At 31.4% G+C, this 72,089-nt stretch overlaps 3 protein-coding genes across 3 annotated transcripts; 2 read left to right on the top strand and 1 right to left on the bottom strand.

Moving 5' to 3' along the window:
- Positions 1-49,938: 49,938 nt before the first annotated feature.
- Positions 49,939-56,863, bottom strand: LOC134698150 (uncharacterized). The gene is made up of 6 exons (XM_063560454.1): positions 56,715-56,863; positions 54,623-54,737; positions 53,925-54,013; positions 53,081-53,197; positions 51,067-51,123; positions 49,939-50,096 (listed from the first exon to the last, which is right to left on the bottom strand). The coding sequence occupies exons 1-6, from the start codon at positions 56,784-56,786 to the stop codon at positions 49,989-49,991; spliced, it is 558 nt and encodes a 185-aa protein (XP_063416524.1). The 5' UTR covers positions 56,787-56,863; the 3' UTR covers positions 49,939-49,988.
- A 7,166-nt stretch (positions 56,864-64,029) lies between these two features.
- LOC134697486 (uncharacterized) lies at positions 64,030-64,902 on the top strand. Its single transcript, XM_063559766.1, has one exon. It carries the CDS (start codon positions 64,030-64,032, stop codon positions 64,900-64,902), a length of 873 nt encoding a protein of 290 aa, XP_063415836.1.
- A 1,857-nt stretch (positions 64,903-66,759) lies between these two features.
- On the top strand, positions 66,760-67,470 carry LOC134697485 (ribonuclease H-like). The gene has a single exon (XM_063559765.1). It carries the CDS (start codon positions 66,760-66,762, stop codon positions 67,468-67,470), a length of 711 nt encoding a protein of 236 aa, XP_063415835.1.
- The last annotated feature ends 4,619 nt before the right edge of the window (positions 67,471-72,089 follow it).

Genomic DNA, 72,089 nt, shown 5'->3' with positions numbered 1-72,089 from the left:
ATCAAATTGTAAAATCAAAATCTCAAAGACATAAAACTAATGGATAATAACTGTCTTATTCCTGACTTGTTATAATCTTTTTCTTATGAGAAAATGGTGGATTGAGCCTAGTGTTATAGCTAGCTAAACCGTTCACTTCTATGACCGTTGCATCAAATTCAATTATATTGGCAATGATGCGTGAACAAAACAAACAAATATAAAAGGTAAAAATGTCAAAAAAGTGATATAGCAATCGACATTAATTGAAATATTTATCATGATAAAAACACACAAATATTTAACACAGAAATACACAAAAGCATATGTGAGATTTAACAACCACACTAATTGCTTTTTTTGTATTGTATTTATGAATGTTAAATTCAATCATAAAAAAAACTGCGACTGAATCCTTACCCTGACAGACACATTGTTAGATAAACATTAACTCTGACGTTGAATCGCGAGTTTGACTTACATCAGTGGATCAGAATGTATTAACGTCATACAGGTAGAGGTATAAAATATTTTTTCGTTCAAAATCTGCAAAGAGCATAGTCTATAGTTCTTTTAGACGTATTCAGTAAGTAAGTAAGTAATGTTGGGATTTAATATGATTGTGCCAGAATGTGAGAATGGCTCAGCAGGTGAATATGAACAGAAATGAACCTTAGAACAGATTTGTACAGTTCTACCCTTGACCAGAATCTGAACGTTTATAATAGTGCCATGGTTGATTATTCTAATCTTTCTGAAGCGAGGTGTAAGTTTCATGAAACGGTATTAGATGCGCAATTTTACATGATGTTTCGTCGATGATCTTCGAGGGAAAAATGTTTGAAAATCCAATCCACATCGTAATACAAACGTTGAATAACAGATATCACCAAAAAGGAAATAATGATGAAGAATTTATTTAAACATATAAAATACATATTACTACATTTAAAAACACCCATTTAGGGCAACATATTATAACAAATACAATTTACAAAAATTCTGAAGTATATTTTGGCTCTGTATCATGCATGAAAATTTTAACGTTCCTTAGTTAACTTAATAAACAAACTGTACCTCTATATAATAACTACATATATAAGCACATTGTCAATCATATTGTCAAGATAATAAACAAAAACAGTTTAAGGCACGTAAGTTCATCTGATACATTAAATTGTTTTTTAGCAAGATGTTTTACGAATGTGCAATAATCTGTAATATAAAAGCAAATAAAGATGTTTAGTATGATTGTAGATGAAACAACTATCTACCAACTCACACCTAACTTAGAGACTACATATAGTACAACCTTCAAAAAACGCATTTCACCAATATCGCATTGTCACTTCATTGTCACCGCATTGTCACCTTTGCAAAGCCTCAATGTGATAGAAAATGCGAAATAATTCAAACTAGCGAACCGACGTCCTGAGTTATTCTCAAACAATTTACAAATATTCAGACAAAAAGCAAAGATAACAACTGAATAATAGACACCACATTTTGGACAGGCACATACAAAACGAGTGTTGTGGGATTGAAGATGTATGTGAGCGCACAACTCTGATCAACTCTACAGTAGAACAATGCTGAAACAGCACCAAGAAATGTAAATATCATTTGAAAATGACTTGATGCATCATGATCAGATTGGCACAAAACAACTAACAATACAAATATAATTTAAAAACACTCGTCTCACAATTACAGCAATGTAGTTCAAATTACAATAAAATATAACTCATGTATGTCAGACTTAGATATAAGTATTGTTTCCTAGACTTAAGTAGATAACATGTTTTCTTTACTAAACCACACACATAAATACCAGTCATGTTTCCAGGACTAATAAAAACAAGACTAGGATAGGTTTCAAGCTTCTGAAACTAAAAAAGTATTCAACAACAGAAACTATTGTTCCTTCAAAAGATAGACACGCTATTGATCGGACGTTATATGTTATAATTTTAATATAAAATTATTGTGTTCCTAACGCTAATCACAGCTTGTAACATTACGTGTGTGTACAAAATTAAGCATGATTTTGTCCAGCGGCATATGAATTCTCAAATCATTTCTTTATTGCAGCATACACTCTGGTCATATCAGTCGGAATATTAGACAAACTTCAATTCTTTATTAACCAAATGTTTTACAACATATAGGTACACTTAAGAGAAATTGTATTGGTATCGTAGTGTATGTAAAGGAAATTTTGAAAATGTTAGAGACATCAATGATTTACTCCCTAATATATGTCAATAAATTATAATGGTCTCTTTAGCTTGTGTTTCATAAAGCTGACGCCTTTATTATCATAATAATATTCGCTTTATTTGTCAAGCTTCGACGTTAGCATTTTTTATAACTTTAAGTAGGACTTTTATGTGTTGCTTATACGCCCGTATGTGGGACGTATACTGGTAAACAGTTATCTCTCTGTTCTTCCGTCCGTCGTCAACATATCGGACAATAACTCAAACGCTTTAATCAATTTACATGACATTTTGGTCAATTGCTGATATATGTTAACGTAAGCGCTCCTTCGATTTTTATGAATGTTAGATTCTTCGTTTTCGAGTTATGGGGTTTACTCATTTCAAAAAGGGTCCAGTTTACGGAAATAACAAAAGTTATTTTAGCAGTTTTCGTGAAACTATGTGACTAAATCAATTGAAATAGCTGACCTTAATTTTCTAATTTTTTTTTTATACATTTGTAATATTGAGGAGTTTTGGAACTTTATTCTTTGCATAAACGACAGGCATCTCCATCTCATTATTTTTTCTGTTATGAGATTTTGAATATGTTTTTAAAATTATAGAAGATTGTTTCATCCTATACATGACATGTTTCAGTAAGAAATATTTGGAAGGACACTTATAAAAAGTGAGTCATGGTGTTCGTATCAGCAGACAATTCTTTGATATTTAGGTGTTTCTATCGTATTTCCAACGTTATATGATCATAGAAGAACTTGTAAATTTGTGGTGTTTTTCTAATTATACTGTGCGTTCTTATATTTACTTTGTTTTTCCACTGGTCAAAATTGAAGAAGATGAGGACTTACAGGTATTGTGATTAGATTGTTTTGTTTTCTTTGTTTATTTTGGTTTTTTTTGGATTGGATACTAATAAATGAAAGACTGCAATGCATGTTATCCTCAAAAAATCCAAAATTGTAAAAAATGTAAAAACCAAATTTGCATATTATTCTATAGCATTATAAACGCAATAAGTTTTAAATCAATTTCCTGCATTAATTTGACGTCTGTCTCTATCCACAGAAATATCCTACAACAGAGATCGAGTGCATTTTAATCTTCTTGGACATCCTTGGTAAAACAATGTTGTCAATTTAAATAATCACATTTTCGCATTCATTTTATCCGTGCATGGCTGGTGTTGCTTTTATTGACATCTCTTGTGTATGTGTTTTGTTGATGTTTATTTTCTGTTGATTTTGTTGAAGTATCTTCTATATGCATTTTGTTGATACCTCTTATGTATGTGTGTTGCTGACGTCTGAACACGGATGCGGCCACTTTCATTTTTGACAAAAGCCATACGAAAAGTGACATTTTTCGGTATATTTGGTTGATTTTTCATATTTGAGCTTGAATCGGATCGTTTTTAATGACTAAATCAGTTAAAATCTTTCACATAAACTAATTGATTCAAATGAAATAGACACTTAAGTGTTTAAAAAGTGGTCAACATTATTTGTCAGAGGAATAGTACAAATGTATAACGTTTTTCCAGTCGTATTTGTCAGTCCTCATGCTCTTTTCGATGATATTTAGGTTAGATGCTCCTATTATACAAACCGTTCTGCTCAAAATTTCTAAATATTTACAACTAAATTTACAACTGTTTTACAATAAACAATCTGTAATAGAAGGACACTTGTCCACTGATATCTAACTAAATACGCTGTTCTGATTGAGTTTTGTTCGGAGTAGAACTAAAGTTTTCTTGCTTGGTAGAGTTCTGAACGGTCTTGATGCCACTACTAGAAGCACAACCCATCATGATTCTAATCTGCTTTCTGTAGACGGTACTGGTATTATAATAGATGATCAGGTTTACAACAGAGTTAAGAACCAGAGGAAGGTATGTTATTGACCTAGCTACGTCATAGCTGTTGTTGTCGTATTCGTTTGGTTTCATCTCTACAAAAATTATGAGTCCAAGCAGCACGGCCGGAGCTTTGCAAATGATAAAGACAAAAATGAGAGCCAGTAATGTTCGTGTGACCTGCATCTCTTTGTTCTTCTTAGTAGATGATGTTGTCATGGTAGACCGACGTTTAGCCGAGGTGTATACAACAGCAGCCGTCACAGAGCACGATATGGTAATGAGAAGCACGGGAAGAAACCCAAACAGAGACTCTATTACCACATAAAGCGAGTCGATCAACCATGTATTCTTTCCAAACTCCGTACGTACCACGATTCTTATATAGGATTGTGTTGCATTTATATATACTTTCTCAGTACGATTAAACATAGCCAATGGGGCATTTAACACAATAGTAAGAACAGTTATAACTGTAATAGCTGTTATTGCGTTCCTTCGCGTGGCGTATTGACGAATTTCGATCGGTTTTAACACGGAAAACATGCGTTCAAGAGAAATCAGCAAAGTGAGAATAGATCCAAACCTTCCCGGCAGAACCCGGAAATAGGAGTAGAAGTAAGGTATTGCCTGAATCCGCTGATCAGCTGTAAATGGAAAATTATAGTAGCTTGCGGAAACAAAGAGCGAATTAATTCCAGCATTGAGGACATATACGATGTCTGCTACAGCAAGTGCCAAGAGCATACAAACGGTTGATGATTTGACCTTCGTTCTCCAGAATAATGCAAAACATATGCTATTAAGTACCAATCCGATGATAATCATGACAGGACAAATTCCAAGGAAACACACTTTCCTAATCAAGTCGACGGTATCTACTGGGACTACGTAATACGATTCGTCATATCGGGAGGAAGGCATATCTGGTGGTCCAGCAAATACGGTGTCATTTGTATGTGATGGTGCTTCGAGTATGTTTTGTATCGTCCTATCCGATAAAGCTTTTGTTGTAGCATCAATTATTTTTCCATAAAAGGAAGATATATTTGCAGTGATCGTTGTTGTTGACTGCTCATTTGAAAACACACTTGTGCTTCCATTTGACCACATTGTACTTTGACCTGGATTCGTTGTTTTAAGCATTGCATTCATCTGTAATAAAAAATAAACGAAGATACAATAGGAAAGAAAAATACTTTATCAGTTGTGTGCGTCCGAAAGCCTTTACTGGATTTATTCGACAGGAAGGATCGAACTCAATCATTGTAGAGTCAATGATGTTTAAGACCAAATTTATGAAAAGCTAACTTATCAAAATTGCCTTAAAATCCACGTAGCCCGACATGCTTCAAACACACAATGCCATTGGTTTATCTCGTTTAAATAACGTGCTTACACATTGCTGGTATGCTTATCTAAACCATAATGTTTGTGTCCAAAGAGTAATTATCTTACCTCTTATACATTTCTATGAATTTTATTGGTTAAAAGCGTCAGCGTGGAGATGTGTATATTCCATTTTATGTTAATAGGGACGCGTTTATTATTCAGATGCACGGTTTGAAGTGGAGTTTCAACTTTGGCACTATTTGCTTATAATGTATCTAGTTAGTTATCAAAGGTACCAGGGTTATAATTTAATTCGCCAGACGCGCGTTTCGTCTACATAAATCTCATTAATGACGCTCAGATCAAAATAGTTATAACGCCAAACAAGTACAAAGTTGAAGAGCATTAAGGACCCGAAATTCCAAAAGGTTGTGCCTAATACGGCTAAATGTATAGAAAATTCTGTTTAATTTGGTTATATCAAGGTTGTTGATATTAATTTGTTATTGTTGACCTTAGTTTTCTTGTGTAGACCAATGGAGGTAGGTTCTTAAAATTCAACACTTGAACGCCTTTATATTAGGTCACTAACACACTATGTAACTAATAATATTCAGTGTATTGTCCATATATACTACTAAAATTTGGATGAACCAGTTTTTACTAATTTTCAGATTTAAACTTCTAACTTTTCCTTTGAGTTCAGTGATTTTGTGATTTTACTTTTTATACGTTCAACAAGTTATGTTATTATACTTTAGAGTGTTTTTCTATATAAAAAGTAATGAAATAGTTGTGCTATTTCATTCTACAGAACCTTTGCCAGTCAATAGTTTCAAAGACTATTGCCCCGGTGAATAGTTTCATAACCATCTTTCCCGTACTTTTTCATGCTTATTTTTCATTGGACGATAATGATGTCATTGACTACTCTGCTTGGTTACGTATGGTTTGCAACGTCAAACTCCCGCTAATATTGTAAACGGGGGAATCTGTTTGTGTTGATTGTTATTTCACTTCTGAGAAGCAATTATAAAAAAGAAAAAGAAAAATCTTCACGGGAAATTTTTAAAGGTTCTAAAATATAGTACTTTATTCATAATATGGGTTCGCTCTCCGTATTTTAAAAGTGAATTTGCGTTTGGTGTATTTTAGCTAGATTTCTTTATATAAGCACAGAAAAATTAACACAAGTATTTCTAGTCTTGATTGAAATTAATGAAATATTTATTAATACAAAACCAATTATAAAAAAAGTATAGTTCATCATGTGCATATAAAGTTATGTGACATTTTTGTTTTCTTTCAGATGATATATATACACTTTTAGAAAATTAGTTATTTGGTATATATTATAGGGTTATTGCATGAATATTGGGGAATATTGTCCCGAGTAGAATTTTATATTGAACGAGCTTGCGAGTGCAATATATGTTCTACGAGGGACAATATTCCCCAATATTAATCATGCAATAACCCTTTTATTGTATAGCAATATAATATTTGAAAGTTAAAATTGGTATAAACTGACGTTTTGTCGTTGATGACGTCATGACTTTTGAAGATTTATTGCACTAGTGCAATAATAGAATTTATTGCACGCTAACTTTTGGTTACTTTCTGTAGGAAATATTATATTGCTATACAATAAAATAAAATACTTAATGGCTGTGTTGTTCAGTATAATAAAACACCTAAAGACTGAAGACTGGGTGTGCGGGTAAAAGCAAGTTTGTTGTCCCTTCGCATACCAACTATTGCTCTCGGCTTTGCCTCGAGCAATAGTTGGTACCTCAGGGACAACAAACTTGCTATTACCCTTACACCCAGTCAATAGGTGTATAGTATTTACCTGTATATTGTTTTGCGTTGATAGAAAAATCTTGTTAATTTTTTTTAAGAAAAAGCAATGTTGTGTATACGTTAAAAAGAAAAAATGAAAAAAAATATTTTAGGATCAATTGCATCATTATTTCTATGCGTTTTTACAAAATTCTAAAAACAACGTTTAAAGACCATAGTTCTTTAACAGAGTACGTCAGCAAAAGTACTTTATAAATAATTTGTGTCAAAGTGGTGAAGATTACTTTTAAAGATCTTTGTTGTTATTTTTAATTATGGAATTGCATGCAAGCTAATTATAAATATTATACTTTGCTCTTAACAACATCAACAAGTCATTCTGAAAACGAGAAGAAACGATATCGATACGATGGTACGGGGTATCACAGGATGGTTGTTAACGGGAAATAACTATCATAATTCTGTTGTGGAGAGTTTTTACTCATTATACCGGTAAGGATTATAGCACTGAAGATAATAACTTTATGAAGGTTAAGGTTGAAACTATCTGACAATAGATGAGAATGTTATATAACGAAAACAATTTATTTGCATATGGGTCAAGCAAAAAATATGAACACAATAGTCAAGGTCTTGATGAATATGGGTGTTCTTTCAATTCTGTTTCGTGCATTTTTCTCTTTTTATTCTAGATAAAGGCAATATAAGTACAGAAGCCCATCATATATACCGTGATTGTAATTTTGTATTCTTATACACCTGACTAGCGTTTCGTCTACTAAAGACCTAGTGACGCTCGAATCACAAAATACAAACTAACGAAACAGAAATACTGAACTGCTACAAAAACAGGAACACTAATTAAGCTGCTACAAAAACAGGAACACTAATTAAGCTGCTACAAAAACAAAATACAATAAATTTGCCTTTTATACTCAATTATCTACTTTTTTTACCTTTTTTTTTACATTTGTTATTTTTTTACCCTTTTTTTGTAGTATAAGCCAATCATTCCTCATTATGTAAACAACAATCAGACCTTCATTAATACATTTTAAACACAATCTGTTAGCGTTAGAGTTCTGACTGAAACTGAACAACAGAAATAAACTACAAGGCACAAAACTCACCCGCAGTGTTTTGTTTGTAAATACCTGTTTAATTGATCAGGAATATGTTTTTAAAGGGGAGATAAAATGCCAGTTTGTGTCCGTCAAACTGACCCAAACATCTGAGTTTTATTCATGTCATACTAGCTTGATGTTCAGTGTGAGCAAAGGGTTCGTGTTGAAGACCGTACTTTGACGTATATTTGTTTTTTTTGTACTCAATTTGACTTAGATGGAGAGTTGACACCCATAGAACATCCTCTTATTTTGATCACAATTACAAAAGTTTATATATAATGAAAACAATGAGAAATGCATAATCGAGTAAACATAAATCATCATTGTTAACTGGACGCCATCAAAATAATTCCGCTCATGTAAATATTTGAAACAAAATAAAGTCAATTGTATTCTATGTTGTACTATGGATGCATGTATACTATGAATATTTTCTGTTAAGAATGAATCAGTAGAATTAAACAGTATATAGACATCTTTTTTATTTTATTTTTTATTTCTAAAGATATATATTTATTTACAGACACATATTGTATATTTGTGACTTTTAACGGAACTCCATACAATCACAAAAAAACATTACTTTGAATATCGGATGCAAAGCCTCATAAATAATCTTTATATAATGCAGATCGCATATTTATTATTAGCTGCGGAACCGCATGGTTCCAGGTTTAATTTATTTTTAATTATCATTTCTTTTGGCCTTAGAAATAGCATAAACAAATCAATACTGACAGATTTATATACTATAATGTCTGTAAATTGTTATTAGTTATTATTACAAAACTTTTTTATTAAAGTACGTTGTATATGAGTAAAAACTTTTAAGCTATTTGTTACTCATCATTTCAGTGAACGGAAGCAAATATGATTTGTATCTTCTCTTTCTCACAGTCGGTGAAACTTTATTTTCATTGAAAGCTATATGGTCTCTAGATGGGGCTATGCCCTATCTCAACGGTTTTTTTTTATTATAATTTTTTTAATCATTCATCTTGACTCAATCTTTGCTTACGTATTGAAGATGTTCACTACGATTAAATTGTTCATTTTATAGTAAATCAAATAGATATGGGTTTTTTTTCGTTTCGAAGGCCAGTATAAGAATTTTATCATAAATACTTTCTTGTCCCCCTTTTTATGAAATATTTTTACAGTTTCTTCAAGAACATTTTTGACTTGCATAACACAATTAGTGAAACTAAGACCATTTCTTTTGGATGGTTAACATTAGTTAAGTTTTATATCCTTAAAATATAATCTTTATGTAGTATTTGGTGAATGAATTGAACGATTTTTCGAGGCTGGTATATTACTGTATCTCTTCTTCAGAAACAATTATCTTCATGGGTTGTTTTTATGTATTTAAGATTCAACCATTATCAGTGAGAACGCAAGTAACTTACACTGAAATGCATAACAATTCATAATTTAACGTTCACTTTATTTATTTTTAATTAGATAAACAATGATCTTTCATTATAACATTGTAACCACACATCATTTTATAGGTTTAACTAAAGACACAATAGTCCTTCTTTGTGACATCGTAACAAAACGTCCATATAAAACTTCGCTTTCATTGTTATCTGTGTTATTTTGACGCAGTCTCGTTATTTTCTAAATAATGCATCAATAATGCCATGGACGCAATAAGTGTTTTGTAAATTTAAATTGAATACCTTTTTATGCAATATAATATAGAATGTTTGTGAATAAGTTATTTGTTTTCTAAATTTATGAACTACATTCAATTTGACACAAAAAAAAACGATATCAAAAATATAATAGTAATCAATATTTAACATATTACACTATCATTAAAAAGTCATTAAATTATGAATAACTCAACAAAATATGACAGAAGAAACATGTAGAAATCAAAACCAATTCGTCGAAAAAGAGCGAAAGAGAAAAAATAATTGAGCCAAACAATAATAATCTCGAACTATCTCTCGGTCTCTTAATAAATGGATCACTGATAAAGTACATCACTAAAGATAGCCATATTATATGCGACTTTTCCCCTTGGAATTGAATACCACAGTCATACAAGTGAGCGGTATAGCTACCTATCAAACAATTGTCTACATAAGGAAATGCTTGTTACAAATTAGGAATTTGACAGTTGTTTTCTTTTCGTTTGATTTGTTTGAGAATTTGATTTTTCCATTTGTTACTGTATTTGTTCCTTTTATTTTGGTACTTTGCGTTTTGCTAGAATTTGCCTGAGAACAAAAAACACACAATGATACACTTCACAGCCGTGTTTCGCGTCTTACTCAACGGGTACAGAGGCCCACAAATGTGGTCGATCGGAACATTACAGTACTACAGGATTTTTAACAACCCTGACCATGATCCACCCTATAGGGTCTTGCCAGATCAATAAAAATACTACACAACATTCTCCCATACGTCATAAATTATGTTTTCATAATAGTATTTTATAACAGCTATATGAATCAGCTGCTAGAACAAAAGCATGTGAACATTCCTTTTTGATATAATTTCCTGCTTTGAAATTCGTGATATGTTATTTGCAATTTGATTCTATCGTAATTATACTTTCCCAATTCTATTATCTATTATAAATTAGTATTGTGTTTATGTATCTCAAGTATCAATCATTTTGTCAAATGCCAATTTATAGAAAATAGCTAGAAGTCATCTATTTGTACCGATTATATATGAAGCTTGTTGTCGAGTGAGTGCAGCGAACTTGTTAAAAAAAAGAGCATCATGTTATGTCGAGTATCTGATATTTTATAACATAAATATGATAAAAATCGGTGATTGATTTATCGGAACGTATGTGTGTATTTTGCTTGATATATAGAAATGTTTTTCTTTGTTTCACCAGCAAACCGGAAAATTTACTTGATAAGTTCGAGTCAAACTTATGAACCTCGGTTTCATCATTATTACATCGATGATATGTCCGTATCGAATAAACGCACTTTAAAAGTTATTTAGGCCGGCCCAGGTAACTGTATTTGTCGTCACAAATTCGTGAGATGCAATTTAAGAAGAGCTGAGCAGATTGATACGAACAGTGGGAACATCGATGAAGAACAATACCTCGCTGTTGAAGATTAATTAATTTTCCAATTCATAAAGAACATGAGGTACGAATGTGATATGATTCATAACTGCATTTCCGACGTCATATGTATTTACAGAACTATTAACGAAAAACAAATGTGGCAAACAAAAATATGGTCACCACACAATAACTTGTTTTACACAAACAATCAGAAATATTTGAATAACCCTACACGAAAGAAGTACCTCTACAGGTAATTATAAAACACAACCCAACTACTCAATAGAACACAATGATAATAAAACAAGTACAAGATATATCTTCTGACATAATCACTTTTTTTACATTTCAGAATGTAATTTTTATTTCTTCTTTTAGAAAAAAGGAAACTTTTTTTCAGTACATGTGTATCATATAAATATATAATCCATCACTACTCCATTGAGTGCTAAACATCGTTTTGTGGGTGTTTTTTTTACTGACACGGCATTGAGTGCACACAAATTAATCAATCATGCAATAGAAGTAGACATAAAACAATAAATTAATTGTTTCAATTCATCAAAAAGTTATACTTCAGTAACAATGTCTGTATTAATCGAGAGCTGACAGCGAGGATAAAAATTAGTATCAAAAACAAGTGATTTCAGTTGGCTGACGATGTTCCGCATTGTGTCTTCGTTCTTGTAATGATTGTTCATCTCTTGTATTAACAATTTATATACTATAGATGCAGAAATTAATGTGAATCATATCGAGATGTCATCCTGACATACAGTGCAACTTAGTTCACTAATTAACTTGGCCTCATTTTCCCAAGAAATTGTGTCATTTGAATTAATTGATAAAAAGCAATACAGTTCATTGTATTTCTTTAAAAAAGGAAACAACTTTTAATCAAACATGATTTTGTCTTTATGGATAAATGTCTCATTTGCATCCCTCTAATTAGAGAAAACATGTTTGCAAAGGGCTTAACATTTACATAATGTCAATCTAAGCAACACGAATTCTCACAATTTCCTGATAGGATAAAGTAAATCAATTTATTTTTTTCGTTTATTTAAACTATCAAAATAAGACGTTCGTAAAACTCAAAGGACCACACAGGAGTAAAATAACTTCACAACTGTTCTCAATGAGAGTATTAAGTGAAAAATAAATAATTTCTTTTTTGTACGAATAGAATATGTAATTCGTACGTATATGCATGCCTGTGAGAGTAGATCTCCGTTCGTTTAATTTGCTTCAGCTTTAGATTTTGTCATTTGATAAGGGCCTTTCCCATTTGATTTTTTTTTTTTTTAAATTATACATACTTTATTGAAAACTTATACATTTATGGTTTGATACATAAAGTACCGGTACCTTATCACGGCCTCGTTAAACAATAGATTGCATATATAGAAAATTTGTTAGTAATTGTTAGTATTCAAAATTATAAAATATATACAATATATTATTGTACAACAATTATTTCAATATTGATCAATAAAGAGAGAATTTGATAAAAGAGAGAAAGTGAGAAGAGAAGAGAAAATAATAAATAAATAAAACACAAATGCAAAACAAAAACAAACAAAAATAGCGAGAAAAAAAAGAAAAGTAAAAAGAAAAAGTCCTTGAAATTTGGCAGCAGTACTTTTTTTCCTACGATACAACATTAAATTGATTTGGCAAAGTTGGTTTTCCATTGTAAATAATTCATACAAACACAAAACAGATATTAAAGAATGTACTAGTATATGCATTTTAGGCCCAAAACAAGAACAAAAGACAATTAACAACCAATTGTTCAGAGAACAATTGAAGGTCTTTCCATTGAAAACAATGTATTTTAATATGAAAGTTGTAAAATTAAGTTTAAAATGTCATTTCAATCGTCAACTGATAGGTTATTGTACGCTGATTCCAGAAATATATGGTTTCTATACAATATTTTTTTAAATAAGGGAGATAATTTGTTACTTCCGGTTTGAAAAATGTTACTTCCGATAATATTTGAATATTTAATTGACACTGATTCCAAAATGATCTGGTTCTATATACTTTTTTATTAATAAAGTACAAAAAATAGCTACTTCCGGTTTACACAAGGTCACTTCCGGTTGTTTTTTTCATTGTTAAATGGTTTGATACCTTTTGCCAAAAGTCTCATGGCTATATCATGTATACATATGAGCTGAAAGCAAAGGTCAAAAACTAGAACGTCAAATTAATCTATGACCTTGAGATCAATTTCAAGGTCATAAACCAAGGACCTTAGGTCTTAATAATATTTGGTTAATCAGTTATATCACCATACGCGTATTTTTAAATACAAGAGGGGAGAAAACTCACTTTTACGTTTAACGTACCCTTGCAATCAAAATTTATGTGTTACGACATGTCGCAACTTACAATTTAGAAAAAATAATATGTTGATATCTTATACGGTTTCTGGAAATTAGTGGAAATAAGCCAAATTCAAAAATTAGAATATGACCTTGACCTTTGACCTTGACCTATTTTTTATTTTTTTGGACCAAGGACCTCAAATCAAAAGATCCTTGGTCTCTAGCACTTATGGTTTACAAGATAGAAATGCATATCACTTATATCAAATGCATAAGGGGAAATAACTCTCATATGGAGCGTTCATATCACTTCGGTCAAAATAGGACAAATCATGCGAAGGATATAACGAGCAATTTTGTAAAATAAATTTGTCATAATATTTTACGGTTGCGAAGGAGTTGCGCTAACAAGGAAAACAGTGTTTGGGGAGATAACTCCTACAAAGAAAAGTATTCGTTTACGCAGGGTAAATTTCAAAAGCGCATAAACTGTTCGATACCATATACCAAATATCTAAGCGACATATTGCGAAACAAATGTTTATCGCAAGAACAAAATTAGGCGGAAGAAAAAAAAAATAATCAGAAGAAAAACAATAGGTCTTTCCACAGAAAAGTGGAAAGACCTAATAAACAATAAACAGCATATAACAGTATATTATATAAAAACATATATGTTGGTGTGAAAAGGCTAAAAACAAAATACACAATAACATACATAGGGTAATGCTAAGTTGCTTAAGTTTACATTATTCTTATAATGGAAGCCAGGGGTCATGGTCCCAGTAGAGGTTTGCAATGTGAAAAGGCTTTGTTTTAAAAAAATATATTCTTTTCTAGTATTAGATTTTTCTTTTAGATAGTTTTTCAGCCCTGCAAAATTTACTTGATTTTCATAGTTTTGTTTCTATAGATAAAAAATTTTGATAAAAGTATTATTAAGTTTTTTATTAGGTCTTTCCACTTTTCTGTGGAAAGACCTATTGTTTTTCTTCTGATTGTTTTTTTTTTTTTTTTTTTTCTTCCGCCTAATTTTCTTCTTGCGATAAACATTTGTTTCTCAATATGTCGCTTAGATATTTGGTATATGATATCGAACAGTTTATGCGCTTTTGAAATTTACCCTGCATAAACGAATACTTTTCTTTGTAGGAGTTATCTCCCCAAACACTGTTTTCCTTGTTAGCGCATCTCCTTCGCAACCGTAAAATATAATAACAAATTTATTTTACAAAATTGCTCGTTATATCCTTCGCATGATTTGTCTTATTTTGACCGAAGTGATATGAACGCTCCATATGAGAGTTATTTCCCTTATGCATTTGATATAAGTGATATGCATTTCTATCTTGAAAACCATAAGTGCTAGAGACCAAGGATCTTTTGATTTGAGGTCCTTGGTCCAAAAAAATAAAAATTAGATCAAGGTCAAAGGTCAAGGTCATATTCTAATTTTTGAATTTGGCTTATTTCCACTAATTTCCAGAAACCGTATAAGATATCGACATATTATTTTTTCTAAATTGTAATTTGCGACATGTCGTAACACATAAATTTTGATTGCAAGAGTACGTTAAACGTAAAAGTGAGTTTTCTCCCCTCTTGTATTTAAAAATACGCGTTTGGTGATATAACTGATTAACCAAATATTATTAAGACCTATGGTCTTTTGATTTGAGGTCCCTGGTTTATGACGTTGAAATTGATCTCAAGGTCATAGATTAATTTGACGTTCTAGTTTTTGACCTTTGCTTTCAGCTCATATGTATACATGATATAGCCATGAGCTTTTGGCAAAAGGTATCAAACCATTTAACCTTAAAAAAAAAACCGGAAGTGACCTTGTATAAACCGGAAGTAGCTATTTTTTGTACTTTATTAATAAAAAAGTATATAGAACCAGATCATTTTGGAATCAGTGTCAATTAAATACTCAAATATTATCGGAAGTAACATTTTTCAAACCGGAAGTAACAAATTATCTCCCTTATTTAAAAAAATATTGTATAGAAACCATATATTTCTGGAATCAGCGTACAATAACCTATCAGTTGACGATTGAAATGACATTTTAAACTTAATTTTACAACTTTCATATTAAAATACATTGTTTTCAATGGAAAGACCTTCAATTGTTCTCTGAACAATTGGTTTTTAATTCTATTATTTTCTGTTTTTCCTAAATTTTCGAATAAAATTATATCCATGTTAAATGGAATAAATACTTGTGTTTGGTTTTAAATCAAGTCCATGAGTCTTATCCACAGATCTGCTATTTTATGGCATGTCCAAAATATGTGTTCAATATCTTCAGTAACTTCATTGCAGAAAGTACATTTATCGCAATGTTTTATTTTTATCTTAAATTTTTTTTTATTTGTGCACAATATTCTATGTTTTATTCTATATTGGAACCAGTGGAGTTTTGAGCTTTTTTGTGGAGTAAAAAGACATATTATGCACAGTTTTCCAATCAGAATTTTTGTTGAGTGGTTTCTATATTGTTGTTATACTGCTTTTTATGATATTTTCTAGAAAATTGTTTATCTAAGATTTTAAAAATCATTCAATTAAAAATAAAAATACCCCCGACGACTAATCAAAACAAACCGAACATTTCAAATAAAACAGTCTGGACCCTAAATAAATTATTGAAATAAAATTGTTAATATTGTCAGAATATGTATCAAAGGTACCAGGTTTATAATTTAATGCCAGACGCTCTTTTCTTCGTACATTTGACTCAACAGTCGCATTATTTTTTCAGATATTTTAACTTATACAAAATTGTTTGTGTTGGGTTAAAAGTAAAGAGAAACGAATTGTATTCAGTTATCAGTTATCTGCAGATCTGGACGAACAAGTCACAGGTTCATGTATTTTTCTGACCTTTAATGACGCCCATAAAATCCATTGTATATTAGATATGAATACTGTTTGATACTGTAGTCTTAGGTACATGATTTGTTTTAGTTTTTATCGGCTTCGAAATAGATTCCAGAAACTATGAAAACTTCCAAATCTGTACTTTGTGTCTTTAGTGTCTTTTGTTGTGATTTGTATCGATCTGAAGAGTAGAACTCTCTTTACAACTGATTTTTATCGATCTGATGAGTAGAACTCTCTTTACAACTGATTTTTATAGTTTGTTATTAGCTTGGTCCGTTACGCCACTGTCACAGGGTGAGGAGGAGTGCTTGGTGACATTAAACATATGCAATCCCTCTGCGTTCTGTTTATGCATGTTCTAAGTTAGAAACATGCAATTAAGTGGTTGTCATGTGTTGTTTTATAATATGTTGGTTTTTTTTGTTAAGTATCTTGTACATTAATGAGTCCGCTAGATTTCTCGTTTAAATCGTGTTACATTGGTCGTTTTGGCGCCATTTGTAGCTTACTATATAGTTTTTGTGTTGCTCATTATTAAGGTCCGTCTGATGACATCAAGTTGTTCATTTCGACGTCATTTCATCTCTGGTTGTGAGTTGACTCATTGGCAATCATTAAATAGCTACTTATGTTTTAAGAAAAATTGATGTATTTATATTGCTTAATCAATATCAAAGGAGAAAACACAGGAAAAAACTTCCGACATATGAAGCTGTACATGTTTTCTAAATAGAAATCACCGTGACAGGCGGTGATCAAAACCATTGTCTTGTTTTAGAAATAAACAAAAAAAATAAAAAACACATCGATTGAAATTAAAAAATTGTATACACGTCGATTAAAAGAGAAAAACAAGGAAACATAAGTTTTTTTTAGAATGATATACTTGAACAAAGCAAACTATTTGAAACATTTCCCATTTCCGTATTATACTATTTTAACACTATTCCCATACCAAACTTCGCAGGACAAACATTTTTTTGCTGAAGTCAATTTCAACCCAAATAAAAAATATTTTATTTACTACGAAGCGCGCCTTTCGTAACATAAGCAGAATAATTTATATAATTGACTATACGAATGATGTGTCATGTCAACTAAATGTGCTAAAACTTGGCCTTGGTTGACATCTAGCGCATAACGTCCTACCCCATAATTATCATCCAGCTAGTAAACATTCATCAAGGAAACCAGGCTTATAGTTTGGTATAAAAAAGTGTGTTTACATATTTTATTAAGATCTCAAGTGGCACTTCAACAAATGATATTGAAAACCACATTGAAGACCATTACAGGCAAAACTTCTGAAAAGAAGTTTAAAATACTGCTTCGGTCATATATGCCCCGGATTAGAATTTTTGTTTCGGTTTTGAATGTAATTCTTAATTTTATAAACAGAGAAAAAATAAATATCAATGATACATGCATGTCCATTTGGCCCACGGGAACGAAACGTACATACTAGCATTGGTTGTAAAACAGGCTTGTGATTTGTTAAAGCTACTTGTAATTACCGCATGACTTTCAGAACAAAATCATTTTATACTAAATAATAGTTAACAACTTTGGGTGAATAAAAAGAAAAAAAGGCTAATTAAGAATAAATTGCTAGACTGAACTTGTTAATACTTGTATATGTAGTTCAAGGAAATCTTTTCAATTGGTTTGAGCGTTTGATTTCGCAATTTGATAAGGGACTTTCTAATTTGATTTTTTTTTGGAGTTCGGTATTTTTTGAAATTTTACTTATTTTTTCACGATGATGTTGATTTCCTGTTTTACGTATACAAAACCTGCACATTTGATAAAATCCAAAAATATACACATGACTGTCGTAACTTACCTAGATGACAATGAAAAAAACAGCTTATTAGAATGTTTGAAAAAAGGGTGTAAAGAAATGCATATGCAGTGTTCATTAATCTGTCACTACCAGAGTTCGACTTGGTGACTAACAGTCCACCACAGAGGTGTCGTCGATCCAGTGGTGGGAATAAAATGAACAGTAGTAAAATTACTATTACAGTGTTACGTACGAAAAATTTTCACAAATAATCTTTCTTATATATACAATAAACTTACAAATGACAATTATTTAAATGCAAATTCCTTCAAAATCTCCCATCTCATTCAAACACCAACAAGGTGTCAACAACAAGAAGAACATCCGATTGTTTCATAACAAATACCCTTGTATAAGCGTAACAACAAACAACGTTTACAAATATTCAAAATCTAACAACATAGCTTGAATAGTGAAGTGTAAATAAATAACTGATTTAAAGTGAAAGTGTTCAAAAGTAGTTTTTCCTTTTTTTCTATTAAATGCCATTAAAACACTCACTTACCTATAGAAGGATTTGGTTCTGTGATCTGTATCAACATTAATTCTCAAACTTAATGGCTTGTTTATATACAGGTGGATAATAGTCGATGTCAATATCTTATTGGTTAATTGTGAATCTGTCTTATTTTTCATAGGAGTTCAATTCATTTAACAAGTAGTAGATGACTTAAATAGACAGATTGTCATAAATTTAAAGATCATAGAATTCAAGAAGGCGAATGTCATTATATAAACATGAAGACAATGGAATGAACAAAATAGAATATGCAAACTCACTCTATTATGTTAAGAAGTGGAGGAAATAAAAATGTTCTTTTGACTATTTTCATAAGTTGCATTTAGCAGGTTTTAGTATGCCTTATCTGCCTCTTTAAAACACTCAATCGTTGTGTCTCGTTGAATTATGCAAGATCTTCTTTCATTTATAAAAGTTGATGCTTGGTTGAGTTATAAAACGTTCATTGGTGGCCATCGGCTGTTGTCTGGTCTTTTGTTCGGTTGTTGTCTCTTTGACATATTCACCATTTCCACTCTAAATTTTACAATAAGACTCGTAATAAGATATTTATTGTAATAACAGAATGCAGATTTGTATAAGATAATATCAGATTATAACATGGCATTTTTCATATCGCATGTATTATCAGCCCAAGGTTCAATATCAGCCCAAGAGCCGCATGGCTCGAGGACTGATATAGACCGAGGTCTGATATTACATGAGATATAAAAATGACATATTATGATCTTTTTATCATATGCTTTATCAATGGAGAAAAATAACAGATTTATATCTTGATCATTTTACTTGGTTCCCAAATAGAAGTTCATAGAGTTAAAATTTTACAGACGCCAGACCCCACATTTAGTACATATTGCTATCATATGCCTCAACAGAGAAGAAACATATTTTAATATGGACGAATCGACAGAAATATACATAATGAACACTGTTCGGAAAAGTCAACTTTTTTAAATTAACTTTCTAAATTATGTTTGAAACTGTTAAAAATGCATTCATTTAACAACTTGTTTGTTGTTGGTTTTTTAAATCATTATTTTACACAATAAACTTTCAAGTATCCAAATAAGTGTTTTTTACATTACTTTGTAATGTTTTTATGGAAAAAGTAGCATTGGGGTGTATTTTCCGGAATGTGCCTAGTATCACCGGAATGCCATGCGATAACGTTACGGAAAGGCATGTGATAACAATCGAAACATGTGGTAAACTTTTCATATTTCGAAAAAATATGGAATTTACAGTTATTTAATGCTATTGTCATACTGTAAATTCATATGTTATTTAGTCTAAGAATCGGATAAAGGTATGTACCTAATGTTGTTTTTTTTTTGTTTTTTTTAAACACAATAGATATCCTAAATTGAGCATCAACAAGGATAATTTTTGTATAATTTCTTTTCAACAGAAAATTATTTTCTCTCAATTGATTTATAAATTTTAAACAACGATAAACTATTGTTGCCTTGATCTTGTGGCAATTTAGTAAAAAATAACTATGTCATATGTTTGGATAAGAGGGTACTGTTATGTTATAGATATTTAATATCTATTGACGTTAAACATGTTTCATTTTTAAAAAAAAAAAATTTCTAATAATGAGGAAAGGAGAATGTCCGATAAGGGCCGATTTTGGCTTCAAATTTTAGGTTCATCTGATGAAAGATTCTTGACAATTTTTAAACACTGAATTAAGTGTACACTATAGTCGATTCAATTAGTTTATGTGAAAGATTTGAACTGATTTAGTTATTACAGACGCTTAAATTGAAGCGTAAATATGATAAATCTATCAAATATGCCATTATATGTCACTTTTTGTATTTTTTGTCAAAAATGAAAGTGGCCGCATCCGTGTTAACTATCAACCTTTATACATGTTATGTATTGTCATCAAATAAACTTATATTTAAATATAAAGAATAAACACGAATGCGGCCACTTCCATTTAAGACGGAAACCGTATAAAATTTAACTCAAATGGTAAAAATGTGAAGGTTTCCATAATTTAGCATGACTTAAAGATGGTTGCTCCCAAAATGTGTTCATTGTATTGTTAAAAACTACGGAAGCATATTAACGCAAACATTTGTGTTATCTTATTTCTTATTTAAGATTCAAAGGAAACAGTAGTTATTAATGCAGGTGGCTGTATATATTAAAATTTATCACCTTTGTAGTCATTGCAAAGTAAAATGCTTGAATAATTAGATCATATCAATGACTAATAATGAGCAGAATAATATAAGAAGATGTGGTATGAGTGCCAATTAGAAAACTCCCCATCTAAGTCACTATTCGTAAAAGTAAACCATCATAGGCCGAATTACGGTCTTCAACACGGAGCATTGGCTCACAAAAAACAACAAACTATAAAGGTCCCCAAAAACGATATTCATGTTACTACTAGACGTTTTCGGAAACTAAGATTACAATAACATTTAGGTTGACGATGATAATTACAGGTACACTTACAAAATGTACATGAGGGTCATCTCAAAATACATAATGTCTCAAAAAACGTGTCTACATGCTTATTAAACGAAAACAATGAGTGGTATAATTTTAATGGAAATCAGCTATTTTTCACCCTTTCTATAAACAAGTACTGTTTTTATTCGTCTGAATCAAACGAGGAGCTGACTCCCAATGCTTTCAGTAATTTTGGAATTATGAATTTTCTTTGCTATAAATCGAATGACTACCATGTACCACGTTGCAAAAAAAAAGTCCTATATTGAGATATTTTTTTTAAATTAATTAAGGATGCGAATTTAAGAAAAAAATAATCTTTTATTAGGAACCAAATATTCAAACTTGTAGATAATAATGTGGTTGTAAAAAATTGAGATATTTTAGTAACCCCCCCCCAAAAAAAAAAAAATTAAACCAACACGCATGTACACATATTCTAACAACACAACTTCTATTGTTATATGTTATTTCCATTTAGTTTTTTTTTTATTTCTGTTTTTTTTTTTTTTGTGATTTATGGACCACAGGACACTCATCTGTTGGTCGGGGTTTTCCAGTGGTAGTGTCGCCACCGCCGGATATTACTTTTTTTTTTGAAAATGCTAGTTTTTGCAGTTATTACTACTGTGTGTTTCCCTCCTCAACTATTACTGGGACTTAGATATAGAATTATAAATGAGGCCGTAGAGACTTGGGATGGAAACGATGTTTTTCAAATATTTGCACGTCATATATACTCTTTTTATCAAACAAGTGGTGAAACACGTGACCCGAAACAATTTTAGACATATTGAGACAAAGGAGTAGGTCCGGTAAGGACCGATTTTGGCCTCAAATTTCAGGTTCATCTGACAAAAGATTTTGACCACTTTTTAAACACCTAAGTGTCTATTTCATTTGAATCAATTAGTTTATGTGAAAGATTTTAACTTATTTACTCATAAAAAACGATCCGATTCAAACTCAAATATGAAAAATCAACCAAATATGCTAAAAAATGTCACTTTTCGGATGTTTTTTGTCAAAAATGAAAGTGGCCGCATCCGTGTTCATCCTCAACCTTTAAATATGTTATGTTTTATCATAAAATACAACTTCCATTTCAATATTAAGGATGAATACAAATGCGGCCACTTTCGTTTTACACGAAAACGTCTAAAATTTAACTAAAATGCTAGAATTTTTAAGAATTCAGTAATTCAGCATGACTTTAAGGTGCCATTACCCGATATAAGTTTATTGTATAGTAAAAAAATACTCCTTATTTATGTAGCAGAAGCACTCTACTGTTCAATAAATAATTAAAAGTTTACATTTTATCAATTTTGTAAAACTGCTATATTTTGAGGCCAAAAAGGGCTGTTACCGGACCTATTCCTTTTAAATTATGATTTTCAGAATGGCACTGGCAGGCCATACACACTTTCCCGATAAATAGAGTGTTGTTGTTCATGCTTTGGCTAAGATCATATCCGTGTTACCACATGCTTACCTTAATTTTTGACGTAAGCGTTACCACAATATATGATGAAATTAATCGGTGCATTCCCGTGTTTTATCACCATTTTCATCATCTGGTGCATTGGCCGACTCTTAATGAATGGACAGCAAAGTTGGGAAACTGGGGAAATAACTGCCAATGGCAGTGGGTGCTATTGCCGTACCTCAACGGAAATTTACATGCAACTTTTTGAGCCTCAGGAGCTTTATTATTCTGGATATCGCCACTTTCATTGCGTACATACTCAGGTCGTCATCGATAATTTAGGCAAAATATGCTATATTGATGCCTGGTTTTTGGGACATCAAAATGACGCACAACAGTTTGCAATGATAAGGTAAATTGGAAGAAATGCGGAGCTTGACTTTCCTGAAGGAATAGTTTTACTGGCAGATAAATAAAATTGAGAATGGAAATGGGGAATGTGTCAAAGAGACAACAACCCGACCAAATAAATTTAACAACAGCAGAAGGTCACCAACAGGTCTTCAATGTAGCGATAAATTCCCGCACCCGGAGGTGTCCTATATATATCCTAATAGATATCCTCTTATGGCACTCTACATGTATACACGACAGCCCATACAGCGAATAACGGACAATTTAAAAAGGAGGTGTCGCAAAATAAATAATTTACTCAAAGAATACAGAGTCACTGTTGAACATTCTATTGGAGAATTGAAGAATTATAGAGTTAGGGGAAGTCTTTGGAGACATCCGAGGAGAAAACTTCGTCATATAGAAAATATCTGTGCTGCTTGTGTATGCAGGCATAACGACTTGTTATGTTGATTTGAATTAAAAAAAATGAGTTATTTTCAATTTTTCAATATCGTACACTTTGAAATGATCCCTCTAGAATTATCTGTAAATGTCATCATAAATGTAAACATAAAAGTTTAAAATACTTTCCGATAATGTCTACTAGTATATATATTACAAAGAAAATTGAGTAAATTGAGGTTTATTATACCTAAGAAAAAAATCAACCCTGCTAATATAGCTATAACCGAATATAAATATACTTCCAAAGTAAGCTCTCGTTTGAGAAATGTGTAAAGTAGGTTAGATTCCAGAAGCTACCCTTTGGCAATAAATGTATAGAATGAAGATGTTTTATTAATAAAATATGTTCTCTCTATTCACATTGCTACCCAAGCATCTTAAAAATACTACATTATATTGAAATGAAAATTCAATGACTTTCTATCAAAGAATCTTGATCATATTCTGAGATTTAAAAAAATGTTTCCTTATTAATAATTCATTTTAAAGCAATTAGATCATTTTGTCTATTTGACTTGGAGGTTTCACAATTGTATGACATTATTTTTTATCTTTCAATTGAAATATGACTATATACTAAACTATATCTATTTTCTTGTTAAATTCTATACTTTTCTGATGCACAAATCAGTCTTAATTTATGTATAATTGCACTTCAAGTATTCCATTATTCCTTTGCATATTTATTATTATGATTTGGCCTTGTATGTATGTTTCTTTTTTTTATCTACTAGTAAATCACATCCGAAATGAATGACTGACGGACATATATATACAAAACTTCATGAATAATTGAAATCAAAATGTTAGGAAGAAAAATAAAAAATAAAAATGTGTGGCGCTAATACGCTTCCGTTAAAAACAGCCCATATTTATGTAGCAGGAGTTTTATTCTTTCCAATAGATAGCTAAACATTTACATTTTAACAAAACTGCTATATTTTTGGGCCAAACAAAGGTCTTACTGACCTACTCCTTTATTGGAATTTGAATGAATCATTCTTCGTTTCCATTTGTATCATAAGCTTTAAAAGTTGTAAACTAATTAAAAGGGATCTTATAATTATCTCGATTATAGTAACATATTGGCAATTCAATAGGTAATTAATACAAAAGGTTTAGCTTCATTTAGAGTAACCAGACACTAGTCTATCTAATTTTAACGGTCAAACATTATTGCTATTACTTAAGCAACCAGTTCAGTCTAGGTTACAGCAGATTTTATCAAATCTGGTGCCATTCACGGACTTTGAAAGATTCACCTGATCATTTAAACTCTCTTAATCATATGAGTTTGATAATGTATGAATTTGGTTTCCAATGCTGCGGCTAGATGTCGTTATGACTTTATTCATTGATTTCTGAATGAAATTGAAATCCGGTGGCATTTTAATTAAATCACATTTTAAAGTTGCCATCCTTATTTTTTCTTCTTTTCTTGCGTACATTGTTTACATCTTTAGAACTATTTCATATTTCATATATCAATTTTTACTTTTCCGATGTAGTACTTCAAGGTCTTAATGCATCAAAATTTATAACAATCCAAAATACCAACAATCAATTTGCTTTAAAAATAATTTTAAGCAGATTAGAGTATAACAGAAAAACAAATTATCATCAATTTATTTATAAAATTATATCGGTCAATAATAATTCTTTGATTATACCTAAAAGTCCATGCTTCAATTAATAAAAACTAAATGTCTCTTACATAACCAAACTTTTATCCTAATCTCTACGAACTGTTAAATGACTTCGTAAATCATTAAGGCAGAATTATGGATTTTCTATATCATTCATCGTTCAAGAATACACATCGCCAAAAGTATTATTCATATTAATTTCAAAACCGTTTCATCATCATAATTCCATTAGTATTTTATAAATCTAAAAACATGACAAAAAACATTTTACAAGGATAAAAAAAAGTATTACGTATTGACCACAATTCTTTTCTTCCGTTTTCTATTTTAAATTGTATTCATAAATTAGGAAAACCAGGAACTAATCATAATCCTTATAAAGCGTTGTAATCTGTTTGACATTTATAATTATTGAATGTTGAAGTCTACAATTCGGTCAGTGAAAACAATATCAACAAATAAATGAATGTATTAACTAACTGCTTTAGATATGATCAAAGCTGTGGGATATGGAATAGATATCAATCACAAAGCAACCCAACAACACAGATAGAGAATGTAGAATATACATCAATATAATGTATAGCTCGCTGCTCGGTGTGAGCCAAGACTACTTGTAGAAGACCGTATTTTGACCTATAATGGTTAACATTTATAAATTGTGACTTGAAAGGAGAGTTGTTTCATTGGCACACATACCACATCTTCTTAAATCTATTCAATGAAACATTGAAAGGCTTTACAATAGGGTCAGGTAATCTAACAGTGGTGCATTTTGTCTATTGGTGTTATTCTTGTTAGGTTTTTGTGTTGTGTTTAATACCGGACTATTGAGGTTTGCCATTTTCAACTGATTTTAACAGTGTATTCTAATTTTGCACTGTTACACAATTGTTTCAAGTTATGAAGGGAGCTGACACGAAATTTACTCCCAACACATTATTTTGCCGCCTGTTCAGAGTCCACAGCCTCTTATTCAGTTGAAGTTGTTGTTTTATGTCTGTTATATTTGTATTTCGTAAATTGAGTTGTTATAAGTAAGGCTGTTAGTTTTCTCATTTGAATCGTTTCACATTGAAAAACGTTTTTGCCTTTTACAGCTGACTTATCATTGTTGTTATTTTTCAATCGATGACCTTAAATTGCTTATACCTGTATCAATGTCATGTCGAATAGTGTTTCATTGGTAATATTACCTCATCTCTTCATTATTGTATAATTAAATTACATATAAAAATAAGAATACAATGATGGTCAATGTGACAACACTCCATAAGAGAGCAAATTACATAGTAAACAACTACAGCCTCCATCAATCAAAACATATACCATATGTTTGCTATAATCAACCAAAACAAATAATGGTATACAGTAACAAACGATCACTACTAACATATAGGCTCCTGACTTTAAACAGGCACTTACCAAATACATGTGACATAAGTATCTGAAGTTTGTATTGGCTGATTACTATCATGGTGCACTCCAATATCATTTGTGCAGTATAAAATATACCAGCTTTGACTGTAGTGGTATCTGTTTAATTGCTTATTTATGTATAAAGCAAAGTTATAAAAACACTGAACTCAAAACGGAAAGTCCCTTATCAAATGGCAAAGTCAAACTCTCAATCACATGAAACGAATGGATAACATAAAATGTGCTTCGGTCAACGAAAAAGTATTTTATTTATAAATATCATCTTAATCCTTTATATGGATTCTTGCAATTTGGATATCATATATTTTGAATAGTCTAAATATGAAGGTACTTCTGAAGGGATTCAGGTTTCTGTTGTTTTTTTATTTGGTCGGGTTGTTGTCTCTTTGACACATTCCCCATTTCCATTCTCAATTTTATTGAAATAGGAATAACCTCAATAGGAAAATGACCCTGTCGTGAAATAGATTTAGAATAAACATATAATATATTTAGTCGTTTGCATAAGGTGAAAAGTGAAATGAGAGTAATTATCCTTTATCTGTACCTTTTACGGCATGATTATATAAACTGTCACTTATTTACGGGAGTCAAGCCCATAAAACTAAACTACAATGGCATGGCCGTTTTGTATTCTGAGAATATGATGTGAACACCGGATATAAGTGAAAAGGCGGGTAACCTTATAGACAATAATTGATGCAATATGATGGTATGGACCTGCTAATGAGCTTACACTCCCAGTTTATGTACATGACGTTTTAATCAAGAACCATGATTCATTCGTATAAAGCAATAAGAATATTTAAATGCATAGATTCAAATAACGAAATAATTTAATCGACCTGTCGATAAGTTTTTGTTTCTGTCAATCAAATGGCTTTCTTACACCAACTTATATATAGATATAACAAAATGTGGTATGAACTATCCGTCCAAGTCATAATTTGTAAAAGAAAACCCATTAACATGTAGGTCAAAGTACGGTATTCACCAAAGAGCATTTGCTTATACCAAACAGTAAGCTATAAAAGGCCACAAGATGAATAGTTTAAAACCATTCACACGAAAAAAACAACGGTCTAATTCATATAAAAACGCAAAATGAGAAACACGTACGAACCACATCTACAAACGACAACTATTTAACAGCAGGTATCTGACTTAGGACAGGTATGTCTTTATATTTTCAGATACCAACATGATTTGGATTATCCTCGCAAAAACCTGTGTCCTCTATCATTTACTTTGGTTTTTTTTTTAATTTGTATTTGAAATGAGCAACACGATGCACGCTGTTAGTGGGGAACGTACTGTTAAAACCTCCAAAACACCTGAATAAACTTTCGGATTTTTCTGTGGATCATCTTGCATTTTGTTTTAAGATATCTTTATAGTATTGTTTATTATTGTTTGTATGTCCGTCTTATTTTTCATTGGTCACAGTGTCGTCTATCGTAGACATGTTGGTTGTTATATTTCAGGTTTGATAATCTTTTGGTAAAAACAAACTTGCAATACTTTTGATATCTTATGGTAGCTTGGAAAAGTCATAAATGTCTGTAACATATAACTGATGTATACATCGATCAACTTCTGGTGACTTCTGATGGATATCGTGGATATCGGCAATCGTATATCAATATTTTAATACTTTGTATCATTATTATTATTATTATTAACTAGATACCTCGTGCATATGCATGTTTTCGCGCTGAGAATTATCAACATTTATTCTTTAGAACCAGGAAGATATTATAAAACTCTAACAAATTGATTACGGGGAAAACAATAGATTAATTTCCGAAAACGACATTCAGTATACATGTTATGGACGATATGCATGTATAAACAAACTAAATGCAATCCAAAAGAATTTACCAGACAACGCAATAATGTTGTGTTGAGATGTAACTAAATTGTACCTAAATGTACCTAAATGTACCAAGGACAAAAGCACAAGAGGCATGCAAAATAGCATTAAAAAATCGATCCCATACACCAAAACTAACTGAATATGTCCTTAAAATGATGGACTTAGTCATTTGAAATAACAATTTTAGCTTTCCTGGAAAGCACTTGATACAAACCAAAGGAACAGCTATTGATTCTCATCTAGGCATGAATTATGCTTGCACCTACCTCGGACAAAGGAAAGAAAATTTATTTCAAACAGCAATTTACACCCGTTTTCATATTGGAGATATGTTGATGACATCTGGGGAATATGGCAACATGGTTTAGATGAATTAAAACGATTTTACGAAATGTCCATTAATTGACGTCCGCGAAAAAAAACAGAAATGCGTTATTCAACTGAAAAAAATGAACTCCTTGATGTGTTTCTATAAAAAGAAAACGGACAACCTACAACAGATCTTTATACAAAATTAACAGATAAACATCAGTACTAACATATTTCATCAAGTCATCCAAATTCTGTTAAAAAATGCTATTCCATATGGACTCGGTATTCGTGTCAAAAGAATTTGCTCATCAGACGAAAACTACAAAATAAGAAGAGAAGAAATAATAACGCATATGAGAGAACGTGGATACAATAACTCACAACTGAAGTTCAATTAAAAATAATCGACAAATTAAACCGCGAGGATCTCTTACATAACAAACCAAAAAAGGAAAACAACACAGTACCCTTAGTAATTACTTTTACCAAAGCGCCTCCAAATGCACATTCAATTCTCTTAGAAAAAATCTCAAAATTCTCCATCAATCTAACAGACTGAAGAAAATATTTTCCGATCCGCCTATCGCAGCATTTAACCGAGATAACAACATAAAAGACATCTAATTGCACAAGAAGCATTATTTACTATTTTATGAACAAACAAATGGATGTGGACCATGCGGTAAACATTGTGCATAATGCTCACACATAAATGAAACCAATTTCATGGTTGATGATATTGACGGCAGATCCTGATGCTGAATTTTCCTGATATTTAATTGTTGTTTTACATATAATCAGAAACATATATATGTATATGATGCATCTCTCTTATATAACCTATCCTTATCCTGTGACTCATTTATAGCCGGAATTTAAAAAAAAACATAAACAGTAATTTGTATCTTCAGGGTTGCCTCGTTTTAAACATCCTGTTTAGTGACATCAGTTTATATCATAAATGATATTATTTGATAGATTTATTATACTTTTTATTCACTGATTCAATGTAGTTACAATGAACAAATAAGATAACAAATCATTTAAAAATCTACCTTTTCAGATCTTTAACAATTTTTGGAGAGTGAACTGTTTCGTGAATTTTGTGTCAAATATTTATATTTAATAAAGTTTGATAACTTCGCGTTTTATTATGTTTTATGTATGAGGCGCCACAGTTAACATATGTAAGAGTATCCCTTCCTTGATTCAAAAACATAACGCGTTTAATTTACTATTACTTATTAAACTATAATCAACACATAAGCACGTTTGGTGGAAGACAATATTTCGATCAATTTGAACCAAAATTAACTTCTACAAGACTTTGCAGTAAAAAAGTGAGGATAAATGCGTTCCATTATAATTATAATAACTATACTTATACATGAATTCAAGATCTAAATATTAGCTGCTTTCCAATCGGTCAACAAGACTTCAAACATCAATAAAAATATGCATGTAGAAAAGGGGATACATTTACAACTCATGATATACCTTGTTTCTGGGTAGACTTAAGGTAACAAATTTAAAAAGGTATGAAAATTGCAAAAAAATATAGGTTGAATACTAGTAGATATGTTTTTGGAAGTTATGGTTTGACGCTTTTAAGTCCGCCTGGCCTGGCATTTTGAAAGATTCAAGCAAAATATGTTTGAGTAATTTCAAACTTTCCCTCATATGTTTTCTTCAATTTGCTAGACATTATCGACCAGCATGGCCACTTGTTTAAAATTTGTGTAGGTAGTTATCGTGATGGTAATCGCACTTCTTATGTTTCTTTTTTTGTGTTATGTTTTACAATAGGCCTAAACAAACTTACTTCTATCACATAGTGTGTCTGTACTCAGTCAGGGTGTTGGAACCATGCAGTGTTTATCTTTGTAATATGATGTATGACTGACAGATTTTGGGATGGACGATGTGGTCTGTATGTGTTGTTTGGTATTCTAGTATCATGACTCAGGGTAATTAATCTTTTGTGCTGCATTTATATTCTATCGTAAATTAATTTAAGGTGTGTGTTGATATTCTTTGGTTTACATATTCTATTATATCATATATGTGTGTAATTCTCTGTCCTGAATGTTCTAGCATTCATTTGTACTGTCACGTCATTTAGGGGGTATTTTTAGCATCATCATTTAAGTGATTGTTTGGCTAGCCATTAAAACCAGGTTAAACCCACCATTTGTTCTAAAAATGCTTTATACCAGTTCAGGTGTATGGAAGTTGTTATCACATAGTCCGTTTCTATCTATGTATGTTGACGTGTGTTTAGCAGTTCAGTGTTTCTGTTGATCCGTTTAGTTTCCGCTGATATTGACCCCCCAGTTTTTGCTTGTGATCAGCATCGTTTCCAGACTGTTGAACAGCGATATACTACTATTGCCTTTATTAACATTTCAAAGTATTATACAATATTTTTAATTTATAAAGTACTATACAGTATATTTGATTTTCAAAGTGCTATATACTGTTTATGATTTCAAGTTGATATCCCCCTCCCAGTTTCGGCTTGTGGCCAGCATTACTTTCCAGATTACTATTGAACTGCTATATATACGTCTGTTGCCTTTATTAACCTTTCAAAGTACTATACAATATTTATAAATATCAAAGTACTATTTAATAATTTATGATTTTCAAAGTACTACATACTGTTTATGATTTCAAGTTTATTATATATATATAATTGTATACACTGAAATTTTAATCCTGATATCTATGTTAGGTTTATTTATCTGCAAATAAGTCAATTTCAAAATAACTGATATTTTGAGACGAAAGCCCTGCATACAAAATTTTAATTCTCTTGCATTGTTACCCTTTTGTGATGTTAAAAAAATAATAGGTATTCACTTTCTACTAACGTCCGTTGAAATTTGGATTATTATAGCTAAAGAAAGATATCGAACACCAAACACTCTCGGTTTGGATGACAATAAACAGCACATTCCAGAAAAAAATGAAACAATAAAATGTATGTATTCCCGTTTTATAAGTAATGGAAATAATGGTACATTGTATTATATATTTGTGAGAGGATTTGTTAGGTTTACTATCATTAAATTGAATGCAGATTGAAAATCAGAGGATCAAGTTTGACCTTTCATTAATATTTCCTCCTTCCTGTAAAACATTTTCATACAATAAATCATCTTTTAACTATTACCATTATCTATTCAACATATATATATAAGGATACATTGAAATGTATACAAATGTTAATTTGGAATTTAAACAAACCTTTCACTTATATACCAATTACTAGTAAATAACATATTTATATTTATGCTTATTAGCTTAATTGTTCTGATTAATTTGGTATTCTAAAAAAGGGAAAAAAAATGTAAACTCCCTGTTGGACGGACACGATTGTGCATTTCACAAAATACAACACAATGCCAAATCATGTCCATCCAAAATATAGGCCGCTGCAAATTACACAGATTGGATCGTTATGCAGCGGGGATTCAAATTCGGAAGATAGACCATGTGTAAGCCGGACACAAACATTTCGCGTGTGTCAATGTACGATATATGAATACGAATGTTCCTAATCTCAATTAATCATATATAAAAAGGCCACTTTGAAGTTAATAGTTTCGATTGAACCGTTGCATTTTTTTCTCAATCAAGTTTATTATTCAGTTGACCAAATAATACTGTTATTAGTTTTCACAAAGATTCTTTCAAGAGTTATTCATACGTGTAATTGTTTACAGTGACTTCCTAATTGATTTGGAGCTTAATGAGTTTTTTTATGGTCAATCTTTCTTAGAGAAGTTCAACATTCTACATTCATTCAGCTTAATTAGAAGTAAGTACATTGTTAACAACAAATGCGTCATAAAGCAAAACGCATCTTATTTATCTGGGTTTTTTTCTGTTAATGATTATTTTGTAAATGTTGCAAAGAATATAGGAAGCAGTCAAATAAAGGTTAATGATGATCACCCGAGTATTTTGGCCATTAAAGATAATATTCCTGATCTTGATCAAAACAATTTTACCTTTTCCCCTATTAATCAAGACTTTGTTGAGAAACGTATACGTAAAATTAATGTTAAAAAGCCCCTGGTATAGATGGCATCTCACCTAAATTACTGCATTTTGCTAAACCGGCTATTGTAAAACCCCTTACTGATATTGTTAATTTGTCATTATCATCATCGACCTTCCCTTGCCGTCTTAAGAAAGCTCAAGTTGCAACTATTCACAAAACAATAGTGTTTTAGAAAAAGGAAATTATAGACCGGTAAGTGTATTACCGGCTATTTCTAAAAATTTTGAAGAAGTACAATTAGTACAGTACTTTGATAAAATCTTCAGTCCTTTTTTGGAAGCTTTTAGATCTGGTTTTGGATGTCAGTCAACTTTATTAAGAGTGATTGGAGATTGGAAATTAGCCTTAGATCAAAATAAATACCTTGCAGCTATCCTTATGGCATTTGACTGTCTCCCCCATGACTTACTGCTACTGAAACTAAAAGCTTATGATCTATCCAAATCCTCACTTGATATGTTATATAGTTATTTAACAAAAAGAAAACAATGTGTGAAAGTAAACCAAAATTTAAGTGGTACATGTATACATGTATGCTTGACATATTTAAAGGGGTATCACAAGGTTCTATCCTTGGACCCATCCTATTAAAATTTTTATTAACGATTTGTTCTTTTTTTTTTAAATTGTTCTTTATATAACTATGCTGATGACAATACTTTGTCAAAGTCTGGAAATTCCTTACAAGATGTAATTTCTGCTCTTGAGGAAGACAGCAATTATTTAATACTGTGGATTTCTTCCAATAAAATGCAGGCCAACCCAGAGAAATGGCAAAAAAACACATGATAAAAAGATTGTGTTTGATTTGAATAGTATTTCTATATCATGTGAGGATGAGGTGAAACTTCTTGGAGTTACGATTGATTCTAAATTAAACTTTAATTTACACATTTCAAATATTTGTAAAAAGGCTGCAAGGCAATTAAATGTTTTGAAAAGAATTGGGAAACATCTAAACAAACTGAGCTCATACGAAACACTCCTACAGATTTCGAACCTTCCATCATTAAAAACTCGTAGAATGCGCTCAATTGCCTTGGAGACCTTTAAAATAATTAATAAAAAATGTCCTTTATTTATTCAAGATTTAGTTGTAATAAAAAACAATTCATATAATTTCAGGAATGTAAACACTGCTGAGATACCTAGACCTAGAACCTCCAGTTATGGTAAAAGATCTTTTAGATTTGAGGCAGAACAAGTATGGAACTCACTTCCTAATGAGGCTAGACTCATGACTTCTTTTGACCAGTTAAGAATTACATAAATTCCTGGTTTGGGGGTCAAAAATGCTTCTGCAGTTCATGTCGTTTCCACCCAGTGCTGTCTCAAAGCTGAAATGTCTTTCTTTCTTTTTATAATGGCCTTTTGCTCTGCTTTTTATGCATTCTTTTAATATATCTGCCATTAAATGCTATTGCTTATTTTTATTTATTTATTGTGCTTTTAGTTTGTTATATTTTATGATCTTCAAGTGATTTGCTTATTCCCCCGTTTCAATGCACATAGAGGCGCTTGCCACATGAGCTTTGACTCTGGAGGCTCACAAATCAAATAGAAGTTTGCTTTCATTATATTGCATGTTTTATTTGGTAGTATTTGCATGATGCTGCATGATTTTTTTATGTGATAGTCGGTTAAAGAGCTCGCCAGAGCTCATCTTTTCTCTGTTATAATGTATATATATGCCGACTCTAAATAAAATGTACTCACTTACTTACTTACTTTACTTTTATTATATATATATAAAAATCATACTCTTACATAAAGTTGTAGAAAATATCTTTGAACTTAATAAATAAGGTGTCTCTTCTGTAATGCACGAGGCCAAAATATTTAGAAAGTCCAAAACCAACTAAAAAGTTGACGTTAGAGGGATTAAAACGGACTAACGCGAAAAGACATCATATCCTCACATTAAATCAAAACAAAGTGATAAAAACAATCTTAACAGTTTAAGTTTTGGTCATATTCAACTTGATTGCAAATATCTTGCAATTCACTCAATCAGAGATATACTATCATAAAATATATGAGAAGAACATAACCTGTGTCATGCCAACAACTGGGTTTTTTTTTAGAAATAAATGTGTTTAGTTTCGATGCAAAGACCCTATAAGTGAATCAATATTAAAGCCAAAATATGTAGCCTGGTATTCTATAATTTGTGTGTATATAGATATAGGAAGATGTGGTGTGAGTGCCAATGAGACAACTCTCCATCCAAATAACAATTTAAAAATTAAAACATTATAGGTTAAAGTACGGCCTTCAACACAGAGCCTTGGCTCACACCAAACAACAAGCTGTAAAGGACCCAAAAATTACTAGTGTAAAACCATTCAAACGGGAAAACCAACGGTCTAATCTATATAAACAAAACGAGAAACGAGAAACACGTATATATTACATAAACAAACGACAACCACTGTACATCAGATTCCTGACTTAAGACAGGTGCAAACATTTGCAGCGGGATTAAACGTTTTAATGGATCCAAACCTTTTTCTGAAACAATAGCATAACTTCACAACATAGAAAAACATACGATAAAATATCAATTGGCAGACTTAACTCAATCAAAAAACGTATGATTACACAATGATGGCTGTTTTTTATATTCGTTTTTTTTTTGTAAAATAAAATTAATTAAATCATGTTGACCTTCATTTTCTTTCATTAGAGTGTATGTTATTTTTTTGTTTCTGGAAGATAGTTGACAGTTTCATAAGCTATATGTTTTTATCGGTTGTAAAAGAATCACAGGTGTCAAACCCCCACCGTATACAATGTGGCTATACATTCTCATAAGTCAGTAATTAAGTGAATGATGTGAATGCTGCGTAGGGTTGTTTTTGCGTGACAAGCATACCGGATATTCTGAAGTTATAACTAAATGATCAGAAGGGATAACCTTAGAACATAAAGAAGAGGAAGGCAACCTGTATTATTCCTTATTTTTATATTAACAAAGCGTGGAAGTTACAGCAAAATGACAGACACTACGGAGCATAAATTGTAACAATGTGTAAGGAAAGGAAGATCAAATTTATAACATTTGTTATCTAACATGTTTTCAATAGAGAAAAAAACTGGATTAATTGTCTTTTGTCTTTATATTTAATAAATGAATGTAAAAATTTCTTTAACACTTTTTCACAAAGAACAATTATTGTTTATGATACTATATGTGTAATTTTGATGTTTGTGATAGAGCTCTGATCAAACGAATCGTGGCAGCACAATGGTAGTAATTGTGAAACTACAGTTTCTCTACAAACTGACATAATAACCATATCAAATTCTGTCATGTTATACATTTATAATGATTTACAAAATCGTTATCATTAGTTTATGTCATCATTCTTCATGCGGTCATATTTGAAATAGTATTGTCCATGACCACAACTTCAATTCACTACAACAATTGAAGATCCATATGCAATACCAACATGATACACTATTTCACTACTCAATATACTGACGACAACTACAATTTTCTACAACAGCCGTACATCCATATGCAATACCAACATGATACACTATTCAATATAGCTAACACCAACTATAATTTACCACAACAACTGAAGATCAATATGCACTACCAACATGATACACTATTTCACTATTCAATATACTGACGACAACTATAATTTACTACAACAACTGAAGATCCATATGTAATACAAACATGATACACTATTCAATATACTGACGACAGCTTTAGTTTACTACAACAACTGAAGATCCATATGTAATACAAACATGATACACTATTCAATATACTGACGACAGCTATAGTTTACTACAACAACTGCAGATCCATATGTAATACAAACATGATACACTATTCAATATACTGACGACAGCTATAGTTTACTACAACAACTGCAGATCCATATGCAATACCAACATGATACACTATTCAATATACTGACGACAGCTATAGTTTACTACAACAACTGAAGATCCATATGTAATACAAACATGATACACTATTCAATATACTGACGACAGCTATAGTTTACTACAACAACTGCAGATCCATATGCAATACCAACATGATACACTATTCAATATACAACTTTATCATATATTTAGTACAAAATACAGCTATTTTGTATATCTAATAAAGGTTGTTTTTTTCAGTCTGTATCACCTACCCTGTATCGCATACCCCGTATCGCATGGTAAAATCCGTATCGCATACCTTTTTTTTTTTTTTTTTTTTTTTAAACTAAAGTCAGTTCATTTTGTTTTTTTTTGCTTAAGAATTTTTTTTCTAACAATAGGTCAATTTTCTGAATGACGTCATATTTGGTATGTAACGTCACGAACATCAAATTTTCATATTGTATGTGACGTCACGAACATCAAGTTTTTACAAAAAAAAATTTGGCACACTAAATGCAACTATAAAAAATACAAAACACTCAAATATATACAAAAATAAACAAAATATTTTCAAAACAACAGATTGTAAGGTAACCTAGGTGCTTCGTATAAATAATCGAGCAGTTATTTTAAAGCTTTGAAACAAGACAAAAGCAGAACTGAAGGTAACCCATTGCTATGGATCAGAAAACAGTTCATATAATATAAAACTCTTCTGTTGAAATATATGATAAAGCGTATAATACATGGTAAAATCCGTATCACATGCCGTATCACCCTCGACCAATATCATCCCTCGGGCCTAAAGGCCCTCGGGCTGATATTGATGTCTCGGGATGATACGACATATGATACGGATTTTGCCATGTATTATTCTCTATATAATTTACTACACAATCTTTGTACATATACAATACAAACATTTTTTTTTTTCTCTAAAAATAAAATAGAGAAAGGAATTAGGGAATGTGTCAGTTTGTATTAGTTGTTATAAGATTGTGTCATTTTGGTCTCTTGTGGAAAGTTTTCTCATTGGCAATCTTACCACATCAATATACATACATACATACACGACAACAATTATTTACTACAACATCTTTATTCATATTCAATACAATATAAAAAGAAGATGTGGTACGAATGCCAATGAGACAACTGTCCACAAGAAACCAAAATGACACAGACATTAACAACTAAAGGTCACCATACGGCCTTTAACAATGCGCAAAGTCCATATCGAATAGTCAGCTATAAAAGGCCCTGACAAGTCAATGTAAAACAATTCAAACGAGAAAACTTACGGTATTATTTATATAAAATAAATGAACGAAAAACAAATATGTAGCACATAAACAAACAAAAACCATTGAGTTACAGGCTCCTAAAACATGGTCATATTTGTCTTTTACTTTTAATGACGTCTTTACACTTAATCCATTGGATATTGGATGTATACGGTTTGATAATTTAGTCTTAGATGCAGGATTTTTTTTATCAATTGTTAGTGTCTTTGAACTAGCTGTCAGATAACTGCGATTACTATCAGATCTGTTTCTAGTGTCGTTTTGTTGTTTGGATGTATAAGTACCCGGCCACATCAACTTTTTTGTCTATCTGATGAGCTAAGCCTTTTCAACTGATTTTTGTAGTTCGTTCTTATGTTGTTCTGCTATACCACTGTCCCAGGTTATGGGGAATCCCACACTAACATGTTTACCCCTGCCACATAATGTATGGAAGTGCCTGTCCCTAGTAGGGAGCCTGTAATTCAGTGGTTGACGTTTGTTTATGTGTTATATGTTTGCTTTTTGTTCATTTATTTTATATAAATGAGGCCGTTAGTTTTCTGGTTTGAATTGTTTCATATTGTCATTTCGGGGCTTTTATAGCTGAATATGCGGTATGGAATTTGTTCATTGTTGAAGGCCGTACGGTGACCCATAGTTGTTAATGTCTGTGTCATTTTGGTATCGTGTTGACAGTTGTTTCATTGGCAATCATCCAACATCTTCGTTTTTATATGATACACTATTCAATATACTGAAGTATTCTGATGTTATAATTAAATCATCAGAAGGGAAAACATTAGAAAATCAAGAAGAGGGAGGCAATCTGTATCATTCCTTATTTCTATATAAACAAAGGTGGAAGTAACAACAAAATGTCTTTTGTCTTTATATTTTTATAAATTAATGTAAAAATTCCTTTAACACTTTTCCACAAAAGATAATTAATGTTTATATGATACTATATGTGTAATTTTGTTATGTGTAATAGCGCTCTTATCAAAGGGATCGGCTGCACAATGAAAGTTATTAAGGCACTATTTTCCCCGAAAAACTGACATAATAACCGTATTAAATTATGTCATGTAACACAGTTATTATGATTTATAAAATAGTTATCATACATTTCTTTCGTCATTCTATTATTATCTTACCTTTCTTTAGACATTTTCTGCTATTTATACTTATAAAATTCACTTTCAGTCGTTTAGTCCAAGACAAACGTCGTTGGAAATCTTTCTTATCCCAGCTTAAATTGCAGCCAAGAAATTTGACAAAAGAACGGCTTTAATATCACAATGAACTGACACGGATTGTTATTTTAACCAAGTTTTAGGAAGATCAGTGTATACGAAATAGAATAACTATACATAACAGTTAAAACAGTTGTTCAAAAATGTAACGTTGAACATCCTTTTTTTGAGGAGGAAATTTTTAAACTTTTAAATCCCAAGTGTTGTAAGAACAGTGTGCGTGACGTTTCTTCGGTCTGTAATTTTCGATTGCAAATGGTGACCTTTATTTGCTACCATCAACAGATTGGTCATGTGGTCTCTGGGTAATAGATATCAGTTTCATTAGCAATATATTTTTATCGGTTTTAAAAGCATCAAATAACCTAAACCCCCGTCGTATACAATTGGGCTTTAACATTATAAGCCAGGAGTCTGTCATTCAGAAATTGATGTGCTTGTCACGTTGGGTTGTTTTCGAAAGACAATCTTACTGAATTTCATAGATTTATAATTAAATGATCAGAAAAGAAAACATAAGAAAATACGAATGTGTCCAAAGTACATGGATACTCCAATCGCGATCATTTGCTATGTACAGTGGACCGTGAATCTGGGATGAATTAGAAAGATCATATCATAGGAAACATGTGTACTAAGTTTCAAGTTGATAAAACTTCATCTTCATAAAAACTACCTTGACCAAAACACTTTAACCTGAGTGGCACGAACAAACGGACGATTAGATGGATGAACGAACGGACGGACGCACAGACCAGAAAACATGATGCCCATGAATTGGGCATAATTAAAGAAGAAATCAACCGGTATATTTCCTAATTATTTTTTGCCTAAACAAAGTAACAAGGTGGAAGTAACAGCAAATAACAGACACAAAAGTGAATCAATTGTAAGGCTGAAGACGGATTTTTAACATTTATTATCTAACGTGTTTATTTAGTTAGGAAACTAACTGGATTAATTGTCGTTTGTCATTATATATTTTTATACATAAATTTTGTGTATTTTCTGTCTTCTGATTGCTCAATCGGATAATTCAATGTAAAGTCAAAATTACTTTTATGGTTTAATAAATTGAAAATAAATAATAACCATTCATTACATAAATGAATATAAAAATTCCTTTTTAACCCTTTTCCACAAAAGATGATTATTGTTTATAATACAATATTTATAACTTTGAAGTGTGTGATAGCGCTCTGATCAAAAGAATCAGCTGCACAACGAAAATAATTGGAGTTTCCTGACAAACTGACATAATAACCTAATTAAATTCCTGCATGCAACACAGTTATTATGATTCACAAGTAAGAAAATAGGTATCATACATTTCGTCATTCTATATGTGGTCATATTAGAAATATTATTGGTAATGACGACAACTATGATGTAGCTGTCAATCCAAAGTCAATACAAATATCATACAATATTCAATATATGTTGCTTCTATAATTACATAACTATCGGGAGTGGATTTGTTCCTGGTGTTGTGTTTTCGAGACTTGATTTTTGTTTCTTTCCTTTAATTATAAAGATGTCAAAGATATCCGACCCTTTTCTAATGATGTAGTGATTGTACCGACCTTCGATAAATAGAGAATAATACATGGCAAAATCCGTATCATATGTCGTATCATCCCGAGAAATCATATCAGCCCAAGGGCCTTTAGGCCCGATGGATGATTTTATCTCAAAGGCCTTACAAGAACTGCCCCGAAGCACCTGGGTTACTTTGCGTGCTGTTGTATTAAAAATATTTTGTTTATTATTGTATTTATTTGTGTGTTTGTATTTTTATTGTTGCATTTCAAGTAACAGTAAATGGGCTATAAATGTCTTAGATTTCAGTAAAAATTGGCATACAACTCTGGCTCAATGAACTTCAACTTAAAATCGAAATAATAATACATTTATCTCAATTATCATTTGAAAAATTACTGATTGAATTCTTACAAAATGGATGAACATTTGTATAGAAAGCACATAAAATCGGCGAAAACCCTTCTAAAATGTGTCTTAAAATCGCAAAATCTCTAATTCTACTCAATAGATTTTTCTTAAAAAACTATATGTTGTTGATACATAAATTTCCGTTTTATTGATGCAAAATAAACGTCGAATTCTAATTTGAATTACATTTGCGCGTCAGATTCGCTTTACTGTCCAAACGACGTTAACTTTTAATTCGTATCAACAATCGAATTTAAAAAGAAGAGTGTGTGAACCCAATTAGCGAATTTGATTCGCGTTCGATTCGAATTCAATTCAAATTAAATGTCCGTGTGAACGACATTAACGCATTAACGTCTACGGATCTCGAGGCCAATACAGCAAACCTTCAACCTATACCAGTGCCAATACAGAAACAGCCAGTTAATAACACTATAGTATGAACCAGTATCTATATTTGTATAATTCTTTATAACGATTAATACGAAAATACATCACCAAAAGGTTCTAAAACGTCAAATGTCTGAATAAGATGTAAAGATCTGACTCGATCCAAGTCTAAGAACGTTTTGAATAAATGAATCAGGTTATATAAGAAATAACATCACCTACAATTCCACTGCAGATCAAGTAACAATAAGATACAATCCGAAACTCAATAGTGGAGATTGCATCAATCTGGCCGTCATCTTTTTCGATTTTAGATGTATAACTTGCATGGGTTTTTTCTCATTGTTGTAAACTGTACCATGACCTAAAGGTTTTGCATCCTTTTCCTTTGGTCGCCACTGTCGTTTACTGTATCTATTATCTATTTACATTATAAAAAAACGGATTAAAAAACTCTTTAGAATATCTCACCCCAAGTTCCTGATCTAAATCGAATATGGTTATTTATTAATCAATATTAAAAATATTAGTAGTAGAAACAAATTTGTATTTGTCGTGAGTTTTGCCGATTAAATTTTCTGTCAATGGATCAGTGATCCGAATATACATTTGAATAGCCCCTTGTGACAAGTCTGTCATTCTGGTAGCAGTCGTTTTGCGCCTATTACTGTTTTTCAGGGATATCATTTGCACCATTTTTTGTTTTTCGAAATGTACCAATTGCGCCAATATTCGGAACTCACTTGCGCCAATCGGCGTTTTGCATTTGCGCCGATCGGCACTTCATTTGCGCCGATTTTTTCTTTCATTTGCGCCGATATTTTCTTTCATTTGCGCCGATTTTTTTACAGGTAAATTACAGGTAAATAGATATAAGAAGTTGTGATATGAGTGCCAATGAGAAAACTCTCAATCCAAGTCATGTTATTTTTCATTTAACATTATAGACCTCTTCCATTAGCCACTTGTACAAATTTATGAATTGTCAATCATACCATGTATATAACTGTTGTCCCCTGCTCACAGTGGGGAGGTGGAAGAAGGCCTACAAGATACATCTCGAGACATTTTCCCTGACCGTAATCGTAGTTCTTTAGCCCCTGTGTTTAGGACATCTGCCACATATGTATGCTCGATATGTGTTTTGACAATAAAATCCGTGGTGACTCTGGCTTTACACAGTTTATGGTACATAAGTAAGATATGTTGTTATATTTCAGGACACTGACCTTCAGATATGTATGGCCCTTGATGATTAAAGAATTTTTGATTATACTTCATTACGTTGGTTTACGTCATATTTGGCTGACAGATATCAGAAAGTATCTATTTCAAATACATTATCAGACGTACAAAAACAAAAAACGGGTGTACCTCAAGAATCCGTATTAGGACCGGTGTTGTTTTTAATTTTTATTAATGATCTTCCCTTGTCTAATCCTAATCATAACACCGATTTATTTGCTGATGATAGCACCATATCAGTCCTTGGACAAAACAAAAATTGCATCAGTCAAAAACGGTTTTACAAGATGTTTTTCGCTGGTGTGATGACAATAAAATGCATGGCTGTAAATGTATCTAAAACGAAAGCTATATGCATTGAATCTAAACAAAAGCTTTCCGTTTCATCAAATGAAATTTAAATGGACAACAAATTATAGAAAGTACATGTGAAAAGGTTCTAGGTGTTTTTATTGATGCATCTCTATCTTGGTCTTCTCATATCGATTATATAATCAAAAAAGTTAACTCTTCTTTAGCTTTACTAAAAAGGATAAAGAAATATTTAAATCTCAAAGCTAGACAAATGTACTATAACGCTTACGTTTTACCTCACTTAGATTATTGTTGTTCAATATGGGGTAACTGTAATAGCTTTCTATTAGATAGTTTACTAAAACTGCAAAAAAGGGCAGCAAGAATAATTTAAGACGAACATGGATACACCAAACCTTCAAAAGAATTATTTCACGAATGTAACATTGTGCCAATCACACAAAGAATACTATATCACAAATCATTACTAATGTATAAGGACAACATGGCTTAGCTCCGGAATATATGTCCAGTCTTATTGTATCAGCTTCTGCAAACCAAAAATATAATACCAGATTTTCATCCTCAGATAATTTTATTATTCCAAAACTAAATACACAGTTGTATAAGTCTAGTTTCTCATACACTGGACCAAAAGTGTGGAATGCTCTTCCTAATTCAATAAAGAAATCAAATACAGTATCCGAATTTAAACATAAATACAAATCTATGTACTTTTAACATTTATACCATCATATTTGTACTGTAATGCCATATCATAATTGTTTATTGTATTTTAAGTTGTATATAATCTTTATTTATCCTTATTATTGATGCATTGTTTATTATTAATGTAATTATTATTGTATTAAGAGAGCCTTATTGAAAATTGGTGTAATCCAAATGAGTTACTCTCTCTAAATAAAGATATATTATTATTATTATTATTATAATTGTCTCCTCGGCTCGTTTCAGTGTGCAATTTGCCCATCATGTTACAAGGAAGTTGCAGAAAAATATGAATCAAAATTGTCTTATGAAAAACATGTATAACCAAATTTTACCAATGGTATAGTACAGTACATGTACAAGTATTAATTTACCTGTAAATCTAATTAGGAGCAAATAAAAAATCGGCGCAAATGAAAAAAAGAAATCGGCGCAAATGAAAGAATGAAAATTTTCAAAATCGGCGCAAATGTCATACGCCCGTACACATATCTATCATATATATTTATGATTTATATTTATTCTTATTTTTGGCTTAAAAAGTATCATATATTCGGAGATTTGTTCCCCATGAAGATACGCATCTGGAGAGAAATGACTTGAAATGGTTTAGACAGTCCATGTACAGAGAGAGAATAAAACTTATTGCTTTGCTGAAAATTCATTACAAGATATGCCAAAAGACAAGAAAATAGAAGCTTTTGCTGATTATATTTTAGCCACATATGTTGATGACACATTGATTTGTTCCCATCATCCGTATGGGCTGAAACTTTATCTACCAGTAATGGAGCAGAAGAATTCCACAGGATTTATGCATTTAATCCTTCAATGTTTGGCAATAAAGTGAAGTTAGAAGCTACTACATACATTAAATTAGGAATTACCCAAGCAAACAGCAGTAAGAAGAAAGTATGTTTCAGAAAAGGAAACATTCACCGTGTAAACTGCCGGTTCCAAGTCCGAAAAAGGAGGAGGAAAGCCATTTTTCTTCTAATTGGCGCAATTGTATATTTTATTTTTGGCGCAATTGATACCATGCAATTTTCAACAGGTGGCGCAAACGTAGCATTGGAGAAAAAATGTTGTGGCGCAAAAGGACGCATTTTTGGCGCAAACGGATCTCTCCCCTCATTCTATTGTGATTGACCTTTGAATTGAAACTTGATTTAAATTGGCCTTTGTGATTGGTGATCATTTGTATGTGATTCTAGAATTTAATGGTCCTGTAATGGGCCTGTGTTATTAGACTGCAATTGTCTTGTGCCATTAGATTTAAATGGCACTTTGTTATTGGTGTTTGAAACCGGATTTCAATGGTCTTTGTGATTGATCGTCCAGAATATGAAATATTTGCCACTGGACTTTAAGTAACCAACAATCAATCAATAAATGTGATTGGCTAGTTACAATATATTAATATTGCTGATTGTATTTGAGAAACGGATATAAAAAGGTAGTAATGGTTGTCTTTCTAATATTATTTTACATTAAACCCCTTTGCTCTATCAATTTTGTGTTTACTGTGTGTCATAAATCTACTTCGTTCGTTCAGTTTATGTTCACTTGTTTTTTCTTAACATGTCTTTTGAATGAGTAAAGCCATTCTAACTGAAAGTCTATTGGGTGTCTATCTATGTTGTGATCTTATACTATTGTTTCGGGTTGGGTAACGGTTGGCGCCTATTGATTCGATTTAACTCGCTGTACTTGTTTGCACTAAGTCTTGTCCTAGGACAGCAAGTTGATGTTCAATAATTGTTGTTTGTTGATGTGGTTCATTTATGTGTTTCTCGTTTCACGTTTTTTGTATAGCTTAGATAGTTGGTTTTCCTATTTGAATAGTTTTACACTAGTCATTTTTGGGGCCCTTTATAGCTTGCCGTTCTGTGTAAGCCAAAGTTCCTTGTTGAAAGTCGTATAATAGTTTACTTTAAATTTGAACATTATGACTAGTACGAATAGTTGTCTCCTATTGTGAGACTATGCAGTCATACCACACCATGCTATATCTATCAACCATTCCACACCATGCTATATCTATCAACCCTGAAGACTATGCAGTCATACCACACCATGCTATATCTATCAACCATACCACACCATGCTATATCTATCAACCCTGAAGACTATGCAGTCATACCACACCATGCTATATCTATCAACCCTGAAGACTATGCAGTCATACCACACCATGCTATATCTATCAACCCTGAAGACTATGCAGTCATACCACACCATGCTATATCTATCAACCCTGAAGACTATGCAGTCATACCACACCATGCTATATCTATCAACCCTGAAGACTATGCAGTCATACCACACCATGCTATATCTATCAACCCTGAAGACTATGCAGTCATACCACACCATGCTATATCTATCAACCCTGAAGACTATGCAGTCATACCACACCATGCTATATCTATCAACCCTGAAGACTATGCAGTCATACCACACCATGCTATATCTATCAACCCTGAAGACTATGCAGTCATACCACACCATGCTATATCTATCAACCCTGAAGACTATGCAGTCATACCACACCATGCTATATCTATCAACCCTGAAGACTATGCAGTCATACCACACCATGCTATATCTATCAACCCTGAAGACTATGCAGTCATACCACACCATGCTATATCTATCAACCCTGAAGACTATGCAGTCATACCACACCATGCTATATCTATCAACCCTGACAGTAGAACGCTGAGTATTGAACAATGAGATACAGTACAGGGGAGAGACAGACACATACTAGCATTTCAGACACCCGTCACCAAATACAGTTGACATAATTCTGACAGAACCTGACATACAGGTCTTGCCATATAAACTTAATGAGGTCAGTCAGATAAATTCCGCCAAACAGACATGTATACCATGCATTCATTCAAAAACTCCAAAAATTATATTTAGCCAATTGTTTATAGTATCTGAGAAACGAATTTAACATGTTTAACCCCGCAACATTTATGTAGGTGCCTATCCCAAGTCAGGAGCCTGTAATTCAGTGGTTGTCATTTGTTTTTGTGTTACATATTTGTTTTTGGTTCATTTACTTATTAAAAATAAGGCCGTTTGTTTTCTCGTTTGAATTGTTTTACATTGTTTTATCGGGACCTTTTATAGCTGACTATGTTCTATGGGCTGCGCTCATTGTTAAAGGCCGTACAGTGACCTATTATTGTTAATGTCTGTGTCATTTTGGTCTCTTGTGGACAGTTGTCTCATTGGCAATCATACCACATCTTCTTTTTTATATTAAACATAAACATTACATATTAAGGCTCATGTTGAATGAACTGTGAAAGAGGGACATGTACACCATACAATCATTCAATATACCAATTATAGCTGACTTAAATTTCTGAGAAACAAAACAAATAGCTTACCCCGGTATACAGCTATTGTCAAGGCAGTTTTGTAATCCCTATCATTCACATTTTACAATTTTTCAAGCCATGACAAACTGAGAAAGAATTTAAAATAATCACAACTAAAAGAACTGTAGATCAAATTAAGAAAGGTCTCGTCTCACAAAATGTCAAACAATACAACAGATAATACTAATGAACTGATTTAAGCTTAAACCAATAACATGACAATAATTATAGAAGACTGCAATCCATGACATCCTCTGAACCACATGTTCATGGCTTGGGGCAGGCATGTATAAAGACATTTATGGAGTAAAATGTTCAATGGACCATGAAAAAAGGGTAAAACTTCTCCTTCAGCATTAAAATTAGAACGATCATATTGTAAGGTACATGTGTACTAAGCTTCTAGTTGATTGGACTTCAACTTCATCCAAAAACTTCCTTGACCAAAAACTTAAACCTGAAGCTAGATAGACGGACGGACAAAAGAAATGGACGCACAGACCAGAAAATATAATGCACATAAATGGGGCATAAAAATAAATACAGAAACCACCAAGGGGAGACAATTTAAATATTCTCTGCCACAAATGTTAAATGTCCAGCAATATCCATGGCTTATGTCATAAGAAATTATTAATCATAAAAATAAAGTAATATAAAGTGTCGAAGTATAGAGACAATAAATGCAAATCTTATATGGAACATAATTATTGAAGTAATAAACCATTTGATTGTATATCAGTTTATTTAATAAAATTATAACAAAATTATATGGCTTATATACATGCAAGAAATGTAAATGAAACAAGATAAAATGGTTGAACATGAATGAAAACAACAAGAGATTCTCATTATTGATTATGATAGAAACATTTCTTATCCTTTCCAAGAGTATTATTTCTTGGTTATTATTTTATTTCTAATTTCCTTTACATATACAAAAACCATTTCTATATCAATAATGTGATAAAATTCCTCACAATCTGAATATAAAAGTGATAATGTATGCCAAAACCCTAACAGATATGAAATGTGTGTGTATAGTGAAGATGGTCCTTGTGGTCATTTTATTGTCTATAGTTATTGGTCTATGGAGAAGTTATAATTTAGCTAAGGCAGTGAAAAAGACATTAAATTCAATAAAATGATTTGCAAAAAAGTGCTTATTTGATTGTGATGGTTTTGGATGTACAAATATTATGATACAACCTTGTTGGCTAGTAAAGAAGGCCACATTAAACTTTTTAAAATTTAAAATAACTGCTTGGCATCAATATTTAAAATCTGAAAAACTTTGTTCAATTAATCTTTTTTACATATGATATTAAACGAAATTAATAAAAACACCCCTGATCCATTTAAAAAAATGTTAATGAGGCCTAATAGAAAGAAGAATATATTTGAAAATATCTGGATACTCATGTATGAAATGGTGATTCCATCAAATAAATATACACCTAAATTTCTTATTTACAGTTGTCATTTTAAGTATGATAAGAGCTCGAGGGAATAATAAGTTTTGTCTACAAAATTATTTACAAACTGCTTTATCTGGATCTTAATAATGAGAAACTAGATAGAAATGTTCTCAACATTATAAATAGCTTTTATCCTTTTATTCTTTACAAAACCTTAAAAAAAGAAATTTTGTATTTTGCTTGATTTGTTTGTGATTATTTTTTCATTCATGCTTTGAACTTATTTAATTTTATTTAATGATCCCAAAATTGAAGAATAGTGGAGTAAAATTTCACTTGCTGACACAAAATAAATATGTGTCTACGGACAAATCAAGTCAAAGCTTCATTTCATAATAGTTTTATCAATGATGTGTTTTAACAATTTGTTATTATCCTTTTTACCTGTTTTAATCATATCTCAATTGAATGTACATACAGTATACAAATGAAAATAATATTTATAATTTTCACCATGCAATGACAATGAAATGGCACTATACTTATATTGATATGTACACTACTATATATATGAATATTATTTACATCGCTGATCAATACAGACTGATATGTATAAAATCAGAAAATTAGGAAAAGTCCTAATGTTTGAAATGGATTGCCAAAATCCGACAAAATCATCAAAATGTGTGTCCTTGGATATGTGCTAACTGATATGTGGGATGTAAAAAAATCTTCTCAAAACTTACACAACAAAAATTATTCACCGTCAATATACTTAAACTCATAACTTTACAACCAAAAGAGAAAAGTCTATTAAACAACCTCTAGTAGCAAAACTTAAAATGTATATATAAAATCAATGTAAAATAAATATTAAAATGCTCATAAAATTAAAATTTCATATATTGTTTTATTTGCAACCAAACTTTGATAACTTTAGGAAGGACATGACAATAAACATGTTATAAATGTAATTTTAAAAGTGTCGAAAGACAATCTACCAGTTTTTAACTAAACAATAGAGTTTCCATGTATAACGATTATAAATGTGTAAATCAAAGTTTAAGCATAATAATTTCCTCTTTTCTTCTGTCCAGCATAGCGTAATTCCATGTCCATCTGTTCGGCCATCTCCTGTTTTCTGGCAATCATCACAACAATGAATATAAGCTGTAATTGATAAATACATGTTTGTACATTGTTTACAATTACATTTTAAGGATGAACAACAACACATATAAGCTGTAATTGATAAATAATATATTTGTACATTGTATACATTTACAGTTTAAGGATGAGCAACTTATTATTAAAATATGAAGTAAAAGGAATTCTAAGGTCAGCATTTAACTGTTTTTTTCATTTGTGAAGGGACATAACTCTTGAATGGTTAAGATATCACCACCAAAATTCAAATTGGATCAGTATTTTGTGGTAAGAAGCCTTGTGTATAAGTTGTATAACATTTGGGTGAGGCAAAACTTAAGTTAAAGAACAGAAACCAATCAAGGAACGTACAGACATATGCAAGCACATACATGTATAGACAGAAAAGGGTAAACTTAATGCCTCTCTGCTACAGGATGGGCATAATGAAGGGTCAGTGAGTTTGTTTTCGAGATATAAGCCGTTCAAAATTTGGCAGGGAATGATTCTCTCTAGTTTAAAATATATTTAACATTGACACATTTTTTATGTCAAATAGTATGAAACAAGAATGTGTCCCTAGTACATGGATGCCCCACCGCACTACCATTTTCTATGTACAGTGGACCATGAAAATGGGGTAAAATTTCGAATTTGGCATTTAAATTAGAGAGATCATATTATAGGGAACATGTGTACTAAGTTAACATGAAGCGGGACAGAAGAATGAACGGTACGACAAACAAACGAACACAAAAACCAGAAAACATAATGCCAATAAACATGATAAATGGGACATAAAAATAAAAGGATTTAAAAAGTAGCATTCTAAACTATATGTTATAAAATTATGAAATTTGAAGTGAGCAAAAAAACATGGATAAAACAATAGGATTACAAATTTCTAGCAAAAATTCTTTTAGAAGAGGAGCGACCATCCAGATCCTTTAGCGGTATTGTTACAAATGTAGTAATATCATCATAATCAACTTACATTTATTACATTCCTCATCATCCAAAACAACCAGGTGAATACAACAAAGGATAATCGCTGAAAGTAGAAAGATAGTGCTTAAATTAATAATTTGTTTATTCATTTGTCTTTAGGTTCTATTTTATTACAGTACAACAGTATGTTTTGCTGATGACATGGATTAAAGACGCCCCAAATTAATATATTAAACTCTGTCAAACTGCATAAAGTTAGATATAAAATTACAATGTATGTGTCTGAAAATTTGCATGCAAGATGGGACTTCTAATTAAATACATACATTTGTACTACATTTACCAGGATCCAGAATTTTTTTCACATAATATCGGTCATTTTGAGATGACTTAAAAGTTTGTGCACTTTTTCAAAAAAATCATTACTGAGTATAGCCTGAACGAACTTGTTTTACTGTTCCTTGCATCGTGTTTACTTCATGAATTTTCCTACCATTCCTTTTCCTAAAATCATTCAACAGCAATTAAGGGAAGGTAACGATTTAAAAATGAGATGATTTTAATGACTCAAACAATAAATTTCTCAGACAAGGCTTACTTTTCTTTCGATTTTGATGACAAAATTGTAACCAGATGTTTTGCCAAATTCTATAACTAGCAATTCTGGACTCATTCCCAGGCTTAGTCTTGTTTATTGTATTCACAAGAAATCATCAGCTTTTTAATTTTTGACCTTTGACATGTTTGATAGTGTTTGAATATGAATGATAATAGTTGCACTTGCTTTATTTAGCAATTATAAGCATGAAATCATTTTGAATTTATGATATAGTGTCTAATCTGCTGAAGAGGATTTCGACAAGGGTATTACATAACTTAAACAAAGCATGTGGGTTAGAAGTGGCAAAATACTTTTTTCTACGTGAGATTAAATCAAGTTTTAATTTAATTTTAATTCAGAATTGACAATGGTCTTAGCTGAAAAAATAATTAAATAATGAAGACAGTTGTTATGGAATTTTATTTTTTTTATAAAATTACTATTAGTTCTGAGGACCAATGGCCAGGTGTGAATTAAAAACACAGTCACAGGTAGAGAGATTAGTGATCATTCCCGAGGTATCAATATAGTTATCAGGAAGGCCCTCAGGATTACAACACTATACTGGAGTGGCAGTTTTATTACATGAAAGGGATAACAAAACAAAAGCAAGTTCAAAATGGAAATTAAGAAACTCAAACGCAACCAAATGACCGAAATTATTTCTTTAAAAAAATAAAATTTGTCCTAAATCCCAATCCTTGTTTAGGACAAACACTTTCAGTTTAGGACAAAACTGGATAATATGACCGTATCTGGTCCCTTTTTTCTACATGTATATTGTGTCCACAAAATAATAAAGAGTGAAGTTTTAAAATTTTTGTTTACAAGAAGTATCATTCTATGATTATTATGACTTCAGGGTTCACATAATGACACCCTGTTGTACCCCTCCTTTCTTCAAACTTATAACCTATGTAAATATGACAAATTCCACTACAACTTTTATCAATATTAGTCAAAGCAGTTTAGGATGTGTTGCACTTTTAAAAAGATAGATGACATATTATATGTAGAGGTTAGTTTTTATTATCTCCCCTTTAACATACTTCTATGGGAACCTTGACACAAGTCCTTAGGTATTGCTTGATGACTGTTTTAGTTTCATCCCAGACTGCTTATGACATGTATGAGGAGGAGGTAACTTTCAAGGTACACGTACAGGTGGAAAGAGTGATTCATATACCCAATACCTTTTATAGTAAATCAACTGTTTGGGGTATAATAATAATTAGAATATTCTTGTTTTCAAAATTCCAATAGGGAACATACTTTAAATAATTGTATCAATAAACCAATTTTTTGAGACGTTTCAGGCTTTGGCCTTCTTCATTTCCTTATTTTTCCTCTCAACTACATGGCTGACATTACATTTGTATTTCCTTTTCAATCATGGCCGAAACGTCTCATAAATAGGTTTATTGATACAATTAATTAGAATATTGTAAAATATACTTACAAATGTGTTCATTCCATAAAACGAGTACTCAAACACTGAAAAGGCCAGCTCCACCAATATGTAGGTTATAAATGTACCAATGTATATCTTGTGTTGTAGCATGTACATCACAAAATGCTGAAAGAAAAGCAAATCATCATGATCATGATCATTGTTGACAATTACACAAAATGTACAAATGACATGTTAATTTCTGTGGAAGTGTGTACAATGACACTACATCATACATATTTATTTCCTTTAGGTTTCATAACGAGTGAGATTGGGATAGCACTTGATATCAATTCCAGTTATAATGATAAAGAAGCCTTTGGCGAGTTATTGCTATTACTATTAAATACCAAGGTATCAAACATCCAAATTTCACAAGTTGTTAAACCTATAAGTATATATTTGGCCAGTATAATGTATGACGTCATATGTTCTTATCCAGTGTTAAACTTTAAACATCAGATATTTTAAGACTTTTTGTACACTTCAGAATATATTACAATTTGACAAAAAGAAGATTATCAGTTGAAATGTGTCAGTATTTTCTATATTGTTGAAGAAATCACATAGATGTATACTGCCATGGACGAAATGTTCATCATCTTAACCTTCCAAAGTCGATCATTGTTGAAACAAGTAACCAATGGAAATGCTGTAATATCATCTTTTGAAACTCAATAAGCCAGTCAAATTAAAGCTGATTTTCGTAAACAACCATAAGAGAAAAATGTGTATGAATGCATTTGGAATAAAAAGATATGAGAAATTACCTAATTACACAATTTACACAAATGAAATTATACAAAAATAGACATATTGTAAGTTATTGTTTATTGTTGCATAATAATCCTACCCTGTGTCTGACTTGGAAGATCATAAACAAACTAAATAGCACAATCACAACATGGAAAAATGTCAACACTACGTCACTGGCTAGAAAGGCTAAAAAAGAAAACAGTCAAATTATACTAAATAATAAAATCACAATTATGTAAATAACTAAAAATGCTCCTACAAGCTAAAGAAATGTATTTCAAAGTATCATATAGAAATCGGTATTTGACAGATCTTAAGAGTGCTCATCTTTTTCCAAATCACCTTTATTTTGTGGAAGAACAAATATAAATCATCATTCTATAAATTGGAACTGACAAAATATGTGAATAAACAAGGATGTGTCTTTTGTACACAGATGGCCCACTTGCAGCTATCATTTTCTTTGTTCAGTAGACCTTGAAATTAAGGTAAAAACTCTAATTTGGCATTAAATAAGACAGTTGAAATCATAGGAAACATGTGTACTTATCTTCAAGTTTGATCAAAAACTTATGCCTGAAGCAGGACAGACGGACAAACACTCCAAAAAATATAATGCCCCTAGGTAGGGCATACAAATATCAAGTTCATACACTAAATTAAAAAATTAGAGGTACATTTTATGTTTACAAACATGACATACATGTAGGTGTCCGATGGTTCCAAAACGTGCTCGACTTTTCAATAATTTGCCTTTTCACAAGTAGCTTAATCAAATTAAATTAAAAAGTTTACCTTGCCAGAAATGTGTTCTCCACATAGTGCTAAATCCTCTGCTGATCTGGAAATCTGGGGAAGCTATGGCCCACAGGTCTGCTACCCTCATGGCAAGAGCAAAGGCTGTGGTAAACTGGGGGGGAAATCAATGATTAACAACTCATACATTATTTTATAAAAGGATTAAAACATCATAACAAACAAATGTAATTCACCTGATGGGATATAAACATGATAAATGAAGTGAAAAATTGGTAGAAATATAGATTTTTACACTGCAACAAGTGTATTACGATATTTCTCCACTCGAGACAGTTAAATTTTATTATTTAAAGCGCAAGGTTTGCCGAGCCCTTTAAATAATAAAATTTAACTGTCGAGAGTGGAGAAATATCGTAATACACGAGTTATAGTGTCTGAATCTGTTTCTCTAATGCTTTTTATCGTTCTTTTTCAAAGATTTTCAGAAAATTGAGCTCTTTATAAGCGACGTCATCAGGCAAGGTCTTTTTTTTTCATGACGTCACAATAGGAAAATTGAGAAGAAAACAAAACATTTTGACGTCATAATCAAATTTCGACTTATCATTTGCTGAGAACAGATTTTTCACTAGTGAGGAGAAATATTTTTCTCAGATCGGTCAGAAATTGTGAAAATAGCACAAAAATTAGAGAAGAGTCAATTTGGTTGTTTCATACATCAGTAACCGATCATTAATTTACTAATATTGATTTCAAAAGGTGGAAAATTGATACATCAAAAAAACTTTTTTAATTAATCATAAATTTTATGTTTTTTATTTGCCGTCTAAATTCAGCCAATTTTTGTTTCGATTGATTAAAATTACACTTGTAAGTTTTTCATCCAGTTAAAGCTATCTGGGACCCTGCTTAAACATAGTACCATGCATGATACTTTTTAATGAGATCTGTTTTAACTATCCCTATTACTTAAAAAAAAAATTTTTTTACTTCAATTTTAATTTTGAAAAAAGTGGATCATAATCTATCAAAGTTTACTAATGTATATAGATAATGTATGCATTCTTAAGTTGTCCCTCCCTCATCTCACTACTGATGACATCTATTTTTTTGGGAAGCCTGACCCAAACAGTATAAATGACTGTTTTTCCCAGATTGGACTAAATACTAAATAGTGATAAGGTGTATTTGGATGGAGAGTTGTCTCATTGGCACTCACACCACATCTTCCTATATCTATGTATAGATCATTTCTGGAATCATGTCTTTCACTGGGAAAGATCATTAATTTCGCATGCCTTTATGTCATTTACCAGATAGAAGGGTCGCCTGTGTCTCTGCTCTAAAAAGAGTTTCCAGCACTTTCATAATCTTCATTTTTTAGGGTAGTATAGAAATAATTAATGTTCTGTATAAACTAAGTACATAATCGTGATATCTGTATGATCCGAGGGAGGGTAATCATCCTTTAAGATTTTAATTTCCCAAATATTTTAAGAATAATAAAAAATTTCACCCGTTAACATACCTGACATATGTTGGAAATTTCTATGCATATATTTTTGTCACGCGGTGATGGAAGTCACATGACAGATTGGTCTGAAAACCATGAAAAGGGTACCCCACAACTGGCATATTGTTTCACACTCTTACTAATGTTTTTTAAGCCAGACATTACAAATTAACCATTTTAACTTTTTTGATGTTCATATAATAGGTAAAAAATTGAAAGTCATAAATAACAAGACTTCTTTTTATCTAAGAGTTGACTGCGATTATACTTTTATCAAATGGCCGAAGTACATGTACTAGTGGTACCTGCCCGAAATGACCAAGGCCGAACTGGCTCCATCGTCCATGTGTCCTATGAAGAGTTTTGGAACCTCAGCTCTCTTTCATTTACATGATCTTAATTTTATTCTTAAAAAAGTTTAAATTACATTGAAAATAAGTCCTTAGAATTTCAATTTAACGAGAAATGACAAATGTTTACAGTTGTATTCATTTCCGGTATTCAGTTCAAACGAAATGCTATATTATTATTGTTTTTCGTGTCATTTTACTTGTATATCTTTTACTTAATAGTGACAAAAGAAGCATGGACATAACAAAACGTCCGTTGACTTACAATTATAAGTATATAGTACAGAAAACATGCTGTTCGCAACTTCCAACACAAAAATCTGTTTATCAACGCCATTTTTGAACACCTGAATGGAGCAGTTAGTTTACAAATGAAGACTTCCGATTTACCTGCGTTTATCGAAAAAGTTTTCAAACTTCTTTATATTTTTATTAATTTTAAACAATTCATTTATTAATAATTTATTTGAAAAACTGTTAAGACTTCATAACGCAGAAGATATTTATATATATATGATATCAAAATTAAAGGTAAAGATTCAAAATAGTTGATTGAAATTAACATATTCTCCCTCAGGTGAGTCAATTTTTCAAGAAGTATTACCTTTGTAAAAAGCTTGACTAAGTTAGGGACGACATCAAAAGTTTATCGTTCACATAGTTTTTTTTTTACCCCAACCCCACCTCTGAACTAAATTTGGGGAAAATTAATTGACTAATAATGGAATATGCTAACGAAGTATACTTTTTGTCATATGCATGGCTCCTGTTTTTCCTTTAACAATGTCATGATGTTTGTTCTGTATACACCTAATTAGACACCAAAAATATTGTGAACAAGTTAGGTTTACTTTCAGTATGCATAACTATGTCAAGAATATGTTTTTACTGTAAACCATACATAATAAAAGGTATTGGAATAGTCAAGGAAATTGAAAATGATATTTTATTGATATTTAATATTAAAAAAGGATGTCTCTGATATTAATTAAAAAAAAATGTACTGTATTTTAAAGTATCCAGATTTATTCCCACATTATCTGATTGTCATTGTAAACTTGAGTGGGAATTATCTGCAAAATATTGTGTTCCTGGAGAAAATGATATTCCAATCCAGTTGAAAAATATGACACCTAATTATATCTGGACTGACTGTTCAGCAATAAAATTTCAAGAAACACTTTCTTCAGATACACTACAAAACTACATACTAGAATTCAACAACAGCACAATTCAATTTACTCAGACATCAGTAGATGAAGCATCATCAAAACTTTCAAACATCTTTTTATCAGCAGCAAATCTATCACTTAAACGACCTTTAAAAAAACACACAAACAAACAAAAAAACAAAAAGTGGTTTGATGCAAGTTTACAACAAGCTCGAACTAACTTGCTTAATTATGGAAAAATTTATTCAAGATTTCCATATGATCCAATTATCAAAAATCACTTTTATAAACTGAATCGTGAATACTCCAAACTAAGGAAATATAAATACAAACAATACAAACAATCATTGATTAGTCAGCTGGACTCCTTGCACGAAGAGAATCCAAAACTGTATTGGAACTTAATTAATGAACTACAGGAAAAAAATGAAACTAAAAAAAAATGTGGAGTACAACCATCAACTTTGATATCACATTTCCAAAAGTTGTCACAACTGAAAGGTGAATTTCAAAGTAGATATACAGAGCTATGTGAAAAACTGAAACAGTTAGAAAACTCAAAATGTTTCAACGAGTTGGACTTCGTTATCACTGAGTCCGAAATATCCAAAGCCATTTCACACTTAAAATGCAATAAATCATCAGGCTTGGATAACATTAGTAATAATATGATAAAGAATGGACAGACTTTCCTTTTAAAAAGTTTTCAACAGATGTTTAATACTTGTCTGTCTTCAGGTATATACCCAACATCTTGGGCTGAAGGTTATATTACACCAATTTTTAAAAGCAACGATACAAGTGACCCTAACAATTATAGAGGAATAACAATAACAAGTGCAATTGGAAAGCTTTTTAATAGAATATTAAGTCTAAGACTGGACAAATTTCTTCAGGAACATAATATTATACATGATAGTCAAATTGGATTCACAAGGAAAGCCAGAACTGCAGATCATATGTTTATTTTAAACTGTCTTATTAACAAATACTGTAATTCAAAAGAAGGTAGACTGTTTGCCTGTTTTGTTGATTTTCAGAAGGCTTTTGATACTGTTATACATACAGGGATCAAGATTAAATTACTAGATATTGGGGCTGGGTCTTATTTTTATAACATTATTAAAAGTATGTATGAAATTAGCAAATCATGTGTCAAAATTCAAAATCAAGTAAGTGATTTTTTCCCATTAGATATTGGAGTCAAACAAGGTGACAACCTCAGTCCGAATTTATTCAAGATATTCATAAATGATTTGCCCAGATATTTGTCAGATACTAGAGACCCAGTTAATGTCAATGACAAAGATCTACATTGTTTAATGTATGCTGATGATATTGTTTTATTATCTACATCAGCTGAAGGACTACGAGAAAAGCTGGGAATGCTTGATAAATTTTGCAAAGATTGGTGTCTCAATGTGAATACTAATAAGACAAAGGTGCTGATTTTCAACAAGGCAGGCAGACATGTAAAACAGATATTCACATTTCAGAATATAAATCTGGAATGTGTTTCAAAATACAAATACCTAGGTTTATATTTAAGCTCATCTGGTTCATTCAGTTATGCTCAAAATGAACTATACAAAAAATCCCTGAAAGCTCATTTCAAATTAAGGAAAGATCTTTTATCACTTAATCCTGATGTAAAAACAAGTATTCATGTTTTTGACCACACTGTAAAACCTATTTTATTATATGGTAGCGAAATATGGGGGATGTTTAATTCTCTTTCCTCTAAATGTAAGAAGGAAGATATATCTTTTGAAAAAATATATTCAGGTTTACCCTGTGAGAAACTTCATATAAAATTTTGTAAATTTATACTTGGGGTACACAAGAAAACAACAAATGCTGCAGTGTTATCTGAACTTGGAAGATTTCCAATATATTTTAATATTATAAAAGGAATGTTATTGTACTGGTATAGATTAGAGAATTTAGGTGATAATTTTCCTCTATTAAAAGAGGCATATACACAATCAAAGACACTACATCACATGAATATAACATCATGGTATGGTTCAATAAATGTTGTTTTTAAAATACTTGACTATACAAATGCCATAAATGCTCCATTTTGTGAATCCTTATACAAATTTAAGAAATATATACAAACCAAGCTATCAATATTGTTTATTAGCTGTTGGAAAAAACAAATAGATAAATTTTCAGACAGTAAACTGAAAACCTACCTTTTATATAAAACAAATTTTGGTTTTGAAAAATATCTAACATTGATCAAGAATTTTGAACTTAGAAGAAGTTTTACTAAATTACGTGTATCTTCTCATAGATTACAAATAGAATTAGGTAGATATCAGGGTATTCCCCGAATTAACAGAATATGTAATAAATGTTCTTCCAATACTGTCGAAGATGAGGCTCATTTTCTATTTGATTGTAACAAATTTGAGGATGATAGAAATTGTATGTTAGCTAGTATTGCACAATATAATTCTTATTTTAATCATATGAACAGTCAAAGCAAAATTATCTGGTTATTTAGTGTAGAAAATGTTGAGTTACTTAAAATAATATGTAATTTTATATACAAACATCTTCCTTAGTGAAGATTAGTTAAAGGAGATCTATGTGTGTATATACATTTGATTGGACATAGAAAATTATATTCATCTGAATATCACAAACATACTAGCCGATTAAAAAAAAAAAAATTGTTAAGATATATTATTTATTCAAATGTTCTCTTATATCCTTGAGGCATCGTCCCCTGGTATCAACTGCATTCAAGTTACCTATGATGCTTCCTTGTTTGCTTTTGATACAGGTAGGAAAGAGACATTTACACACATTTTACATGCCTATGGCCCATAAGGTATCGCCCCCTGGTGTCAGCTGCCTTTAGGAAACCATAATGCTTTCCTATTTGCTGCTGACACAGGATGAGTCATGGACATGTTTAATTTCTACTTTCTTTTTGGCTAATTATTATATATTTAATTGATCCAACTTTTTGTGTACTATACATATGTGGATATCTATTTTTCTTTTTTTCTTTTTGGGCTACTTGTTTGTTATCTATATCAACCACACTTGCAATAAAATGCATTAGTATTAAAAAAACATACTATAGATTCTTTATCTACGTATTCTTTAAGAACTTAAATAGTTCTCGTTTAACTTTTTTTTTTTTTATCTCATTGTTTGTATTGTATTATGAAAAAAATTATTGATGTTGTAATGTTTATGCCCTTTGGGGCCCATAATTGGAAAATAAAATATCTTAATACATCCTTTTTTAATATTAAATATCAATAAAATATCATTTTCAATTTCCTTGACTATTCCAATACCTTTTATTATGTATGGTTTACAGTAAAAACATATTCTTGACATAGTTATGAATACTGAAAGTAAACCTAACTTGTTCACAATATTTTTGTATTTCAATTCAATATTTTATTTAAGTCTCATCTCTCAATAATATATAATACAACATTACATTAAATGTAAAAATATATAAATATAAAAAGAGAGCCATTCTGTACAGAATTATAAGAGACTATAACATTAAAAATTATATAAAGAATGCATCTATTATAAAACATATTGACATTAACATTATTTACAGTATAAAACATTTCTACGTCTATTTAAAATAAGATTACAGGCTTTGGCACAGCTACGAATCATATTATTATCTGTAAATAAAAACACTAATTTCTGTTTATCATCATAAGACATAAAATCACTATTAAAATGTGTTGCTTCATCAAATAATGTTTTTCTAAAATCATCATACAAAGGACACGATAAAATAACATGGGCTTCATCTTCTAAAACATTCGTACAATTATCACATACTCGATCTTTTAAAATTAATTTTTCAAATCTCCCCGTTTCTATTCTTAGTGGTGCTACACCACATCGAAATTTGGCAAACGAACTCCTTTGCGAAAATGGCATTGGAATTTTACAATAAGTTTCCGTTTCAAAACTGTTCTTAAACAAATTATATGTGCGAAGTTTGTTACCTCCTTTACCAGATAAAGCTTTCTCTGATTGTAAATTGCCTTTGTATTATATGTCTCTGTTAATATTAAAAAATCAGAATGAATATTTATTATTAAAAAAATATTTTTTAATTCAATAAACATTTTTTTAATATTAAATATTCTTTTAATAATATAAAAAAAAATCGGCGTATTATTTAATATGAAAAACTGATTTTGAAATATCAAAAAATAATGTTGTAATATTAATATATGATTTTTTAATATTTATACAAATATAGCCTTTGTTTGAGGTCGATACAATGATATATTGACCTGAAAGAAGAATATTGACTGAGAACGAAGTCCGAAGGTCGATATACTTCTTTGGGTCGATATATCCTGTATTTCCGACCATATTTGTATCAAAATCGTCATTTGATTTTGTTTGAATTTTTAGATATTATATTGTCCCCTTGACAATAACAACATATTAGTTTTTATTTAATTTAATTTTGTTTTTTTATTAAGCATGTTATATTTTAAGATTTTTTTCCGTCAAATAATCGTTCAAAAATATCATTTGTTTGAAAATGTTTAATAATATCCTGAATTCCATTACATGACGTCACAAAGTAAATCGTTTCAGTTAGACATTCTAAAAATAACCGTGCAATATACTTTTTGCTACAGGTGCAATATGCTTTTTGCTATCCACCGTTTTCTCGCTACCCTCGAAAACACAGTTTAACATGTGACTATCCCTAAACCTTTAAAATATACGACTTAAAAATATTAATAAATACGGAATAAATTCCGCAACGGCTTGCCATAAAAAAAATCCTTTTTTATTAAGCTAAATATCATTTTTTCATAATGATATTGCATGATATTTACATATGTTTTGTGTGCATACCCCATGCGAAGTCTTCATATTATAATGTAAATGACTGTGACTTTTTTCTAATTAATTGAAAATATTGTTTTTGAGTTTAGAGAATTTGAAAAAAGGAAGTATATTTTGTTTGTGGTTATTGTAATAGTAGAGTTGGGTTACTAGATGATTGGCTAGGTTTTGATCATTTAGATATATATATGTGAGTAGTGTAGTGCATGATGAAAATCCCATTACTCAATGTTCAAAGGATACAACAGTAAATAAGTTTGGTCAAAATCTTGTCCAAATGTGTCATAACACGGGTTTAACTATTATATGTAATATAAAAGACTACGAAACGATCTGGCTGGAAAATTTACATTTTGTACTTTAAGCGGAAGAAGTGTGAATGATTATCTGTTAAGATTTTGGGTCAACTTGAGAATAATAAATCTAATAACACAGGTAAACTAAGATTTTATAGTAAAATGTGCTCATCATTTGACTTGAAAGCTTACTTAAGATTAATCATTTGATATTAAAAAATATGATAGGTCACTGCTTACAAAAATTAGAATAAGTGCACATTCACTTGCAATTGAAACTGGGAGGTATAGCAAACCAAAAATTTTAGCAAGTGAAAGATACTGCAAACTTTGTAAAGATAAAGTTGAAGATGAAGTTCATTTTCTTTTACATTGTCCTCTATATAAAGACCTTCGAGAGAAGTTTGATATTTTCAAAACCTTAATAATGATGATGATATTAAATCTATTTACTTAACCCAGTAAATCTAGTTAACACCAGACAAATATGTAGTTATTTAAGTCAAGCTTTTGAAGCTCGTAATAATAATATAATGTCAGTTGGTCTACCATAAGTATAATATTATGTATTATTAAATAATACGATTAAAACAGCCCTAATACGGATAAATCGGCATGTGCAATACTGATAACGTTCCACTGTCGATATAAATCAAGAGCTCATATTGCTTTTCGAACAGGGCCAATACAGATAAAAGCTGTATTGGCCCATGGGCTAATACAGGACGTTTACTTCCGGTTTCAATTTTCCAACGCCATTACTTAACTTTGGGGGTACATTTGTGTAATCATAAAATAATAAGGTTAAATGATGTGCAATGTTTTTTAACGTCTTGCAGTTTTGAAACGGAAATAATTCACAGCCTTTTCGAGTACGACTTTCTATTATTGACACTGTTGCATTTCCGTAAGGTAAACAATCATCACATTCAAAACGCAGACGAAACCTAAATCTAGGATTTTTCAAGCTTGTTGATGGAAAGAAAGAAGTTTTTTGTGGAAAGAAAGCGTGTCAATAAGATTACTCGTTGCTATAACTGTCATCGTTTTGGTCATAGCCAAGTCAAATGTACACTTCCCAGAAGATGCTATAACTGTGGACAAGAGAATTGTACAGAAAAACATTGTATCAAAAGCTCTAAATGTCCAAATTGCTCAGGAAATCATAAACCTTCATCATCAAAGTGTCCAAAATTTCTCCAATGTGTTAACGATAACAGAATAAATCAGTCAGACTAAATACAAAATGAAAATTCTCTTTATAAACGCTCAGTCATTTAAAACTGCATTTGGATTACATGACATAGTAGAAAAATACAATATTGAGATACTATGTGTAAATGAAACTTTTGAAAAACCAAACTCGCCAATACATTTCAAAGACTGGAAAGTTTATTCTTCACCACGAAAAGACAAGACTGGAGGAGGATCTGCCATCTTCATCAAACCAACATTAAATTTTGTTACTATAAGAAAGCCTGAATATGAACTTGATTCAATAGAAATGGTGTGTATAGAGGTAAAAGATAGATCAAATAAAACATTTAATATTTGGGTCCCATATGTTCCACCAGAAAAACCCAAATTAATGGAGGAACTTTGTAATGTTGTTAAAAAAGAAAAATTGAAAAATCTAATTTTATTAGATGACTTAAACGCAAAAAGTATGGAATGGAATAATCCTAAGGAAAACTCACATGGTAAACTATTGGAAAACTGTATGACAACTTCAAATTTAATATGTACAAATGATGGACAATATACTAGAAGAAATAGTTCAAGTGTAATTGACATAGTACTTGTCTCACAAGAAATATACAATTCTGTCTCAGACTGCATAACCCTTACTCATGAAACTGTACAATCTGACCATATTGCTGTATACTTAAACATCCAAAGTGAAGAAAATGTTGAAATAGAAGAAATGGAGGAAACCTGGAACTTAAAAAAAGCAGATTGGAAAAAATGGAAAGAATCAACAAAAGAAAAATTCCAACATTTTATATTTGATAGAGAGGAAAAGGTACAAGATTTGTATAACAGATTTGAAAAGGAAATTATGGAATGCATGGAAGAGTCAATTCCAAAAATTGAGAAAAAAAAAGTTCTTTGCACATAGGCACCCGGTTTGGTGGGATGACGCCGTAAAAGATAGTAAAAAAGGCCTTAATCAAGCACAACGTAAATTCAAAGTTAAAAGTACTCCAAATAATTTTGAAAATCTTAAACAAGTAGAAATTAATTTCAACAAAGTAAAGGATTTGGCCCAAGAGGAATGGGGAAACAACCTAGCAGAAAAGCTATCAAAAGCATCTAATGCCAAGGACAAATGGAGTGTATTTAGAAAAATGACAAAGAAGCAAAATAATAACATGGTACTTCCTTTTGTTGACGGAAATGGAAATGTAACTTTTAAAGAAGAAGAGAAATGTCAACAACTAGAAACAACTTTCTTCAAGGGAAAACACTTAAATCCCATTTCCTTTGATGCAGAATTTTATACAGAAATTATGGACAAATATCATTCAATCTCAGAGGATAAAGAACAACATTTAGAAGATAACAATGATATTGATATTAACTTTGCCATAGAACAAGATGAGCTGGCTGGTGCAGTTTACAGACTAAAAAATGAAACTTGTCCAGGACCTGATAATTACTTTTCATTATTATTTATTAATGGGGATGATAATCTGTATAGCACTTTATTATATATAATGAACAAATAATGGGATGAAGGTTCCTTACCAAAATCATGGAAACAAGCAAATGTCAAGTTCATCAAAAAAATTGGTAAACCAAACTACAATAATCCCTCATCATATCGTCCAATTAGCTTAACAAGCATACTAGGTAAACTAATGGAGAGAATAGTAACATCAAGGTTAGAAGGTTATGTAGAGTCAAAATTTATATTAGATAAAGAACAAGAAGGTTTTCGACATTTCCGCTCCACCGACAATGCTTTATTAACATTTGTTCAAAACATCTTTAATGGATTTAATAAAGATGAAAGTACTATCGCATTAATGATTGACCTTGAAAAAGCCTATGATAGTATTTGGAGAGAAGGACTTTTAACAAAACTACATGGATATGGAATAAAAGGTAAAATCTGGATGTGGATAGAAAATTTTTTAAAAGATAGAGAAGCAAGATGTAATATAAACAAGCATCAGGGACAATGGTTTAAAACTCAAATTGGGCTTCCACAAGGATCAGTAATATCCCCCTTACTTTTCAACATCTTTATTATTGATATTTTTGCCAAAATTTCCTCTAACAAATGTAAATTTGCTGATGATGGGACAATCTCGAAAACAGGCAAAGACAAACATGAACTAGTAAAGGAGTTACAAAAAGATATTAACTCTATCCATGAATGGTCAACAAAATGGAGAATAAACCTTAGTATAGAAAAAAACAGAATTTTGTGTATTTTCCAGAAATGGTATGACAAAAGAAAACATCAAGATAATGTTACAAGGAAAGGAATTAAAATACAATCCAAACCCCAAAATTTTGGGCCTTACTTTAGATGAAAAATGTAATTTCAACAAACACATAGACACTGTTGAGCAAAAAGCACAAAAATCCTTAGGGATAATCAGAAACATCAAAGGAATAGCAAAGGTATCTACAAAAATTTTAATACAAATATATCAAAGTATAGTGCTATCTACAATGTTATATGCTAGCAGTGTATGGCAAATCAACAACAACACCCATATGAATAAATTAAATGCTATTCAAAGAAAAGGACTAGCCTTATGTCTCAACCAACCAACAACAGCTAGCATAGAAGCCTTAGAAGTAGTAGCAGGAATACTACCACTGGACCTCAAAAGAGAAGAAGCCGGTATCAGACAAATTGCAAAAATAAAATCATATAAAATCACTATCCCTATTAAACAAATTTTTGAAGATTGGAAAAATATAAATGAACCTGAAAAAAATAATCTCACCAATTGGGAGAATGGTATTACAGGCTGAAGACATGAAAAGGGCAACAGAGATTGATTCTGACTGTATAGAGTCTCAATTTGAATTCCGAGGGTTAGCAGCCTCAAAATCACCACCAGAGTATTGGAAAAATCTCGGAAGTTCAAAGTCTAGATCAGAGGAACAAGCATTTCAGGGAAAAAATATTATTTTGGAAAAAATACATCAACTTAAAAAGAATACAACATTAGCTTTCACTGATGGCTCCTGCAAAGGAAATCCAGGTCCATGTGGTGCTGGGGCAGCTATTTTAATATCAAACAGCACAGAACATGTGGAGTTAACCCAGCCAGTTTCCAATAGAGGATCTATTTTATTAGGGGAATTAGTAGCTATCAAGCTAGTAATAGATTTTCTTATAATTCCAAACAACAGAAAAAACACTGAATCCATCCAAATTTTCTCAGACAGCCAATCAGCAATTGGAATTTTAACTTTAAATTGGAAATCTGATAATTATGGCAAAACTATTCATGATATTAAAATTGGTATATTGGCACTTAAATCTGAAGGAATCATTGTTTCCATTGAATGGACCCCTGGACACGCTGACATACAAGGTAATGAACTAGCAGACCAACTAGCTAAAAAAGCAGCACAGGAGGCAGAAAAAATACAAAGCATTCCAATATTTACAAAACAAGATATACAAAAAGGAGCAAAAGACAGTACAGTGTTATGGTAAAATGGCAAAACCGATGGGACACCAGTGATAAAGGAAGAAGATATTATGCCTTTCAACAAAATGTAAAAAATACACTTCCAAAAGACAAGCCGTCAACTGAAATATATAGAATAACTACTAGTCTAAGAACAGGATATTGCAATTTAAACTTTTACAAATCAACAATATGCCCAGCACTCATCGACAAATGCAGCTGTGGACAAGTAGAAACAGTTGACCATTACTTACTGGATTGTGAAAATTATGAGGAGGCTAGAGAAAAACTCCGCTCAGCACTCTACTTCATAACAGCAAAACTAACACTTGAATCTGAAGTATTGTTAGCAACAACAGAAAACGATATTTACAAACATCACATAGAAGATATTCAACATTTGTTAGGGGTCTTTATTAAAGATACTGGAAGGTTCACAAAATAGATAGTTAAGGTTTTATAAGGGTTAATTATTTATTCAATTTTAATTTATTTTTTTTGGGTAATTAATTATTTAATTATTTATTTAGTTACATATTTTTTTTTCTTCTGCAGTGCCACATTATAAATACAAATGTACCAATGAGTTTTATACAAAAGTGACGTAAATTTACCAGTGTGATTCAAATTACAGAGAGATTATAGTGTCAAGATGACACTTCTAAAGACTAAAGACTAAAGATCCAAGACAGAGTAAGAATAGTTAAACTGTCTGATTTATTCTTCCCAGTTTCTTTATATTTGCTACATAAAATGAATTGTTATAGCATTTTATTAAGTACTTGGACGAGGAATCAGAAATTTCATCTGACAATGTTGACAAGAAATCCATGCATGATGATGGACGTAAAAGCGAAAAGCAATGACGAGTTCAGATATGAAATGATTTCTGTATCCTCTTTACGGTAGGTCCTATATTTATTCTTATTGAAAAAATATGAATCTTACAAATTTGACAGTTCATACAAATTTGTCTTTTGAAATAATGACCGCTGATCACATTATGACACATCAATGACATACATGTAACTCTGTAAGCTGGATTCAAGCAAGTCAGTATTTAAAAAATCATTGGCCCTGTAAACATACATTGTGAACAGATCATAATTCATGTTATGGAGTGGTATTTAAAAAAAAATACCAGTCAACATGGTCAAGGGGCTGTGAAATTTCCCAAGCCAACAAGGCGATGGAAATCGGTCCCAAGACTCGTATTTTTCGCAAATACCACTCCATAACATGATATATCTGTTTAATTACACCGAATAGTTAAGGACTAAAATTCTCTGTACAGGTGAAGTTGATTTTTTTCTTTTACTTGTAAGGTGTAATTCATAAACATGTTTATGGATAATTTTGAGGATAAATAAGTGGATATTATTAGAACCATAGGAATTATGCATGTACTAATACGTGTAAGCTCTCTTTTTTATGTAACGTCATATCCGAAACAAATTGGCGGAAATATGCCCGGGAGGGTAAAAAAGGAATATCCAAAATGGCAAATACCATGGTACATGTATTTGAGGCATATTCACCGGCAGTGGTGAAAAACAGGCAATTTGGTTTGAAATGAGGAAAAAATGTAAGAATATGCGAAAAATACACTGGCTACCAATGGTTGAACCAATCAAATTCTGGCATTCTTTTATTAGGTGTAATTATGCATGTTATTCAGGATTCATTGCCAGTCCGTATTGGAAATATTGGCCCTATATTCACATCATTGCCAGTCCGTATTGGAAATATTGGCCCTGTATTCACATTTGATGTATGTAATACAGCATTCAGAACAAATCTGTATTGAAAACGTTGGATTATTTAATAAAAGTGTTATGAACTGGCTGTTTCTGTATTGGCACTGGTATAGATTCTCGGTCAGCTGTATTGGCCCTCGACCCTACGGGTCTCGAGGCCAATACAGCAAACCTTGAATCTATACCAGTGCCAATACAGAAACAGCCAGTTAATAACACTATAATACTGTGATATTATATATATAATTGGTACTTCAAATGTTTTCTTTATGTTGTATTTGCATAAATTGTCATGTTTAATGTGTTTATATCTTGGAATACGCATTGTATCATATGTGCTTTGTCCAATAAAATATTTGAATTTTGAATTTGAATTTGTTAACCTGTCCATGTGTTTATAAATTGTTGAGAATTTTAAAGTTCTGGAACATAATAAATGTTCTGACCATTCACCTTTATTTTATGAAATTCAGATTAATCTAACGTATAATCAGGAACATTCATTGAAGTTCAACCATTATACATACATAAAGTGGGATAATGAGAGAGTTAGCGATTATACACACTGTTACAGTAACAGGGGCGTAGCTACCTAAGGCTCGACTAGGCACGTGCCTATACATAAATTTGCCGATTATACCCCTCTGGAAAAAAATTTAAAAAAAAATAAAACATTTTAATATTCTAATGCGTATTATTATACATGACCAACCCGTATTCGAATCCCGATACTAGTATCCTGGTTAAGTACGATAACTCTTGTATAGGTAAACAAAATTTCAACATGGATAAATTTGTTGTTCGTTCGAAACGAAAGAAAGATGAAGAAGACTTAGAGAGTCCAAATTGTCAGACTAGGACTGCCATTGACGATAGTGGAGAATCATCTAAGACTGAAGCTTCTACGACAACGTCAAGTAATGCATCGTTATGTACACAACACCCCCCCCCCCCCCCCCCGAAGTTACCCAGATATCGGGTCTTTACAACACCAACAAATAATACCTGACAACAAGACGATTGCTATCTTAACACAAACATGGACGGAGAGTCACAGCATTAAATTTCACCAAATGGCAATATTGTTAGCGTCTATGACATCGTAAACTTGTTGCGTAACTACTTGAGGATACCTGTATTATATAGGGAAGCAGTATAATACCGTATAGCGGGTTATTTTCGCGGGGTGCAAATTTTCGCTTATTTTCGCGGACAGAACAAAATCGCCAAAATAAATTCCGCCAAATTAAAGGTGTATATACAAAGGTATTAATAAAAGTTTTTAATCCGCCAAAATAATAACCGCCAAAATATTTCGTATACCTTGTTCAATGAAAATCGCGAAATTTTACACCCGCGAAAATAACCCGCTATACGGTATTATTGATTAAGACCTTACTTACATTCAGCGGATGGCATCAAGTAATCACTATGTCCGTCTCTCCGACCGGTAGATATCTGACTGTCCGTCAGTCCGTCCACACTTAATATCATATTAGGTAGTTTGATTTCACCAATTAAATATTTATCAAAATAAATCTTACACTTTTAAGCGCTCCCTTTCGATTTTAAGCGATTTTCAACGGCGATTATTTGTTTTCTTTGGTATGGGGACTTCGTCAATGCATGACGCTGTAAGTTTTCTAATTATGTGATGTTTGCCAACAAAAATATATACTTCGCACTGTCTTTGGATGCAAACACATATGTTATTTTCGTTACTTGTACGTTTCAGTTTATTTGGAAAGAAGAACAGAAGATTCCAAGCAACTTGGCTCAAATATTTCCACTGGATGCGGTACTCTACATCAACAGACTCCGTTTTCTGTGCATATTGTGTCCTTTTTACAAGTGTAGATGCTAAGGAGAAATCGTTCTCAGCTTCGGCGATAACAGATTGGAAAAATCTGCTATCCCTGGCCAGGTTTCATGAAAATCTGTCCCAACACAGAGGTTCTTTAATAGCTGGAGAAGATTTCCTTCGCGTGAAGAAAGACAAGGGCGATTCCGTCGCAAGCATGATATCGTCAAGTCATAAGAAGGTCGCTGTCGATAACAGATATGGTTTAATGAAAATTTTCGAAATCATACTTCTATGTGGACGACAAAACATACCAATAAGAGGTCATGTAGAGGAAAGAAGCAACTTTATTGCTATTCTACACGAAATAGCTAGAAGTGATGAAAAGCTCTCGGACTGGCTGGCGTTTCGCGCAGGAAGTCGGACGACATACTTGTCGCCTGAAATCCAGAATGAGACAATTAACATTGTAGGGCAACAGGTGTAGGATAGCATTATCGACGCCTGTCGTGAGGCTAAATACTTCGCTATTTTTGCTGACGAATACACGGATGTTTCTACGAAAGAGCAATTGTCTTTGTGTGTTAGGTTCTTAGATAAGAAAAACGATATCATCAGCATACGAGAAGAATTTATTGGTTTTAAACATGCCAAAAGTGTAAAAGGTGTTGCCATTTCTAATACGATCGTTGAGTTTCTTGAACATGTAAACCTTGATATAAGGAATCTCCGTGCCCAGTGTTATGAAGGCGCCGCGAATATGTCCGGTGTTATATAGCCATTCTTCCCCCATGCCAGTTTTTCCCTCGGGGGAAAGACTGGCATGAGCCAATATTTCCCCCGTGGAAATTTTGGATCATTGCCATTCTTCCCCCCCGGGAAATTTGACAATACGTATACATAAAGTCACTTTTCCCCCATGCCAATCTTTCCCCCAATATTATAGATATCGCGGTATATATGTACACGTCTGAAAATTAAACCGAACAGTCTGTGTTAGAAATAGGTTTATAGATACATATGTTTAGCTGTTTTACATTAACACAAGTCCTGTCTACGGGTTTATCAGTCTGTCTATGTTTCAACT

Source organism: Mytilus trossulus, chromosome 14, assembly GCF_036588685.1.
Source record: "Mytilus trossulus isolate FHL-02 chromosome 14, PNRI_Mtr1.1.1.hap1, whole genome shotgun sequence".
Lineage (NCBI taxonomy): Eukaryota > Metazoa > Mollusca > Bivalvia > Mytilida > Mytilidae > Mytilus > Mytilus trossulus.
This window is presented reverse-complemented; position numbering and strand designations above follow the sequence as displayed.

Bases quoted from the DNA above. Each gene is read 5' to 3' on its own strand.
- LOC134698150 (XM_063560454.1), bottom strand. From the start codon at position 56,786: ATGGCGTTGATAAACAGATTTTTGTGTTGGAAGTTGCGAACAGCATGT. The intron at 54,738-56,714 runs GTAAGTCAACGG...TTTCCCCCCCAG, and splicing joins TGTACTATATACTTATAATT to TTTACCACAGCCTTTGCTCT. The intron at 51,124-53,080 runs GTAAGTATATTT...TTCTACTTTCAG, and splicing joins TTTATGGAATGAACACATTT to CGATTATCCTTTGTTGTATT.
- LOC134697486 (XM_063559766.1), top strand. From the start codon at position 64,030: ATGAAAATTCTCTTTATAAACGCTCAGTCATTTAAAACTGCATTTGGA.
- LOC134697485 (XM_063559765.1), top strand. From the start codon at position 66,760: ATGGTATTACAGGCTGAAGACATGAAAAGGGCAACAGAGATTGATTCT.